Genomic DNA, 72,089 nt, shown 5'->3' on the forward strand with positions numbered 1-72,089 from the left:
CCCGATGAGCATCGCAAGGGATCACCTGTTCTGCTGTTATTCTCATGGCGTTGGGAACAGTGTAGGAAGTTTGAACAGCGCAGGAGATTGGCATGTTCAACTCTTTTCTACTTACAGCATTAATATTCTTAGCGTTAACATCCTCAGTGTTGTCCGCATTATCTCTTGTTTCTGCTGTTCAATATGCGTAGTCTCCTTCCACAGTAGATAAACCCACGCCTTCCTCTAACTTGGCCAGCTTCCTAGACTGTCTTTTCCTGGAAATTCTACCCTCTGACTAGGCCTTCAATGCAGCTTTCATATCAATTATTTTCCAAAGATCAAAGCTGATTTTCATAGTTCGTTTTAGATGGGAGGAAAGGGCCAAGCGATTGAGCCTGTCTAACGCTGCCCTGGTTCTTTTAATTTCACTTCCAATTAGGGCCAAACTTAATTTCAAAAAAGACTTATTATTATAATGATTAAATAGTCTATGATTTACCTTAGCAAAAGGAGGAATGATTTTCTTGTTCCTACATTGTTTCAAAAATTGCAGGTCCGCAGCTCTCCTCTCAATTTTTATCCTCAAGATTTCGGGAAGACAGATCTCCTTCCATGTTTCCCCTATGTACAGGGAAGTTATGTTAGATTTTAATCTTCTGTGAAAGCTTTTTGTAGTGTCATGATCCAGATTATCCACAACATCTAGTTCATTCTGCCGACGTTTCAAACCCCAAAGGGGGTCCATCATCAGGACAAATCAGAAAGAATATGAATGAAAGACTATTGAGAGAAGGAAGCCTTGCAACCTGGATATAAATAAACCAAAAACCCTAATTTTGTAAAGACCGACTCATGATTTCTTATTTTTATTAATTATTATTATTTATTTATTTATTTTTTTCCTTTTTATAATAATTTTATAAAATTATTATAAAATCTTTATAAAATTTTTATTTTTATTTATAAAAAGTTTTATAAAAACTTTATAACTAATTATTTAATTATTCACTATTAGTTCAATTAATTAATTAATTAACTAATTAATTTATCTAATTTATCTAATTAATTAATTTATTCATTTCTAATTTTTATTTTTATTTATCTATAAATTAAAAGTAAATTTTTTATTATTTGGTTAATAAATTGACTAATTTTATTTAATTTCTATTTTTTTAGAATTAACATAATTAAATAAAATTGTTTTCAATTAATTAATTTGTCTCCATTAATTCTAATTGAAATCCAATTAAAATTGATAAAGAAATTAATTTATAATACTAATGCTCTAATTTTTATTTATTTTAAAGTTTTTATTTGATTAATATTTAATTTATAGTTTCTCTCTTTTCTAATATAATTAATTAATTAAATTAATTTATTTTATTTAATTAATTTTGATTTAAATAATCCTCATTGAATTTAATTAAAATCAATTAATTCAAACTTTATTCTAATGCTTTAATTTTATTTAATTCTAAAAATTTTTATTGGATTAATATTTATTTGAGAGATCTTATTTAGATCTTATTCTTATTAATTAAAATTAATTACATAATCAAAGTTATTTTTTATTTGATTAATAAATTGACTAATTTTATTTAATTTCCATGTTTTAGAATTAAAATAATTAAATAAATTTGTTTTCAATTAATTAATTAGTCTCCATTAAATTTAATTAAAATCCAATTAAAATTGATAAAGAAATTAATTTATAATACTAATGCTCTGATTTTTATTTAATTTAAAATTTTATTTGATTAATATTTAATTTATAATTTTTCTCTTTTCTAATATAATTAATTAATTAAATTAATTTGTTTTATTTAATTAATTTTGATTTAAATAATCCTCATTGAATTTAATTAAAATCAACTAATTCAAACTTCATTCTAATGCTTTAATTTTATTTAATTCTAAATTTTTTTATTTGATTAATATTTATTTGAGAGATCTTATTTAGATCTTATTCTTATTAATTAAAATTAATTTCATAATCAAAGTTATTTTTCTGGGTTATTATTAATTATTTGAGAAGTTATGTTTAATTTCATATTTTTTAGAATTAAATCATTAATTTAATTAATATAATTAATTAAATTAAATTAAATTAAATTAATTAAATTAATTTGTTTAATTAATTAATTAAACTTTTGAAAGACCCCCTTTTCTTTTATCTTATGCTTCCAAGGGTCCGGAGGGGTTTATTTGTCTAATCAGAGGAAGCCAATTTCCACTGATTTCACTACCATTGTCCTTGTTGAGGTTTTGAGGAAATTTCATAATTTCAATGACCTCTCTCATTTTTCTTTTATGATAGTTGTCCTCTCTTGCAATTACCTTGGCATCTTCCAAACACACATGATGTCTGGTCTTGGACGAGTGCTCTGCAAGGGCTGATGCACGGGATCTTTCATTCTTTATGTCAGCAGCATGCTCTTTAAGTCTTATTTTCAGAGACCGACTTGTTTCCCCAATATAACTCTTGCCACATGAGAAATCGATCTTGTACACTCCCTTGAGTTGTTGACGATCAATGTTATACTTAACCGACCTCATCATTTGCCTTATCATTCCACATGTTGTAAATTGAGTGTCTATGTTATTCTTCCTTAAAATTTTTGCAATCTTATCTGTAATCCCTTGGATGAATGGAAGGTAAAATTTCCCATGATTTTCTTTCTTATCTCCAGGGGGACGCTCAGAGAGGGCCCTATCCTGAGCCATTCTTATAGCTCTCTTGATACTCCACTCCTTGTATCCAATGTTTTTGAAGATAGAGGTTAAGTGTTCAATCTCATCATTTAGGTGATGAGGGTCAGAAATCCTGAAAGCCCTCACAGCTAGGGTGTTTAAGACGCCAGATTTCGGGAGGGATGATGGTAAGAGTCAACATGAAGATAGCTATCAGTATGAGTTTTCTTCCTGTAGACCCGATGTCCCAAAGTACCATCCTCTTTTCTACTGATCAGAACGTCTAGAAAGGGGATCTTACCATTCTCCTCAAGCTCCATAGTAAATTTGATTTCGGAAGATATAGCGTTAAGATGATTGAAGAACTTCTCAAGATCTACCTTACCATGAGTCCAATTCAGGTTGGTGTCATCGACAAACCTTTTCCACCATGCTGGCTTCAAGTGGAATGAGTCAAGGGCTTTTCTTTCAAAGTACTCCATGTATAGGTTGGCGACAATAGGTGAGAGCGGGGAACCCATGGCGACTACAGAAATTTGTTCATAATAGTGATCTTGAAAACTGAAAAAAGTGGACCGCAAACAGATTTCTGCAAGCTTCATTGTTTCAGGATCAGTGGCCATCTTTATAACATGAACAGCTTCATCAAGAGGAATCTTTGTTAACAAAGATACGACATCAAAGCTTACTAGAATATCATCTCTATCCACCCTTTTATTCCTGATAAGCTTTACAAAATCACTTGAGTCTTTTATAAAAGAGTCTGTGTTACCAACTAGAGGTTTTAGGATCTTAGCTACATACTTAGCTAAATCATAGGTAGGGGAACCAATGGTGTTAACAATTGGTCTAAAGGGGACCCCTTCCTTATGGATTTTTGGTAATCCATAGATTCTAGGAATAACCTCACAGGAGGGAATCAGCTTCTTTTTTATTTTATCTTCCAAGTTGGTTTCCATGATGGCTTTCTTGACCCGCTTTATCACCTTGGGAATAGGGTTGGAGTTGACTCTTCTATAACTTCCAAAACTCAAATGCTCATTCATTTTATGAATGTAATCTTCCTTATTTAACACAACGGTGGCTCCACCTTTATCCGCTTTAAGAAGAACTATCTTATCATTATTTCGGAGAGATCTAAGAGCCTCTCGCCCCTCTTTATTCAGGTTACTCTTTGGGCGTTTAGACTTCAACATAGCAAGGGAACATTCCTGTCTTAATATCTCCCTGTCGTTTGATGAAAGACCTTGAGTCCCATTCTCAATGTTGCAAATGATGCTTTCAAAAGGAATGTTCTTAGGTGAGACCGCAAATCCCAATCCTTTGCTCAGGATTTTGATTTCTTCAGAGTTGAGCATTATGGATGAGAGATTCACGACTCTCTTATCATGCTTATTTGGAACAATGGGGTTCCCAATAACAAACCTATCATTGTCAGAATTATCACTGGTAGCATTATCATTCTTAATAATTCTATAGCTCGTATTAGCTTCAGCATCAAGATCTTTACCTTCTAAGTTGCTTCCATTCTTATATATATTATAATCATCCATGATTCTTTTAACATCCACATTATGTTCTTGGTATCCCTAATTTCAACATCCTTACTAACGAATTCTGATGTGATAGCAATGTTATTATTGCTAGGGAAGCCTTCAATGCGCTTCTTCTCATTGCTGCTGGAATCACCATAAGGGACAGCATAGAAGACCATGTTCATGTTGTTGCTGCCTGCGTGATCCACAGTGCGATTGTTGTAGGGAGCAGTGTAGGAGGTAACAGGTTGATCAGCGTAGGTAGACAGAATAACGTTCCTGCGTTCTGATGGCACCTTCATTCTAGCATATTCTAATTCAGTGTATTCTTATTTAGATCTGCTTTTAGTATCAGCGCTGTCCAAATTTGTTTCTTCTTCTGCTGGTGAAGCGCTGTTTGGATGAACATCGTAAGGGATCACCTGTTCTGCTGCTATTCTGATGGCGTAGGGAACAGCGTAGGAAGTTTGAACAGCGTAGGAGATTGGCATGTTCAACTCTTTTCTGCTTACAACATTAACATTCTCAGTGTTAACATCCTCAGCGTTGTCCGCATTGTCTCTTGTTTCTGCTGTTCAATATGTGTTGTCTCCTTCCACAGTAGATAAACCCATGCCTTCCTCTAACTTGGCTAGCTTCCTAGACTGTCCTTCCCTGACGATTCTACCCTCTGATTGGTTCTTCAATGCAGCTTTCGCATCAATTATTTTCCAAAGATCAAAGCTGATTTTCATTGTTAGTTTTAGATGGGAGGAAAGGGCCAAGTGATTGAGCCTGTCTAACGCTGCCCTGGTTCTTTTAATTTCACTTCGAATTAGGGCCAAACTTAATTTCAAAAAAGACTTATTATTATAATGATTAAATAGTCTATGAATTACCTTAGCAAAAGGAGGAATGATTTTCTTGTTCCCACATTGTTTCAGAAATTGCAGGTCCGCAGCTCTCCTCTCAATTTTTATCCTCAAGATTTTGAGAAGACAGATCTCCTTCCATGTTTCCCCTCCATACAGGGAAGTTATGTTAGATTTTAAGCTTCTGTGGAAGTTTTTTGTAGTGTCATGATCCGGATTATCCACAGTTTCTAGTTCATTCTGCCGACGTTTCAAACCCCAAAGGGGGTCCATCATCAGGACAAATCAGAAAGAATATGAATGAAAGATTATTGAGAGAAGGAAGCCTTGCAACCTGGATATAATTAAACCAAGAACCCTAATTTTATAAAGGTCAACTCATGATTTCTTATTTTTATTAATTATTATTTTTTATTTATTTATTTTTTTCCTTTTTATAATAATTTTAGAAATTTTTTATAAAATCTTTATAAATTTTTTATTTTTATTTATAAAAGTTTTATAAAAACTTTTTAACTAATTATTTAATTATTCATTATTAGTTCAATTAATTAATTAATTAATTAACTAATTAATTTATTTATTTATTTAAATTATCTAATTAATTAATTTATTAATTTCTAAATTTTATTTTTATTTATTTATAATTTAAAAGTAAATTTTTTATTATTTGATTAATAAATTGACTAATTTTATTTAATTTCCATTTTTTTAGAGTTAATATAATTAAAAAATTAAATAAACTTGTTTTCAATTAATTAATTAGTCTCCATTAATTTTAATTAAAATCCAATTAAAATTGATAAAGAAATTAACTTATAATACTAATGCTCTAATTTTTATTTAATTTAAAATTTTTATTTGGTTAATATTTAATTTATAATTTCTCTCTTTTCTAATATAATTAATTAATTAAATTAATTTATTTTGTTTAATTAATTTTGATTTAAATAATCCTCATTGAATTTAATTAAAATCAATTAATTCAAAATTTATTCTAATGCTTTAATTTTATTTAATTCTAAAATATTTTATTGGATTAATATTTATTTGAGAGATCTTATTTAGATCTTATTCTTATTAACTGAAATTAATTACATAATCAAAGTTATTTTTTATTTGATTAATAAATTGACTAATTTTATCTAATTTCCACTTTTTAGAATTAATATAATTAAATAATTAAATAATTTTTTTTTCAATTAATTAATTAGTCTCCATTAAATTTAATTAAAATCCAATTAAAATTGATAAAGAAATTAATTTATAATACTAATGCTCTAATTTTTATTTAATTTAAAATTTTATTTGATTAATATTTAATTTACAATTTCTCTCTTTTCTAATATAATTAATGAATTAAATTAATTTGTTTTATTTAATTAATTTTGGTTTAAATAGCCATCATTGAATTTAATTAAAATCAATTAATTCCAACTTCATTCTAATGCTTTAATTTTATTTAATTCTAAAAATTTTTATTTGATTAATATTTATTTGAGAGATCTTATTCAGATCTTTTTCTTATTAATTAAAATTAATTTCATAATCAAAGTTATTTTTCTGGGTTATTATTAATCATTTGAGAAGTTATGTTTAATTTCATATTTTTTAGAATTAAATCATTAATTTAATTTAATTTAATTTAATTAATATAATTAATTAAATTAAATTAAATGAAATTAATTAAATTAATTTGTTTAATTAATTAATTAAACTTTCGAAAGGACCCCCATTTTTTTTTATCCTATGCTTCCAAGGGTCCGGAGGGGTTTATTTTTCTGATCAGAGGAAGCCAATTTCCACTGATTTCAGTCCGATTGTCCCTGTTGAGGTTTTGAGGAAATTTCATAATTTCAATAACCTCTCTGATTTTTCTTTTATGATAGTTGTCCTCTCTTGCAATTACCTTGGCGTCTTCCAAACACACATGATGTTTGGTCTTGGACGAGTGCTCTGCAAGGGTTGATGCACGAGATCTTTCATTCTTTATGTCAGCAGCATGCTCTTTAAGTCTTATTTTCAGAGACCAACCTGTTTCCCCAATATAACTCTTGCCACATGAGCAATCGATCTTGTACACTCCCTTGAGTTGTTGACGATCAATGTTATCCTTAACCGACCTCATCATTTGCCTTATCGTTCCACATGTTGTAAACTGAGTGTCTATTTTGTTCTTCCTTAAAATTTTTGCAATCTTATCTGTAATCCCTTGGATGAATGGAAGGTAAAATTTCCCATGATTTTCTTTCTTGTCTCCAGAAGGACGCTCAGAGAGGGCCCTATCCTGAGCCCTTATTATAGCTCTCTTGATACTCCACTCCTTGTATCCAATGTTTTTGAAGACAGAGGTTAAGTGTTCAATCTCATCATTTAGGTAATGAGGGTCAGAAATCCTGAAAGCCCTCACAGCTAGGGTGTTTAAGACGCCAGATTTTTGGGAGGGATGATGGTAAGAGTCAGCATGAAGATAGCTATCAGTATGAGTTTTGTTCCTGTAGACCTGGTGTCCCAAAGTACCATCCTCTTTTCTACTGATCAGAACATCTAGAAAGGGGGTCTTACCATTCTCCTCAAGCTCCATAGTAAATTTGATTTCGGAGGATATAGAGTTAAGATGATTGAAGAAGTTCTCAAGCTCTGCCTTACCATGAGTCCAATTCAGGTTGGTGTCATCGACAAATCTTTTCCACCATGCTGGCTTCAAGTGGAATGAGTCAAGGGCTTTTCTTTCAAAGTACTCCATGTATAGGTTGGCGACAATAGGTGAGAGCGGGTAACCCATGGCGACTCCAGAAATTTGTTCATAATAGTGATCTTGAAAACTGAAAAAAGTGGACCGCAAACAGATTTCCGCAAGCTTCACTGTTTCACGATCGGTGACCATCTTTATAACATGAACAGCTTCATCAAGAGGAATCTTTGTAAACAAAGATACGACATCAAAGCTTACTACAATATCATCTTTATGCACCCTTTTATTCCTAATAAGCTTTACAAAATCACTTGAGTCTTTTATAAAAGAGTCTATGTTACCAACCAGAGGTTTTAGGATCTTATCTACATACTTAGCTAATTCATAGGTAGGGGAACCAATGGTGTTATCAATTGGTCGAAGGGGGACCCCTTCCTTATGGATTTTTGGTAATCCATAGATTCTAGGAATAACCTCACAGGAGGGAATCAACTTCTTTTTTATTTTATCTTCCAGGTTGGTTTCCATGACGGCTTTCGTGACCTGCTTTATCACCTTGGGAATAGGGTTGGATTTGACTCTTCTATAACTTCCACAACTCAAATGCTCATTCATTTTATGAATGTAATCTTCCTTATTTAACACAACGGTGGCTCCACCTTTATCCGCTTTAAGAAAAACTATCTTATCATCATTTCAGAGAGATCTAAGAGCCTCTCGCCCCTCTTTATTCAAGTTACTCTTTGGGCATTTAGACTTCAACATAGCAAGGGGACATTCCTGTCTTAATATCTCCCTGTCGTTTTATGAAAGACCTTGAGTCCCATTCTCAATGTTGCAAATGATGCTTTCAAAAGGAATGTTCTTAGGTGAGACCGCAAATCCCAATCCTTTGCTCAGGATTTTGATTTCTTTAGAGTTGAGCATTATGGATGAGAGATTCACGACTCTCTTATCATGCTTATTTGGAACAATGGGGTTCCCAATAACAAACCTATCATTGTCAGAATTATCCCTGGTAGCATTATAATTCTTAATAATTCTATAGCTCGTATTAGCTTCAACATCAAGATCTATACCTTCTAAGTTGCTTCCATTCTTATATATATTATAATCATACATGATTCTTTTAGCATCCACGTTAATGTTCTTGGTATCCCTAATTTCAACATCCTTACTAACGAATTCTGATGTGATAGCAATGTTATTAGTGCTAGGGCAGCCTTCAATGCACTTCTTCTCATTGTTGCTGGAATCACCATAAGGGACAACGTAGGAGACCATGTTCATGTTGTTACTGCCTGTGTGCTCCACATTGCAGCTAATATCATCCACGATGCTGTTGTTACTGCTTGTGTGCTCCACAACGCAGTTGGTATCATCCATATCGTGGTTGTTGTAGGGAGCAATGTAGGAGGTAACAGGTTGATCAGCGTAGGTAGCCCAAACAGCGTTCTTGCATTCTGATGGCACCTTCATTTCAGCGTATTCTAATTCAGATCTGCTTTTAGTATCAGCGCTGTCCGAATTTGTTTCTTCTTCTGCTGGTGAAGCACTGTCCGGATGAACATCGCAAGGGATCACTTGTTCTGCTGCTATTCTCATGGCATTGGGAACGGCGTAGGAAGTTTGAATAGTGCAGGAGATTGGCATGTTCAACTCTTTTCTGTTAACAACATTAACATTCTCAGCGTTAACATCCTCAGCGCTCTCTGCATTCTCTCTTGTTTCTGTTGTTCAAAATGCGTTGTCTCCTTCCACAGTAGATAAACCCACGCCTTCCTCCAACATGGCCAGCTTCCTAGACTGTCTTTCCCTAGCGATTCTACCCTCTGACGTGGCCTTCGATGCAGCTTTCACATCAATTATTTTCCAAAGATCAAAGCTGATTTTCATAGTTCGTTTTAGACGGGAGGAAAGGGCCAAGAGATTGAGCCTATCTAACGCTGCCCTGGTTCTTTTAATTTCACTTCGAATTAGGGCCAAACTTAATTTCAAAAAAGCCTTATCATTATAATGATTAAATAGTCTAAGATTTACCTTAGCAAAAGGAGGAATGATTTTCTTGTTCCTACATTGTTTCAGAAATTGCAGGTCCGCAGCTCTCCTCTCAATTTTTATCCTCAAGATTTCGAGAAGACAGATCTCCTTCCATGTTTCCCCTCTATATAGGGAAGTTATGTTAGATTTTAAGCTTCTGTGGAAGCTTTTTGTAGTGTCATGATCCGAATTATCCACAGTTTCTAGTTCATTCTGCCGACGTTTCAAACCCCAAAGGGGGTCCATCATCAGGACAAATCAGAAATAATATGAATGAAAGATTATTGAGAGAAGGAAGCCTTGCGACCTGGATATAAATAAACCAAGAACCCTAATTTTATAAAGGACAACTCATGGTTTCTTATTTTTATTAATTATTATTATTATTTTTTTTTTTTTTTCCTTTTTATAATAATTTTATAAAATTTTTATAAAATTTTTATTTTTATTTATAAAACTTTTATAAAAACTTTTTAACTAATTATTTAATTATTCATTATTAGCTTAATTAATTAATTTATCTAATGTAATTAATTAATTTATTAATTTCTAATTTTTATTTTTATTTATTTATAAAATAAAAGTAATTTTTTTATTATTTGATTAATAAATCGACTAATTTTATTTAATTTCCATTTTTTTAGAATTAATATAATTAAATAATTAAATAAACTTGTTTTCAATTAATTTATTAGTCTCAATTAATTTTTATTAAAATCCAATTAAAATTGATAAAGAAATTAATTTATAATACTAATGCTCTAATTTTTATTTAATTTAAAATTTTTATTTGATTAATATTTAGTTTATAATTTCTCTCTTTTCTAATATAATTAATTAATTTATTTTATTTAATTAATTTTGATTTAAATAATCCTCATTGAATTTAATTAAAATCAATTAATTCAAACTTTATTCTAATACTTTAATTTTATTTAATTCTAAAATTTTTTACTGGATTAATATTTATTTGAGAGATCTAATTTAGATCTTTTCTAATATAATTAATTAATTAAATTAATTTATTTTATTTAATTAATTTTGATTTAAATAATCCTCATTGAATTTAATTAAAATCAATTAATTCAAACTTTATTCTAATACTTTAATTTTATTTAATTCTAAAATTTTTTACTGGATTAATATTTATTTGAGAGATCTAATTTAGATCTTATTCTTATTAATTAAAATTAATTACATAATCAAAGTTATTTTTTTATTTGATTAATAAATTGACTAATTTTATTTAATTTCCATTTTTTAGAATTAATATAATTAAATAATTAAATAAATTTGTTTTCAATTAATTAATTCGTCTCCATTAAATTTAATTAAAATTGATAAAGAAATTAATTTATAATCCTAATGCTCTAATTTTTATTTAATTTAAAATTTTATTGCATTAATATTTAATTTATAATTTCTCCCTTTTCTAATATAATTAATTAATTAAATAATTTCGTTTTATTTAATTAATTTTGATTTAAATAATCCTAATTGAATTTAATTAAAATCAATTAATTCAAACTTCATTCTTATGCTTTAATTTTATTTAATTCTAAATTTTTTTATTTGATTAATATTTATTTGAGAGATCTTATTCTTATTAATTAAAATTAATTTCATAATCAAAGTTATTTTTCTGGGTTATTATTAATCATTTTAGAAGTTATGTTTAATTTCATATTTTTTAGAATTAAATCATTAATTTAATTTAATTTAATTAATATAATTAATTAAATTAAATTAAGTCCACATGGGGTAGCTCAAGTGGCAAGGGTCGTGGAAATGAAGTCTCACCGAACCGGAAGTCTTGGGTTCAAATCTTGGGCTACCCCTCCCCCGTAGAGGGGTACACAATGGACATGTAAATCGGAGAGTCCCGCCCCAGCTTACAAAAAAAAAAAATTAAATTAAATTAAATTAAATTAATTAAATTAATTTGTTTAATTAATTAATTAAACTTTCGAAAGACCCCCTTTTTTTTTGATCCTATGCTTCCAAGGGTCTGGAGGGGTTTATTTGTCTGATCAGAGGAAGCCAATTTCCACTGATTTCACTCCCATTGTCCCTGTTGAGGTTTTGAGGAAACTTCTTAATTTCAATGGCCTCTCTGATTTTTCTTTTATGATAGTTGTCCTCTCTTCCAATTACCTTGGCGTCTTCCAAACACACATGATGTTTGGTCTTCGACGAGTGCTCTGCAAGGGCTGATGCATGGGATCTTTCATTTTTATGTCAGCACCATGCTCTTTAAGTCTTATTTTTAGAGACCGACCTGTTTCCCCAATATAACTCTTGCCACATGAGCAATCAATCTTGTACACTCCCTTGAGCTGTTGACGATCAATGTTATCCTTAACTGACCTCATCATTTGCCTTATTGTTCCACATGTTGTAAATTGAATGTCTATGTTATTCTTCCTTAAAAATTTTGCAATCTTATCTGTAATCCCTTGGATGAATGGAAGGTAAAATTTCCCATGATTTTCTTTCTTGTCTCTAGGGGGACACTCAGAGAGGGCCCTATCCTGAGCCCTTCTTATATAGCTCTCTTGATACTCCACTCCTTGAATCCAATGTTTTTGAAGACAGAGGTTAAGTGTTCAATCTCATCATTTAGGTGATCAGGGTCAGAAATCCTGAAAGCCCTCACAGCTAGGGTGTTTAAGATGCCAGATTTTTGGGAGGGATGATGGTAGGAGTCATCATGAAGATAGCTATCAGTATGAGTTTTCTTCCTGTAGATCGGGTGTCCCAAAGTACCATCCTCTTTTCTACTGATCAAAATGTCTAGAAAGGGGATCTTACCATTCTCCTCAAGCTCCATAGTAAATTTGATTTTGGAAGATATAGAGTTAATATGATTGAAGAACTTCTCAAGCTCTGCCTTACCATGAATCCAATACAGGTTGGTGTCATCGACAAATATTTTCCACCATGCTGGCTTCTAGTGGAATGAGTCAAGGGCTTTTCTTTCAAAGTACTCCATGTATAGGTTGGCAACAATAGGTGGGAGCGGGGAACCCATGGCGACTCCAAAAATTTGTTCATAATAGTGATCTTGAAAACTGAAAAAAGTGGACCGCAAACAGATTTCTGCAAGCTTCGCTGTTTCAGGATCGGTGGCCATCTTTATAACATGAACAGCTTCATCAAGAGGAATCTTTGTAAACAAAGATATGACATCAAAGCTTACTAGAATATCATCTTTATCCACCCTTTTATTCCTAATAAGCTTTACAAAATCACTTGAGTCTTTTATAAAAGAGTCTGTGTTACCAACCAGAGGTTTTAGGATCTTAGCTACATACTTAGCTAATTCATAGGTAGGGGAACCAATGGTGTTAACAATTGGTCTAAGGGGGACCCCTTCCTTATGGATTTTTGGTAATCCATAGATTCTAGGAATAACCTCACAGGAGGGAATCAACTTCTTTTTTATTTTATCTTCCAGGTTGGTTTCCATGATGGCTTTCTTGACCTGCTTTATCACCTTGGGAATAGGGTTGGAGTTGACTCTTCTATAACTTCCACAACTCAAATGCTCATTCATTTTATGAATGTAATCTTCCTTATTTAACACAACGGTGGCTCCACCTTTATCAGCTTTAAGAACAACTATCTTATCATTATTTCGGAGAGATCTAAGAGCCTCTCGCCCCTCTTTATTCAGGTTACTCTTTGGGCGTTTAGACTTCAACATAGCAATGGAACATTCCTACCTTAATATCTCCCTGTCGTTTGATGAAAGAACTTGAGTCCGATTCTCAATGTTGCAAATGATGCTTTCAAAAGTAATGTTCTTAGGTGAGACCACAAATCCCAATCCTTTGCTCAGAATTTTGATTTCTTCAGAATTGAGCATTATGGATGAGAGATTCACGACTCTCTTATCATGCTTATTTGGAACAATGGGGTTCCAAATAACAAACCTATCATTGGTAGAATTATCCGTGGTAGCATTATCATTCTTAATAATTCTATAGCTCGTATTAGTTTCAGCATCAAGATCTTTACCTTCTAAGTTGCTTCCGTTCTTATATATATTATAATCATCCATGATTCTTTTAGCATCCACATTAATGTTCTTGGTATCCCTAATTTCAACATCCTTACTAACGAATTCTGATGTGATAGCAATGTTATTAGTGCTAGCGCAACCTTCAATGCGCTTCTTCTCATTGCTGTTGGAATCACCACAAGGGATAGCGTAGGAGACCATGTTCATGTTGTTGCTGCCTGCGTGCTCCACATTGCAGCTGATATCATCCATGATGCTATTGTTGCTGCCTGCGTGCTCCACAGCGCAGTTGGTATCATCCACAACGCGGTTGTTGTAGGGAGCAGTGTAGGAGGTAACAGGTTGATCAGCGTGGGTAGCCCAAACAGCGTTCCTGCATTCTGATCGCACCTTCATTCCAGTGTATTCTAATTCAGCATATTCTAATTCAGATCTGCTTTTAGTATCAGCGTTGTTTGAATTTGTTTCTTCTTTTGCTGGTGAAGCGCTGCCCGGATGAACATCGCAAGGGATCACCTATTCTGCTGCTATTCTCATGGCGTTGGGAACAGTGTAGGAAGTTTGAACAGCGCAGGAGATTGGCATGTTCAACTCTTTTCTGCTTACAGCATTAACATTCTCAGCGTTGTCTGCATTGTCTCTTGTTTCTGCTGTTGAATATGCGTTGTCTCTTTCCACAGTAGATAAACCCACGCCTTCCTCTAACTTGGCCAGCTTCCTGGATTGTCTTTCCCTAGCGATTCTACTCTCTAACTGGGCCTTCAATGCAGCTTTCGCATCAATTATTTTCCAAAGATCAAAGCTGATTTTCATAGTTAGTTTTAGATGGGAGGAAAGGGCCAAGTGATTGAGCCTGTCTAACGCTGCCCTGTTTCTTTTAATTTCACTTCGAATTAGGGCCAAACTTAATTTCAAAAAAGACTCATTATTATAATGATTAAATAGTCTATGATTTACCTTAGAAAAAGGAGGAATGATTTTATTGTTCCTACATTGTTTCAGAAATTGCAGGTCTACAGCTCTCCTCTCAATTTTTATCCTCAAGATTTCGAGAAGACAGATCTCCTTCCATGTTTCCCCTCCATACAGGGAAGTTATGTTAGATTTTAAGCTTCTGTGGAAGCTTTTTGTAGTGTCATGATCCGGATTATCCACAGTTTCTAGTTCATTTTGCCGGCGTTTCAAACCCCAAAGGCGGTCCATCATCAGGACAAATCAGAAAGAATATGAATGCAAGATTATTGAGAGAAGGAAGCCTTGCGACCTGGATATAAATAAACCAAGAAAACTAATTTTATAAAGGCTGACTCATGATTTCTTATTTTTATTAATTATTATTTTTTATTTATTTATTTATTTCCTTTTTATAATAATTTTATAAAATTTTTATAAAATCTTTATAAAATTTTTATTTTTATTTATAAAAGTTTTCTAAAAACTTTTTAACTAATTATTCATTATTAGTTCAATTAATTAATTAATTAACTAATTAATTAATTAATTTATCTAATTTATCTAATTTTTATTTAATTTAAATTTTTTATTTGATTAATATTTAATTTATAATTTATCTCTTTTCTAATATAATTAATTAATTAAATTAATTTATTTTATTTAATTAATTTTGATTTAAATAATCCTCATTGAATTAATTAAAATAAATTAATTCAAACTTAATTCTAATGATTTAATTTTATTTAATTCTAAAAATTTTTATTGGATTAATATTTATTTGAGAGATCTTATTTAGATCTTATTCTTATTAATTGAAATTAATTACATAATCAAAGTTATTTTTTTATTTGATTAATAAATTGACTCATTTTATTTAATTTCCATTTTTAGAATCAATATAATTAAATAAATTTGTTTTCAATTAATTAACTAGTCTCCATTCAATTTAATTAAAATCCAATTAAAATTGATAAGGAAATTAATTTATAATACTAATGCTCTAATTTTTATTTAATTTAAAATTTTATTTGATTAATATTTAATTTATAATTTCTCTCTTTTCTAATATAATTAATTAATTAAATTAATTTGTTTTATTTAATTAATTTTGATTTAAATAATCCTCATTGAATTTAATTAAAATCAATTAATTCAAACCTCATTCTAATGCTTTAATTTTATTTAATTCTAAATTTTTTTATTTGATTAATATTTATTTTAGAGATCTTATTCATATCTTATTCTTATTAATTAAAATTAATTTCATAATCAAAGTTATTTTTCTAGTTTATTATTAATCATTTGAGAAGTTATGTTTAATTTCATATTTTTTAGAATTAAATCATTAATTTAATTTAATTTAATTAATTTAATTTAATTTAATTTAATTAATTAAATTAATTTGTTTAATTAATTAATTAAACTTTCGAAAGACCCCTTTTTTTTTGATCCTATGCTTCCAAGGGTCCGGAGGGGTTTATTTGTCTGATCAGAGGAAGCCAATTTCTACTAATTTCACTCCCATTGTCCCTGTTGAGGTTTTGAGGAAATTTCATAATTTCAATGGCCTCTCTGATTTTTCTTTTATGATAATTTTCCTCTCTTGCAATTACCTTGGCGTCTTCCAAACGCACATGGTGTTTGGTCTTGGACGAGTGCTCTGCAAGGGTTGATGCACGGGATCTTTCATTCTTTATGTCAGCAGCATGCTCTTTAAGTCTTATTTTCAGAGACCGACCTGTTTCCCCAATATAACTCTTACCACATGAGCAATCGATCTTGTACACTCCCTTGAGCTGTTGACGATCAATGTTATCCTTAACTCACCTCATCAGTTGCCTTATCATTCCACATGTTGTAAATTGAGTGTCTATGTTATTCTTCTTTAAAAATTTTGCAATCTTATCTGTAATCCCTTGGATGAATGGAAGGTAAACTTTCCCATGATTTTCATTCTTGTCTCCAGGGGGACGCTCAGAGAGGGCCCTATTCTGAGCCCTTCTTATAGCTCTCTTGATACTCCACTCCTTGTATCTAATGTTTTTGAAGATAGAGGTTAAGTGTTCAATCTCATCATTTAGGTGATGAGGGTTAGAAATCCTGAAAACCCTCACAGATAGGGTGTTTAAAACACCAGATTTTTGGGAGGGATGATGGTAAGAGTCAGCATGAAGATAGCTATCAGTAGGAGTTTTCTTCTTGTAGACCTGGTGTCCCAAAGCACCATCCTCTTTTCTACTGATCAAAATGTCTAGAAAGGGGATCTTACCATTCTCCTCAAGCTCCATAGTAAATTTGATTTCGGAAGATATAGAGTTAAGATGATTGAAGAAATTCTCAAGATCTGCCTTACCATGAGTCTAATTCAGGTTGGTGTCATCGACAAATCTTTTCCACCATGCTAGCTTCAAGTGGAATGAGTCAAGGCCTTTTCCTTCAAAGTACTCCATGTATAGGTTGGCGACAATATGCAAGAGCGGGGAACCCATGGCGACTCCAGAAATTTGTTCATAATAATGATCTTGAAAACTGAAAAATGTGGACCGCAAACAGATTTTTGCAAGCTTCGCTGTTTCAGGATCGGTGGCCATCTTTATAACATGAACAGCTTCATAAAGAGGAATCTTTGTAAAAAAAGATACGACATCAAAGCTTACTAGAATATCATCTTTATCCACCCTTTTATTCCTAATAAGCTTTACAAAATCACTTGAGTCTTTTATAAAAGAGTCTGTGTTACCAACCAGAGGTTTTAGGATCTTAGCTACATACTTAGCTAATTCATAGGTAGGGAAACCAATGGTGTTAACAATTGGTCTAAGGGGGACCCCTTCCTTATGGATTTTTGGTAATCCATAGATTCTAGGAATAACCTCACAGGAGGGAATCAACTTCTTTTTTATTTTATCTTCTAGGTTGGTTTCCATGATGGCTTTCTTGACCTGCTTTATCACCTTGGGAATAGGGTTGGATTTGACTCTTCTATAACTTCCACAACTCAAATGCTCATTCATTTAATGAATGTAATCTTCCTTATTTAACACAATGGTGGCTCCACCTTTATCCGCTTTAAGAACAATTATCTTATCATTATTTCGGGGAGATCTAAGAGTCTCTCGCCCCTCTTTACTCAGGTTACTCTTTGGGCATTTAGACTTCAACATAGCAAGCGAACATTCCTGTCTTAATATCTCCCTGTCGTTTGATGAAAAACCTTGAGTCCCATTCTCAATGTTGCAAATGATGCTTTCAAAAGGAATGTTCTTAGGTGAGACCGCAAATCCCAATCCTTTGCTCAGGATTTTGATTTCTTCATAGTTGAGCATTATGGATGAGAGATTCATGACTCCCTTATCATGCTTATTTGGAACAATGGGGTTCACAATAACAAACCTATCATTGTCAGAATTATCACTGGTAGCATTATCATTCTTAATAATTCTATAGCTCGTATTAGCTTCAGCATCAAGATCTTTACCTTCTAAGTTGCTTCCGTTCTTATATATATTATAATCATCCATGATTCTTTTAGCATCCACGTTAATGTTCTTGGTATCCTTAATTTCAACATCCTTACTAACGAATTCTGATGTGATAGCAATGTTATTAGTGCTAGGGCAGCCTTCAATGCGCTTCTTCTCATTGCTGCTGGAATCACCATAAGGGACAGCGTAGGAGACCATCTTCATGTTTTTGCTCCCTACATGGTCCACATTGCAGCTGATATCATCCACGATGCTTTTGTTGCTGCCTGTGTTCTCCACAGCGTAGTTGGTATCATCCACAGCACGGTTGTTGTAGGGAGTAGTGTAGGAGGTAATAGGTTGATCAGCATAGGTAGCCCGAACAACGTTCCTGCATTCTAATGGCACCTTCATTTCAACGTATTCTAATTCAGATCTGCTTTTAGTATCAGTGCTGTCCGAATTTGTTTCTTCTGCTGGTGGTGAAGCATTGTCTCGATGAACATCGCAAGGGATCACCTGTTCTGCTGCTATTCTCATGGCGTTGGGAACAACGTAGGAAGTTTGAATAGCGCAGGAGATTGGCATGTTCAACTCTTTTCTACTTACAGCATTAACATTCTCATCGTTAACATCCTCAGCGCTGTCTGCATTGTCTCTTGTTTCTGCTGTTGAATATGCATTGTCTCTTTCCACAGTAGATAAACCCACGCCTTCCTCTAACTTGGCCAGCTTCCTGGACTGTCTTTCCCTAGCGATTCTACCCTCTGACTGGGCCTTCAATGCAGCTTTTGCATCAGTTATTTTCCAGAGATCAAAGCTGATTTTCATAGTTAGTTTTAGATGGGACGAAAGGGCCAAGCGATTGAGCCTGTCTAACACTGGCCTAGTTCTTTTAATTCCACTTCGAATTAGGGCCAAACTTAATTTCAAAAAAGACTTATTATTATAATGATTAAATAGTCTATGATTTACCTTAGCAAAAGGAGGAATGATTTTCTTGTTCCTACATTGTTTCAGAAATTGCAGGTCCGCAACTCTCCTCTCAATTTTTATCCTCAAGATTTCGAGAAGACAGATCTCCTTCCACGTTTCCCCTCCATACAGGGAAGTTATGTTAGATTTTAAGCTTTTGTGGAAGCTTTTTGTAGTGTCATGATCCTTATTATCCACAGTTTCTAGTTCACTCTGCCGACGTTTCAAACCCCAAAGGGGGTCCATCATCGGGACAAATCAGAAAGAATATGAATGAAAGGTTTTTGAGAGAAGGAAGCCTTGCGACCTGGATATAAATAAACCAAGAACCCTAATTTTATAAAGGCCGACTCATGATTTCTTATTTTTGTTAATTATTATTTTTTATTTATTTATTTTTTTCCTTTTTATAATAATTTTATAAAATCTTTATAAAATTTTTATTTTTATTTATAAAAGTTTTATAAAAACTTTTTAACTAATTATTTAATTATTCATTATTAGTTCAATTAATTAATTAATTAACGAATTAATTAATTAATTAATTAATTTATCTAATTTATCTAATTAATTAATTTATTAATTTCTAATTTTTATTTTTATCTATTTATAAATTAAAAGTAAATTTTTTATTATTTGATTAATAAATTGACTAATTTTATTTAATTTCCATTTTTTAGAATTAATATAATTAAGTAATTAAATAAACTTGTTTTCAATTAATTAATTAGTCTCCATTAATTTTAAAATCCAATTAAAATTATTAAAGAGATTAATTTATAATACTAACATTGCTCTAATTTTTATTTAATTTAAAATTTTTATTTGATTAATATTTATTTTATAATTTCTCTCTTTTCTAATATAATTAATTAATTAAATTAATTTATTTTATTTAATTAATTTTGATTTAAATAATCCTCATTGAATTTAATTAAAATCAATTAATTCAAACTTTATTCTAATGCTTTAATTTTATTTAATTCTAAAATTTTTTATTGGATTAATATTTATTTGAGAGATCTTATTTAGATCTTATTCTTATTAATTAAAATTAATTACATAATCAAAGTTATTTTTTTATTTGATTAATAAATTGACTAATTTTATTTAATTTCCAGAATTAATATAATTAAATAATTAAATAAATTTGTTTTCAATTAATTAATTAGTCTCCATTAAATTTAATTAAAATCCAATTAAAATTGATAAAGAAATTAATTTATAATACTAATGCTCTAATTTTTATTTAATTTAAAATTTTATTTGATTAATATTTAATTTATAATTTCTCCCTTTTCTAATATAATTAATTAATTAAATTAATTTGTTTTATTTAATTTATTTTGATTTAAATAATCCTCATTGAATTTAATTAAAATCAATTAATTCAAACTTCATTCTAATGCTTTAATTTTATTTAATTCTAAAATTTTTTATTTGATTAATATTTATTTGAGAGATCTTATTCAGATATTATTCTTATTAATTAAAATTAATTTCATAATCAAAGTTATTTTTCTGGGTTATTATTAATCATTTGAGAGGTTATGTTTAATTTCATATTTTTTAGAATTGAATCATTAATTTAATTTAATTTAATTAATATAATTAATTAAATTAAATTAAATTAAATTAATTAAATTAATTTGTTTAATTAATTAATTAAACTTTCGAAAGGCCCCTTTTTTTTTTGATCCTATGCTTCCAAGGGTCTGGAGGGGTTTATTTGTCTGATCAGAGGAAGCCAATTTCCATTGATTTCACTCCCATTGTCCCTGTTGAGGTTTTGAGGAAATTTCATAATTTCAATGGCCTCTCTAACTTTTATTTTATGATAGTTGTCCTCTCTTGCAATTACCTTGGCGTCTTCCAAACACACATGATGTTTGGTCTTAGACGAGTTCTCTGCAAGGGCTGATGCACGAGATCTTTCATTCTTTATGTCAGCAGCATGCTCTTTAAGTCTTATTTTCAGAGACCAACCTGTTTCCCCAATATAACTCTTGCCACATGAGCAATCGATCTTGTACACTCCCTTGAGTTGTTGACGATCAATGTTATCCTTAACCGACCTCATCATTTGCCTTATCATTCCACATGTTGTAAATTGAGTGTCTATGTTATTCTTCCTTAAAATTTTTGCACTCTTATCTGTAATTGCTTGGATGAATGGAAGGTAAACTTTCCCATGATTTTCTTTCTTGTCTCCAGGGGGACGCTTAGAGAGGGCCCTATCCTGAGCCCTTCTTATAGCTCTCTTGACACTCCACTCCTTGTATCCAATGTTTTTGAAGATAGAGGTTAAGTGTTCAATCTCATTATTTAGGTGATCAGGGTCAGAAATCCTGAAAGCCCTCACAGCTAGGGTGTTTAAGACGCCAGATTTTTGGGAGGGATGATGGTAAGATTCAGCATGAAGATAGCTATCAGTATGAGTTTTCTTCTTATAGACCTGGTGTCCCAAAGTACCATCCTCTTTTCTACTGATCAAAACGTCTAGAAAGGGGATCTTACCATTCTCCTCAAGCTCCATAGTAAATTTGATTTCGGAAGATATAGAGTTAAGATGATTGAAGAACTTCTCAAGCTCTGCCTTACCATGAGTCCAATTCAGGTTTGTGTCATCGACAAATCTTTTCCACCATGCTGGCTTCAAGTGGAATGTCAAGGGCTTTTCTTTCAAAGTACTCCATGTATAGGTTGGCGACAATAGGTGAGAGCGGGGAACCCATGGCGACTCCAAAAATTAGTTCATAATAGTGATCTTGAAAACTGAAAAAAGTGGACCGCAAACAGATTTCTACAAGCTTCGCTGTTTCAGGATCGGTGGCCATCTTTATAACATGAACAACTTCATCAAGAGGAATCTTTGTAAACAAAGATACAACATCAAAGCTTACTAGAATATCATCTTTATCCACCCTTTTATTCCTAATAAGCTTTACAAAATCACTTTTGTCTTTTATAAAAGAGTCTGTGTTACCAACCAGAGGTTTTAGGATCTTAGCTACATACTTAGCTAATTCATAGGTAGGTGAACCAATGGTGTTAACAATTGGTCTAAGGGGGACCCCTTCCTTATTGATTTTTGGTAATCCATAGATTCTAGGAATAACCTCACAGGAGGGAATCAACTTCTTTTTTATTTTATCTCGCAGGTTGGTTTCCATGATGGCTCTCTTGACCTGCTTTAAGTTTTTGTTGCAATCCACTAAGTTCACTTAGGATAAAATTTGAAAAGAACTATATTTTTAACATTTGGTGTAATGGCTCTTTGATTTTGGTTTTCATTTTTAAGGCTTTTTGTAGTCCTTATATTTGATCTTGAAATATATTTACAATCTAAGATTTGTTAGAGTTATGATATTTTCTTTTAATTCCGTGGCTGAAAAATATTTTAGTTTTAAGGATTCTGAGAGTTGTGATATTTTATCTTTTACGCCATGGTTGAAAAATTCCAAAAGTTTTAGGTTTTTGAAAGTCATGATATTTGTTTTTAATGCCATGGCTGAAAATTGTTGGATTTTTTAGGATTTTTGGAGTCACGATATTTTATATTTAACGTAGTACTTGAAAAATGTTGATAATTTTAGCAAAATAAAAACATTAATTAAACACCAACACTTTTTTAGTTCAAAGTGTTTTTTCATGTTTATTGCACAAAGATTTTAATTTTCAATGCCATTGTTAAGATAATAATAATAATTAAAAAAAAGTGTTGATGCAACATCAACTTGCATCAACACTTTTCGTTTCACGGTGTTTTTCAATTTTTTTTTACTCTAACAAATTGGTTTTTACTGTCATTTTTAAAAAATGTTCAGTTTTTTCCAAAAAGAAAACATTGTTCCAAAATCAAAATTTTTTCTTTTTAGGCTAGTTTTTCATTTCTTTGGGGTTTCTTGGCCTCAGTTCTCATTTTGAGGTTACAGTTCTCATTAAGTTGGAAACTTTCTTATAAACTAGGGTAACTTACGATTGATGAGTGCACGAATAGATTTTTGGAGTTATTAATGTATGTGCCATATATCTAATATGATGAAGTAAAGTTTGAAAGATACATTAGTAGTCTATCACAAGCTTATAGAGAAAAAATTGAGTTTTATCAAATGAAAACATTAGAGAACACCATCTGAAAGACTAACTACTTCTATGAATAGTCCAATCATAAAAGCCAATTTCTTAATTGATTGGAAAGCAATAAGAAGGCCTATCTTTAAGGGAAAAGATAAGAAACCTTGAAGGAATCATACAGGGGGAAGGAATATGAAGTTCACCACACCTCCCAAGAGTGAGATTCAACAAAATTATACTTCTGCCAGTAGAGATTGGTCCTCTAATCTAAGAGGAGAGGAATTGAAAGGTTTTATAAGAAGGCCCATATAGTGTTGGACATGTGTAGAAAACCACTTATGAAAATATTGTCCTCAACAACAATAGAGTAGCCCGTGATTGTATAATGTGTAAGAAGCATTAATGGTGAATGATATGGCTCAGAACGTGCTATGAATATATGACACACTATATTGTAAGAAGGAAAACCATCAAGAATCAATGATCAAGATGGAACGCGTAATAGTTAACCAACCTGTTTCAATTTCTATAGACCTAGATTGTAATTTCAGTTATATAAGCCTAAAGATTGCAGAAAAGTGTGCTCTATAAAAGAGAAACCATGAGAAGTCATGGCTATTTTAGCTAGCCATGGAATCCAAAGGGTTAGTGAGTGATGTAGTGAAATCATACCCAATGATGATAAGCAACATCTCTTGTATCTCAACCTATTATAGTTTGGTTTGTATGATGTGCTAGTCAGCATAGACTGGATAGAAACCCATAAAACTATGAATACTATAGGAAGTTTAGAATGTATCAGTAATGAAGGACAAAAAATTACACTATAGGGAATATAGAAGTTGATCACCATTATAAAAATGTCAGTGTTGCAAGTGAAAATATGTAGCAAGAAGGGGTATTCTTTGTATGTTGTCTAGGAGACCATTGAATCAGATAATAGTAGGGATATAATGCGAGAGAATCTAGTGTTAAGACAATTACTGATGTATTTCTAGAGAAAATATCAGGATTACCACCCATAAAAGACACCATTTTTTCTCTAAAGTTATTTCCATGATTAGAACCAGTTTCAAAAGCTCCATATTGCATGAGTACAGCAGAGCTAGTGGAGCTAGAAAACTGAAATAAATGTTAGAAAAAAGGTATACCAAACCCAATGTGTCACCTTGGAGGTCCTCAATGTTATTTGTGATGAAAATGGATGGAACATTGTGGTTTTGAATTAACTATAGGTATCTAAATAAAGAAACAATAAATAACAAGTTGCATCTACTTGGAATTGATGATTGTTTCATTAGCTAAGAGGTACTGTAGTATTATCAAAAATAGATTTGAAATTTGGTTACCATGAATTTTGGATTAAATATGAATACGTCCACGAGGGAACCTTTATAACTAGATATCGACACTATGAGTTTGTGGTTGTGCCATTTTGGATTACAAATGCTCTAGGCATATTTATGTGTCTAATGAACAATGTCCTCAACTCATATTTGGAAAAATTTGTATTGGTATTCATATATGACATCGTAGTTTACTGTAAAATGAAAGAAGAACATGAAGATAATTTGAAAGTGGTGTTGCAATTACTGGGAGAGAATAAGTTCTATGCCAAGCTTAATGAACATAATTTCCTACAATCACATGTTCAGTATTTGGGACATATTGTTTCCAAGGAAAGAGTCATAGTGGATCGTAAGAAGATGAATCTATAATGGAGTGGCCTACTCTTTGAAATGTTAGAAAATATATATCCTTTATGGGATTGGCCAAATATTAATGGAGGTTCATCCAATATTTTTCAAAGTTTGAGCATCCAGTCATAGACTTGTAGATGAAAGGACTTATGCGCTAATGTAGATTGTAGTGTGTAGCAAGCGTTGAACAACTAAAACTCCTACTCACACATGCACATATATTGAGAATAAATTATTTGGAAAAATATTTTATGGTTTTCACATATGATTGTAAGGAAGGGCTTAGTGGATTCCTAATCAAAGAAGGACATGTGATTTGCTATGAATCATGAAAATTAAATGAGCATGAGATGAATTATGTCATTCATGACATGTAGATTGTAGTAATAGTACATGCATTAAAAATGTGGATACATTACTTGATTGGAAGAAATTTTGTTTTAACGTAATACCATGGAGGCCTATGATATGTGTTTGACTAACCCAGGGTAAATGAAAAACAACCTAGATGGCTATCATTAATCAATGAGTTTGACATTGAAATAAATTACATTAAGGAAAAAGAGAAAATGTAAAAGATGTGCTTAGTATAAGCTTGCAAGTTTCACATTTGGAATCTATAAGAATTCATGAAGTTGATATCAAATAAAGTATCAAAGAGGGATTAATTTAGGATGTGAATTACCAATATGTTAAGGAACGACTATAGGAGGAGCTAGAAGGATCATTGAGTAATCATTAATCACTCACTGATGATGGTATGATGAAGTTCAAGGATAGATGATATGTTCCTTGCATGGGTTATTTAAAGAATCTCATCATGGATGAGTTTCACAAAATATCTTGTTCAATTACTCCTAATTATGAGAAAATGATAACATCTATAATGAAAATGTATTACTGATTTGGCTTGAAAAGGGAAGTTAATTATATTGCTAGGTGTTTGGAGTGTTAGAAAACTAAAGTGGAATGCAGAATCTAAGAGTTTTTACTACAGTGAATCTCCATTCTTTACTAGAAGTTGGAAGTCATATCCATGAATTTTATCATAGGATTGCCAAAGACATTGAGGAAGCATGATGTTCTAATGATGGTAGCGGGAAAATTAAGAAAGAAAACTAACTTTATAGCTATTATGACTACCCAGAATGTCATCAACATAGCTAATATTTTGATGAAGGATATATTTTGATTGCATGGCATACCTCAGAAGGTCATTTTGGCTCAGGATTGCAACTTCACTTCAAAATTTTGGAAAGCATTGTTTATTAGCTTTCAAACAAAGATAACGTTTAGCATTGGATATCGTCTTCAAATGGATGGAAAAATAGAGAGAGTAAATAGAGTTTTATAACATATTTTTAGGATGTATGTCATACATTGGCGAGAGATTTTGGAAAAATTCCTACCCTTAGTTGAATTTTCCTACACAATGGTTATCAAGAGTCACTAGAGATGAGCCCTTTTAATGTTATAAATGGCAAGAAGCGTAGTACTCCAATCAAATGGGTCATCCAGTTAAAATCATGTCACTTCAAACTCATATGCTAAAGAAACTATAGACTATGGTTAGCACCCATAGTGTTATCACCAAAAAATGATCACCTACCGATTTCTAACTAGGTGGATCAAAATACACCATGTGGATTTAATTTTACCATAGTAAAATCACTTTCACTATGCAAAATAACTTAGACAACCACTTTTATTAAATTATTTTTTACTTTAAATTGAAAAACCCCATGAGAATAATTAGATAAATCCTTATTTATTTAATTTTTCTTAATAACTATTATTAAATCATTATTTAATAGTTATTCCTTGTCACATTTGACTAAATCCCTTAGGAATATTTAAATGAATAATTATTTATTTGAATTTCCTTATTTTTGTTATTAAAATAATTAGTAAATCACTATTTAATAATTATTTTGATTTCCACCTTTATTGTTTCTTGCGAAATAATTAATAAATAATTTTATTTGTTAATTATTTCTAAATAAAAATATTTAACCATTTTAAATAGTTTTTCCCTCTCCAATAAATATAATAAAGTATTCCAGGTAGTTAGATGTGAATTTCGTCAATAATATTTTATTATTATCCATTTTCGAGATTAACTCCATACTTTTCTATATAAAGAGGGTTTTTCATTCATTCCTCACCATGATCATTATCATTGTCTACACTGAGACCATTTTCTTGAGCTCCCATTTTAGTTCGTCGTCTTTGTTTCTATTTTTTAACACAATTGAGAGAGTGAATTCTATTTCTGAAGCATAAAGGATATTAAAAGACCCAGCCCATGGAGAGGGACTTACATACCAATCTGTAGATCTCCTTTGCCAGGTGTTATCAATAAAGATTTATTCATTTAAATTTTTCTTTCGAATTGGGTTCTTATTCTAGATACATTATTTTGGTGCTATTTGTTTTGGATCTTATTTTCTTTTACTGTCGATATTCCATTTGTATTTCATATCTAGAACGACAACAACCATCAAATTGTTGTTAGGGTCGCTTGTTACCTACTGACATAAGTGAAGTATTTGTGGTACACATTCCAAGAATTTTCACACTACCACATAGTAAAAGCACATGATGTTTTCCATATTTCTTTTCTTAAGTGATCCAGGTGGATGTTGGTGGCCACCCACCTATCCAACTTGGACCCCCACAAATGTCTCTTTCCATTTTTCAATTTCCTAAATTGTAGTTCAACTTACTATTTTTAGCAGTTCTTCGGGTCTTGAACTTATGGAGCCTTTTTGAGGCCCTAAACGACATTTTTTGGGAACTCTAGGAGCAACATGCATCCATGGACCGATGTTTCTCTTCCCAAAGTTGTAGTGCTTAGATATATATTTCTAACAAGCTATTTTACATGTCAAACGGAGATCAAGTGCCAAAGTTACAACCCGAGGAAGTTGATGTACCAATTTACCCAAAACAGGGCCCACAATTTGGCATTTCATCTCCTAGGGTTAGGTTTTTGGATTTTTAAGGTTTTCCATTATTTCTCAACAATAAATAGGCCTTCGAGCCTCATTGTAACTCAGTTCAGATGCATGTAGCTGCCACATCTCTTCTCAGAGATAAGCTACCATCACCCTAACTAGTTTATTTCCATTTCTGTTTGTAAGAATATTTTAGTATTTTACAGTAATGAAATGAAGTATTATTTCCACTGCATCTCTGTATCTATAGTTATATCTATAATCTGTTGTGTTCCTTTTTAAATATGGATCATTAAGAAGTATGTATGTGATGATAATCATATTAGTCATTTCTTTGTGGTATAGGTGGAATCTGAAGGAGAATTGCAGCCAAATTGATAATTCATTCTCCATGGAAGGAAGATTGTATTGTATAATTAATTAATAGAGTAGTTAAAGGTGCAAAAGAAGAACTTCACTGCAAATGAATTGACTCAGGAAATGGATGATTAGATGAGGGTACTGTGCCAATTGTTTTCACTATATAAATGAATATAAGTGTTGTAGATATAAAACTGGTTGTTGTATTTTTTTTCTATCCATAGAATGCCGACAACAATGTTCCTTTAAGGGGGTGGGTTTTGTAACAAAACCTTTTGTTGTAACTGATGTAAATTTCACTATGTAATTTTTTTATATATTTTATGTAAAAATGTAATTAATGTCTTAGATCAAGGAGAGGACAATTATTCAAAGATCTAAGGAGGAGAGGTAGCTTCTTATGTGTTAAAACCCATACCACGCTAAGCTCATATATTTCAATTTTACCTACTACCCTAACAAATTTAATTTTGTGCATAAAAATGTGGTGAAGATTTGGTATGGGTCACTTGAGTCGAGGATGATGTCCATACCATACCCTTCCTTACAGAACAAGATGGAGAGGGGGAGAATTACCAACATGGTGGAAGAGAATTCAACACAAAAAGATTGGACAAGAGATAAAACACACGTAGATCACACAAAATGCAAGAGAGAACACTAAGGAAAATATAAAGTGATATACAAAAGAGAGAATGGGGCACAATTGGGAGAAAAATATAGACGAGAATATGGTTGAGAACGTATAGAGGAGAATGAAATATTCTTGAGCCATTTTTGTATGATTGGAGAAAGTAGTCCTTGTGAATGTGTTAAGTCTTAGGTTATGTGCCATTATTTTATTAGCTAATGGGAAGCTTAGTGGAGACTTGAAATGTTCTATGTTTGCTAAGTAAGCTGATAAACCACTAATGACTTGTTGGACAAGCTGATAAACCAATTAGTGTTTGCTAAATGGGTTGATAATCCACTTGGGTTCTTGTTGGAAGGATGATAAACCAATAAGCAATTCAGGTGAGATAGTATGGTGCTCATTAAAAGGCATTAATGAACCACTAATGTTTGTGGGTATGTGTTATATTTTTTCTACACATCATGGGTTTGGGGCCAAACCATGAATTTTTTATATTTTATGTGAATCCTATAGTAGTTAGGTAGACACAAGGATGCGGGGTAGACCTAAATATGGTGGGCAAACCTAACCATGGTTTTTTTCATGGTTTCTACCAATGGTATTTTGTAGATCCAGTGAAGGGAACTATGATTAAGTTCTAATCTAGGGTTAGTGGATTGGGTTTTATGAATGATTTGACATGTATATATATTTATTGTACCATTGAAAGGAATATAATGAAAAATCAATATGCTATTCCCGATTTTGCGATCCAAGGGAAAATCTCTGTGTATATATGTTTTATATTCTCACCATTGTATAGTTTTATTTTTTAAGAAATTGTTTGTAGGTAATTTATGTACATGGTTAAAACCTACATTCAGTGTAAGATTTGTTTCAGCTTCAACATGACACCTTTGTTTCTAAGGGGTTTGTCTTGGGCCCTTGGTAGACCATGTTACAGTGGGATATCTGCAAGATCAATACTTGTATTGAAATGAGATGACGAATAGTGGAAAGATATAGATCGATAAATTTAATGGAACATTTTTGAGTTTTTGAAGCTCAAGATGGAGGATCTATTTGTGGATAAATATCTATGGATCACGATAGACTCAGGTACTAAACCAATGGCTATGTCAACACAACATTAGGAAAAGCTGGATCACAAGGCAAACAATAGAATACAATTGTGTATCTCAGATTCAGCATTATTGAATGTTTTAGGAGAAGCTACACCAAAGGCTTTCTAGGAAAATTTAGCGACATTATATTAAACTAATTCTCTCGTGAAAAAGTTGTTCCTATAGAAAAAGTTGTATAACCTCAGAATGAAGGATGGAGACTGAGTGATAGAGAATCTAAATGCCTTTAATATTCTGGTAAGTGACTTGTTATCCATTGATATTAAAATTTCATATGAAGATAAGTGCATCATTCTGCTATGTTCTCTACCAGATTTGTGTGAAAGTATTCTTATTTCTATAGGTAGGAATACAACTACCTTGAAGTTTGATGAAATAGTGTCATCATTGTTGTTAGAGGTGATGAGAGAGAAAAATATGTGGAACCACAATGGATATTCTTCGTTTGTATGATGGTGGTCCTAAAACATAAATATAAATAACTTCTCAAGTGGGAGATCTAAATCTAGAGGGAGATATAAATCTCTAGGAAAAACTATAAAGGTATGTTGGAAATGAGGAAAAGAAGGGCACTATAAAAATGATTGTAAATCTAGAACTCCTAAGAAATTAGGAAAGGGATGATGATGCTCCTTATGATGATGCTTGTGATGTGTACATGGCTTCTCATTCAAGTCCACATGTAGATCATCAGGCATAGTTGATTGACTCATGTGCATCCAACTTCATTCCCCATAGGGAGTGGTTCTGTGAGTATGATAAACATGATGGTGGTAATGTATTCATAGGGGATGACAGGAAGGCCAGAATCATGGGATGTGGAAAATTCAAGATAAAGTTAGAAGGTGGAAGGTTAGAACACTTCCTAGTCTTCTACATATTCTCGCATTGTCCAGAAATCTGATTTCTGAAAGAAAGATAGATGATGGAGGTGTAAAAATAATGTTTGAGAATGATACTTGTAACATGGTTTAGGGAGAACTAATATTGATGAAGGGAGTTTATATTGGAGCTTCGTACAAGCTTCAAGGTAGCAATGTTATTGATGAGTGTAATAGTTTTGTGGTTCCTAAAAGTGGAACTAAAAATCTAATGGTCTCAGGAGAAGAAACCATGTTGTAGCATCGAAGACATAGATATATTGGAGAGGAGGTTATCTGGATACTTGATGGTAATGTTATGGTAGAAGGTATGTATAATTTCTCTCTAGATTTGAATTTTTTTCAACATTGTATATGGGAAGCAAAATCAAGTGAGTTTCCCCTCATGTGCTATAATGGAAAAAGGGATATTAGAGCTTGTGCACAGTGATGTGTTTGGACCTGTTTCAGTTGCATGTCTGGGTAAATCTTTGTACGATTTTTCATTTATAGATGTCTTCTCGAGGAACACATGGATATATTTCCTTAGGAAGAAATATTAATTATTTGACAGGTTTATAGAATTTAAGTCTCTAGGGGAAAATCAAATAGAGAAGAGTATTAAGGTGTTGAGGACAGATAATGGTGGAGATTTTTACAAGAATAAATTTGAAGAGTTCTGTAATAAGTGTGGTATAGGAAGACATAAGACTACTCCATATAGGCCTCACCAAAATGGGGTTGCTGAAAGAATGAATAGGACGTTGGCTAGAAAGGAAAGAAGCATGCTCAGTGGCACTGGATTAGGGAAGGAATTTTGGGCAGAGGAAGTGGATGCTGCATGTTACCTAGTTAATATATCACTTTCATCAGCATTGGAGGGTAAGACTCCACATGAGGTATGGAATGGTAAGAAACCCTCTCTTACACATCTGAGATTATTTGGATGTGATTCATATGTACATGATCCAAAGGAGAAAAGAATCAAGTTGGATAGTAATCTTTCTTGGGTATAAGGATGGTTTAAAAGGTTATAAGATTTGGAACCTAGAAACAAGGAAGGTTGTCTACGACTGAGGTGTGGGGTTTAGAGAGGTGAAAGATATTACTAAACATGAATTCATACCAAATGAACCTCAGAAGATAAAATTTGAACCAAATGAGGAAGAATTAGCCTCTACAGAAGAAAAGTAATCCAAAGAGGTAGAGACACACACTCTATTTTTAAGGAGAACTATTTGAGAGAGAAGGAAACCAGAGAGGTATATTCCATATTCTTTTTATTCACATTTTTCTTTATCTGTTACTAATGATGATTCTATAACAGTCAGGGAGGAAATGGATTCAAAGGAAGGAAAACTATGGAAGGAGGCCATGGCTGTATAAATGGAATCTTTGGATAAAAATGCGGCTTGGAATTTGGTGGAGTTGTTGGCTAGAAGGAACCCCAATAACAACAAAGTGGTGTTTAAAAGGAAGATGAATGGAAAAGGAAAGGGGGAGAAATACAAATCTTATTTGGTACCAAAAGGTTATTCCCAAGTGTCAAGAGTTGATTTTGGTGATATATTTTCTCCTGTTTCCAAGTTAGATTCTATTAGATTATTTTAATCTATTATTGTTTCTTTGGATTTTCGAGGTAGAATATATGGTTGCGAAGATAACATTTCTTCATAGGAATCTTGAAGAAGATATCTACAAAATAAAACTAATGCAATGAGGTAGAGACATGCACTCTAGTTTTAAGGAGAACTATTCGAGAGAGAAGGCAACTAGAGAGGTATATTCCATTTAGTTTTTATTCACATTTTTCTTTATCTATTACGAATGATGATTCTATAACACTCATGGAGGAAGTGGATCCAAAGGAAGGAAAACTATGGAAGGAGGCCATGGTTGAATAAATGAAATCTTTGGACAAAAATTAGGCTTGGAATCCAGTGGTGTTGTTGGCCAGAAGAAAACACATTAGTAGCAAAGGGGTGTTTAGAAAGAAGATGAATGAAAAGGAAAGGGGGAGAAATACAAAGCTTAGCTGGTAGCAAAAGGTTATTCCAAAGTGTCAAGAGTTGATTTTGGTGATATATTTTCTCCTCTTTCCAAGTTAGTTTCTATTAGATTACTTTTATCTATTATTTTTCTTTGGATTTTTGAGGTAGAATAGATGAATCTGAAGATAAAATTTCTTCATAGGGATCTTGAAGAAGATATATACAGAAGAAAACTAATCCAAAGAGGTAGAGACACACACTCTAGTTTTAAGGAGAACTATTCGAGAGAGAAGGCAACTGGAGAGGTATATTCCATTTGCTTTTTATTCACATTTTTCTTTATCTATTACTAATGATGATTCTATAACAGTTAGGGAGGGAGTGGATTCAAAGGAAGGAAAACTATGGAAGGAGCCCATGGTTGAACAAATGGAATCTTTGGATAAAAATGAGGCTTGCAATCTGGTGGAGTTGTTGGCTAGAAGGAAACCCATTAGCAGAAAAGGGGTGTTTAAAAAGAAGATGAATGAAAAAGGAAAGGGGGAGAAATACAAATCTTAGTTGGTAGGAAAAGGTTATTCCCAAGTGTCAAGAGTTGATTTTGGTGATATATTTTCTCCTCTTTCCAAGTTAGCATCTATTAGATTACTTTTATCTATTATTGTTTCTTTGTATTTTTGAGGTAGAATAGATGGATGTGAAGATAACATTTGTTCATGGGGATCCTGAAGAAGATATTGACATGAAGAAACCAAAAGGACTTGCAGTGATGGGTAAGAAAGGACATGTTTGTAGGATGCAAATGTCTCTGTATGAGTTAAATTAGTCACCAGGGAAGTGGTATCAAAATTTTGATACATATATATGGGAACTTAGTTTCAGAAGGAGCAAAGCAGATCACTATGTGTATTTTAAATTAATGGGTGACCATGTTATATATTTGGTCTTCTATATGGATGATGTGTTGCTAATTTGAAATGACAAAGAAGTTATCCAAGATTTGAAGACCCAGTTGTCCTCGAAATTAGACATGAAGGATCTCGGTGTCCCAAAAATATATTTTGGGCATGAAAATTAATCGATATCAGAAAAAGAGGAAGAATTTCTTGAACTAGAGAAAGTATGTAGAGAAAATATTACAGATGTTTAATATGTAGGATATTAAATTGATTAAGGTTCCTATTCCCGTAGGTGTAAATTTATCTGTTGAATAGTGTCCCAACACCAAGAAGAGGAAGAGGACATGTCATGTGTTCCATATGGAAGTGTAGTTGGTAGCCTTATATATGTGATGGTCTGTACTAGACTAGAAATTGCACATACAATGGGAGTATTAATTAGGTTTATGTTAAAACTTGTGAAGGAGTATTGGACAATAATGAAGTGGGTTTCTAGGTATTTTCATTGCACTAGTGATTATGATATGTGATACCAAGGAAGACCAAAATTGGACATTTTTTTTACATTCGTGTCTTTTTTTATGTAGACTGGGTGGGAGTTATAGATCAGAGAAGATCTACGTGTCAGTATGTGTTTAACCTATTTGTAGGAGAAGTCAGTTGGATGAGAAAGAGACAGTTTGTAGTAGGACTTTCAACTAAAAAGGCTGAATACATGTCAACCACTCATGCAGGCATATTCTTTTATGTGGGGAGGATTACAATCCCTTTGATAGTATAGATGTAGGTTTAAGTATAATTGTTTCTTTAAATATTTATTTTTATTATGTATATTTCTAAAGAGTAGTAATATAAATCTGAGGAAAAAAATAAAAAGATCTTTGGACACTTTGGAAAATAGCACAAATATTTTTGTTGCATTATTGCCTTTGGATCATTATGGTAAAGTCCCTGGGCTAGTTGTAGGGAGTTGTGGCCACAAACCAGAAAAAAAAAATAGTGTATAAGAATACTAAGAGGAAAATTTCATTTCAGTTTTCTTGCACGCATCTTCCAATATATGTAGCAATGAATGGTAACAAATCACCATAATTAAGTGACCAAAACAAAATATCCTTGTGCATGTTTAGATAAAAGAAGCAAGCCATGGAGAAATTACAAGAGAGAGAAACAAGAAATGTTCCAAGGAAAATAATGAATGTACAAGAAGAAAATTAATCTACGGAGAACTTAAATATTAGATGATCCCCACAACTCCCCAACTGGGATAATAATTTAATAGAGATTATTTTTCATTTATGCCATTCCAATCCTGAGAGAAGAAAAAAGAATTATAACTTCTACCAATTTTAAGAATGAAAAACACACAGTGTTGGTGGTGTCCGACATATAAATTATAGCCATAAAATATGAAAATGTACATATATGTTTAATATCATTAAAGGAAAAAAAAAACTAAAAAGAGACACAATTGACCCAATGCTGGAATTAGTATGCAATTAGTATAATGCATGGTAGTTATCTCAAAAAATAATTACAATAGTAAAGAGAAAGGATGAACCCTCAGTTCTTTTATAGAAATGAAAACTAGGTGTATATGATGAAAGAACCCCAAACCAAAAGGGTCAAGTGAAAAGAGAGTTGGGTTTTTTAGAATCTAAATTCAGTCGAAACCTGTCAAATAGAAGAAAAACAATTTCGTTAATTGAAACAAGGGATAAGAGGAGAGTGAAACCTAGTGCAAGTCAGTGAAACGAAAGCATGGTATCGGGTTTACAATGGAACATTACCCTGCTCCAGTCACTGGTAGAAAATGATGAAATTAGTGCCCAGGTGACTAAAAACGTTAGTCACAACAATTTTTCCAAGTGAAATACTACCAAACATTAGCAATCTTCAGTGACCCAACTAAAACGACTAATTTAGTCTTGGGTTAAAATATACAATTAGCTAATAAGTAAGAAACTAAAAAAGATTAATGTTAATGACTAATTTAGTTTAGGAACAAAAATAAGAATACTCAGAAAGTAATACAATAAAACAAATTAGTCATTTATGTTAGTGATTATAATTGTGGTCGATGAATGGCTACACAACAGGGACCCTATGAGCCGATTGTTCATGTCGTTGATATAGTTCCCACACGACACAAAAATTTAATGGTCTATTGTAGCGAGACACTCTATGATGGTTTTCGTAGATGCCCAACCTATAATAATGAGTTGCATTCTACTGCCAAAGCCTGTAAGAAATGAAAGGAATATATTCAAGCCTATTGTGACATGTTTCACTGACATTCTTATCGAAGTGTTGAGAATAATACTTTCTTCACACTTTGTTTGATCCTCTCCTTAAATTTTCACCTCAAAAAATGCTTCAATTATATATGTGAGGTGTCATATTTACATCCTTCTACCGAATACCTGCAAAGAAACCTTTTATAGCCTAGTTAGATTAATATTTTCCCTCATTTTTCTCATTTCCTTTTGTTATGTGTATGTGTGGAGATGAGAATACCTTTGTTATATTTTATAGGAGGATCATTACATTGTAGGTGAGTAAGGAGGCCTAACCTTTTGATTTGTTTGCATATTATTGGATCTATTTTGGCATATTCTAATAACATTTCTCATCATTGATGTAACACAATCATGGCCTCTTGCACTCCTAGAAGGTTAATAATTCTTCATTCTATTACGTTAACCTAGGCACTAAACACAATTGGCAATATTCTTCAAATGCATGAACACTAAACAATATTGGAAATATACTACATCCAAGGGCCACTTTGATATTCTTGATAAATATCAAAATTATTTTAATTTGAAAAGATAATCTAAATTGATTTTTAGTTGATTAAATATTTTTAATTTTTTAAGATAAAAATGGATTAACTATTGAAAATCTAAATATTCTAAAAAAAAATTGAAAGTTAAATTCCCTCGAGCAAATTTTAACTAAACACAATTGAAAACAAATAAAAAAATAGTGTTTTCTCGATATTTTGGTGGCACTTAAGAGAGATTTAGGCCTACAACCCTTTTTTTTTGTTTAGCTCTTTTGATGTCTAGCTGTGATAATGCACCTCATGAGTATCATAAATGAGAAGAGCAGCTAAGTAGAGTTTTTGTTGAATATCTCCAAGGAGAAGCACCTAGATGCTCGGGCCCTGAAGCTCATCTAGTGTTATAGTCACATGTGCAGGTGGAAATCTAGGCCATGGCTGTGATTCCCCTTAGGAAGAAGATCACATAGGAAGAGGCATTTTTATAGCTGCGATTGGCACTGCTTACATAGATTGTCATCAAGGCCCACTTCTTCATTTGTCTTTACAGGTAGGAGGCCAAGGTAATCAACATATTTTTATTGCAAATGATTTCAAGGATGTTTTTTGTGGTGTACTAGACATAACCTTCGAGGGTACCAGTCTCCACTTCTACATGTTCTCCTCTAATTTCAAATGTTATTATTTATGCTGACTTCAAGAGTGTTTAGGAACAATTACATGGTTCGGATTTAATTTCTTGTAAGTATAATGCTGAATAGGATAATGTTGATTTTTTTTTTTTTCAAATTGGTCATTAAATGTGGAGCCTATTGAATACATTAATATGCAATTTTTTTCTAATCAAATGATGAATTCTAAAATGACAATGCATTTCTCTCTTATGGTGTGTTTCCATATTTTTAGATATATATTTGAGGTTTAAGAAGATCATTCCTACTCCTTGAGTGGATGAGAATGAACACCATGCTCATTTTTTTCATGGCATCCGAGGGTATATTCCCAGCATTTGTTAATGGATGGTACTAACCGTTGAATATTTGTCATAGATAAATTATGTGTAATAAATATAAGTTATAGGTAGTAAATCCTAAGCCCTCCTTTTAAACTAGAATGGGCTAGATCTTGTGTTTCAGATTTGTTTTCTACAATATAAAAAACTCTCTTTTTTCCTTCTGTATTTTTTCCTATTTTCTTGTATGGCATTTTGGTGGGTTGGTTACCTATTCCTAGATTTTGATGGGATCATCTTATTTTTATGAGTTGGTGAGGTCCATTGTTTGAGCATGCACTATGCATTTGTTAGACACCCAAGTTCTATTATGGTTTGCACGATGATTGCACATTCTGTTAAGCCCCAAGATATGAAAAATTGTTGGTCTCAGTGCCTAGGAAACTCTCAAAAAATCCCTTTGAACACCTTTAGTGTAGCACCTGCAAACTCTAAAACTCAATTAGTTAACCTCTTCATGCCTTGTGAGAACTCGAGGTAGACCCTAACTATAAAGTTTATCTCATTGAGGGGTAATGCAATAGATTCAGATATTTGTAGAATGGATTTAGTTTGCACATGTTTTTAAATTAATCTAAAAGAAATTCTAGAGCATGACCTAGATCAAGGAATTAGTGGGATGAATTGATTTAGTGGCTGCATTTCACATTGTTAGGGCCCTGTGGTGACTTAGTAGGAAACAAACTAGTTATTGTTGGAGGCAAAACTTTCTACTAATTCCTGACCAAACTAGCTTGTCATTAGACAGTTTAAATAACATGCATCTAATATTTTTGGTTAATTGAGTCTTTGTGCTGGAAACAATGTTGAACTTGGTCGATAAAATGAATTAACAAATATTTTGTCTCTGGAAATGAATTTTGTTTATGAATCTTAGGAATTTTTCCATATTTGGGTATAGGAGGTTACAATTGTCAGCAGACATAGATATACCATTTTTTAGTTTTCTTTTTCATTTTTGTAACTTTCCTCTATGATAGTTTGAGGGTTTTACATGCATAGGTAGGTTGTAATGTTTTGTTGTTTTGGCTTTAAATTTCTCCTTGTCTACAGAATCGAAGACTCCCATCTTTAAATGTGAGATGGCCTAAAAGGGCCTTCATCTTTTTGTGTGAAAATAATATTTAGATGTTAAGCTTTAACTCACATAAATAACAAAGAAATGGAATCATATAAAACATGAGCTCCCCAAGGCAATAATAGACGATATTTTTCAGCTTAGGTACATCCATCCACAAAATTACAATCTATTGCAGAATGTATGGGAAATGATTCCATCAGATTCAAGATTAGGAACATATCAGGAGAAATGAGTGGAAATGTGCACATATTGTATCTCTGCCTTACTTTGTCAGAAGCTAAACATATTGAATTTCTTCTTGATGTTAATTTTGAACCTCTGAACAATGAAATTATCATTTCCCCTGGCCCCACTCATAGAGTAAACTGGCCTAGGAGGGTTGAACCATAATATTGTTTGCTTGCATAGGAAAACCTCTGAAAAATGAAATTATCATTTTCCCTATCCCCACTCATAGAGTAAAATTACCTAGGAGGGTTGAACCATAATGTTGTTTTCTTGCATAGGAAAACTAGCCCATAAGAGGTTGTTGGCATTATGATTCAGGTTTGGCGCTATGGCACAGGTGTTGTACTTGATGGCAACTCACTCAAGAGGCAGATCTCTGTTCAGGCTCTCAAAATCATAGAAATTGAGATACCCGTAGGTGAGCCTAAGAAAAGCTGCGGACCCGCAGGTACCCCAACCAAGAAGTGCAGACGTACCTGCAGGTACTCTGTTCAAAAGGTGCGGACCTCAATTTCACTCACTTCAATGCAGAGAAGCGCGCGCACGTGGGAATTCTTATGAATGTTCCATGGTATTTAGCCCGACGTATATGATCCTATGGTTTTGGTCCGTGGTATAGCATCTAAATTATTTAACCCTGGTTTTGAGTCCCTTGTATCAGTTCTCTATGGTTTTGATCCTTGGTTTGAGTATGGGCTTGCCTATAAAAATGAAAGGAGATCATTTGGCTAGACACCTTTTGAATATTGAATATCTTAAGATCTGAAATTTTGGGTGATCGGTTTGATAATGCTAGATCTAAATCAAGGTTAGTACTATAAATTGTAAGGCGGATCTATCGTGATGTCATTGGTGCATGATCAGATCTGTGGATCTGACAATCTATGGCACATTGGAGGACTGATCAATTGGCTCTATTCAGAGGTCCGCAGGCGATCCACAATGGAGGTGCGGAGTTACGTAGCTCAGCATAAGGTGAACGTGCGGAGGTACGCAGTGCAGCAGAATGCACTGGTGTAGAGGTATGCAGCGCAGCAGAAGGCACTGATGCGGAGGTACGCAGAGGAACAAAAGGACTAGGCACGGAGGTACGCTGTCTGACAGACAGTGTAGGTGCAGATCGGTGCAGAGGTACGCAGTGCAGTAGAAGGAGTAGGTGTGGAGGTATGCAGAGCAGAAGAAGGATCAGGTGCAGATCTGTGCAGTTTAGACACAGGAGCTGCGAATATTCGCAGGTTTCTATTGGTGATGTTGCAGAATTTTCTTGAAATATTTCTTGGGTGCCTTTTATCTATTGCTGAAGAGTTCTGGGTTTAGATTACTGGTATTGCTGTTCTAGTTACGACATTCTGAGAAGTTATTGGTTGATTCATTGGTTGATTGAAAAAGGAGATTGGTTGATTCACATGTACTTGATGATTATTTGATGTTCATGGTTCCAGTCTGAAAATTAATGAAACGAGGTGCTTGGAAGAAAAGAAGTAGGTCAGCACCTATGTACTAGTAGATCATCTTGTACAAGAGCTAATGGGGTTGTCGCTCCCTTCCAGGAGAGACTGGAAAACAAGAGAGGGTTGTAGCTCTCAGCAGGTTGCATCTTGTGTACTCGTAAAGGACTGCACCAGTACAAAATCATTGTAAAAGAATTTTCTAATTGAAAGAAGATAGAGACATATTGCAGTAGGTGGTTTTCACCCACATTGGGTTTCCACCTTATATCTGGTGTTATTTGGTGTGACTATCTGTTTTTCTTGTTCTTACTCATTATTATATGGTACTGACATACAAATTAATTATCAATATCTGAAGAATAAATTAAAGTATAAATCTGGAAGATATATTGAAAAGAATTTAATAATACTGATTCACCCCCCCCTCAGTATTATTTCCAACAAGTGGTATCAAAGCAAGTCCTTCTGAAGAAGCTTGATCGCTTGAAGGAAGATCCATCATCACGAGTAACTACGAGAGAGAAACATCTATCAGGCCACCAATTTTTGATGGGACAAACTTCGTATATTGGAAGGTAAGAGTTACTGCCTATCTTCAATCTCTTGGTACAGAAGTCTGGGATATCATAGATACAGGGTACACTTTTCCATCAGCAACTCCTACAGATCTGGCTGAGAAGAAAAATATGAAACAAATGCAAAGGCTGTCAATACTCTGTTAGGATGTCTATCTCAATCAGAATTCATGAAGGTTATGCAGTATAAATCCGCAAAAGAAATATGGGACAAGATTGTTCTGAGCTATGAAGGAGATGATTAGGTAAAACGAGCAAAACTTCAAACCCTCATAATTCAGTATGAAAATTCTCAGAATGCACAACGATGAAAGTGTGGCTAACTATTTCCTTCGTGTAGATGAGATTGTTAATTGTATGAAAAATTTGGGTGAAGAAATAAAAGAGGCTGTTGTGGTTGAAAAGGTTCTAAGATCTTTGTCCCCTAGGTTTGAATCTAAAGTTTCAGCAATAGAAGAAAAGGAGAATCTACGAAACCTTACCATGTCACAGCTACACGAAATTTTGACTGCTTATGAAATGAGGAAAGGAGGACCATCAGATAGGAGAGAAGCTGACTTCAAGGCTTCAGGCAAAGGAGATTATTATGAGTCACGACACGTGTCAGAAGAAGAAGAAGAATCAAATTTTTTCAAAAACCTTCAACGGGGTGCTGGACGATTCCGAGGTAAGTTACCTTTCAAATGCTTTGATTGTGGAATAGTCGGTCACTATGTTGCCAAATATCCTCATAAGGATAAGATTGATAAGGGGAAGGAACTTGTTAGATGGAACAAGAAACAAAATGCAAATAAGAAAAGCTATTCCACTCATGAAGATAGTGATGGACTTTCAAATAGTGACAAGATGAACGAGGTAATAATTATAAACTTTTAATGGCTTTTGAAGATGATGATTACATGGATGTTGTAGATGAAGAAGGTCTTTATGAAGAGATTTCTAATCTCAAAATTTGTTTAGAAGAGAAAAATGTGATTATTGATTCTCTACAATGTCAACTGGCTGAAAGGGAAAAACATCACGAAAAATTGGAATGTGAAATTGTTAGTCTTAGAAAAGAGATTGAGAAAACAAAATCTCTTAATCTTAAATTTGTTAAAGGATCTGAAACTCTGGATGAGATTATCAATGTGCAGCGTTCTCCACTAATCAAGACAGGTCTGGGATATAATGGAGAAGCATCTCAAGCATCCACCTCCAAAAGTTATCTTGATGCAGAAAGGAGGAGCGAGCAAAGGCCTAATAGAAATCATCAGGTAAATCAGGGACAGTTACCTCAAGAACGAACAAAGACTATCAAGAAAATCGGGGGCAATCTACCTTAAGGACAAATAGAAGCTACAACCAGCCATAGGTAAAATCTTCCCAATTTGCCTCAAGAAAGGATGTCAGTAGAAACTACAATCGGTTGGTTGATAGATTTGATAATCGCAGGAGTTTCTTCAATGGCCAATGTTTCTCTTGCCATAACTTTGGTCACAAAGAAGCTCAATGTGTTGCCTATAAGACAATCATGACTAGAGAAGCTCAAAAATAAAGAAGTATGATTGAAATCACAAAAAGGACCTATAACAACTTTTCTTCCCTTGAAAGTGAAATTGGATGTTCTATTTGTAATAACTTCGGTCGTGAAGAGTCTGAATGTAGGAGTAGGTTTTGGGAAGACAACTCAAAAGGAACAAACCTCAAATTCCAGAACATGGAGAATGAAGGAACTGCAACCAGAAAGATGTGGGATAGCTTTATATGCAGAAGGACAGGAAAATCAATGGTACATCGACAGTGGATGTTCGAAGCATATGACAGGTGATAAAGAAAAACTTCAATCATATAGTGCTTTAGAAAAAGGAAAGAAAGTTTCTTTTGGAAATGATACTCCTGCAGTCATAAAAGGAAAAGGCACTGTTCAGTTGAAAGAAAAAGTCAAGGCTGGAAATGTTTTGTATGTTGATGGCTTGAAGCATAATCTACTGAGTGTCAGTTAGATGTGTGATCAAAGGCATAAAAACTCCAAATAATTTATACATATTTGAAGAAGGACAACAACAATGCTATTTGAGCAAGACTGATGAACACTGGTTATGGCACCGGAGGTTGGGCATCTAAGCTTTTCACAGATAAGGAAAGCATGCAAATACCAGGAAGTTTGTGGTCTTCCAGACAATACAATATGCAAATCATGTCAGTTTGCTAAGCAAACCAAAACTAACTTTCCTGAGAAGGAAGGATCAGCTAGCAGGCCTCTTGAACTAGTCCATATAGATGTATGTGGTCCATCTAGGAAAAGGTCACCTCGAGGAGAAGAATATTTTATATTATTCATTGATGACTTCTCCAGGATGGTTTGGATAGGACTTATGAAGCACAAAGACGAAGCCTTCGAAAAAATTCAAATCTTTCAAAGCCTTCGTTGAAAACGAATTAGATCACAAAATTAAGTGCCTCGGGTCTGATAGAGGTGGGGAGTTTACCACAAATGAATTTTTTGATTTTTCTGAAGAACATGGAATAAGAAGGGAATTCTCTACAGCTAGGACTCCTCAGCAAAATGGAGTAGTGGAAAGGATGAACAAAATGGTTCAACAAATGGCTCGTGCTATGCTTGATGAATATGTAACTCCCACAACCTTCTGGGGTGAAGCTGCATTTGCTGCAGTCGTTATTCTCAACAAAACAAATGTCTAGGTGAACAGCACTACAACTCCTCATGAGCTCTAGTATGGTGAGACTCCTTCCGTAAAACATTTCAAAATCTTTGGATGCATATTTTATATTAAGAATAATGATGAACATCTTGGCAAGTTTGAACCTAGAGCAGATGAAGGGATTCTCCTTGGTTATTCTCCTCACAAAAAAGCATATAAGTTTTACAAAAAAAGACTTGGAAGAATAGTTGACAGCATTGGTGTAGTGGTTGATGAAGAAGGAAACATTCCTAGGCAAGTAAATTATGAAAATATCGAAGAGGATGAAGATCATCCTTCAAATCAGACTGATGATGAAGAAGAACCTCAAGAGGCACCAAAGGAACAGATAAGGATAGAAGACAAGACTCCATCTAGGTATGTTCAAAAGAATCATCTAGAATCTCAAATCTTGGGGAAAAAGGAGGCAGGCGTACAAACGAGAAGAACAATTGCAGAAGCTTCAAGCTATTTGGCATTACTCTCCTCCACTAAACAAAAAAATGTAAGAGAGGCATGCAAAGATGAATGCTGGGTCAAGGCAATGGATGAAGAACTTGAGCAGATCGAAAAGAACAACACTTGGGAGTTGGTTCCTAGACCAAGAGATAAGAATGTCATAGGGACAAAATGGATCTTCAAAAATAAGTTGAATGAAAATGGGGAAATAATTAGAAACAAGGCCAGACTTGTTTGTAAAGGGTATGCTCAACAAGAAGGAATAGACTTTGAAGAAACTTTTGCTCCCGTTGCTAGACTTGAGGCCATCCGAATTTTCCTTGCTCTCTCAAGCTTTCAGAAGTTCAAAGTATTTCAAATGGACGTGAAATCAGCCTTTCTGAATGGAGACTTAGAAGAAGAGGTGTACATTGAGCAACCAGATCGTTTCATTCTTGGGAATGATCCAAATCTTGTATGCAGACTGAAAAAGGCTCTTTATGGTCTTAAACAGGCTCCAAGGGCTTGGTACTATCGTTTGGAAAAATATCTTCATCAAAAAGGCTTTTCAAAGGGATCGGCAGATAGCAATCTTTATATAAAAATTGAAAATGACAAATTGCTAATACTTGTTTTGTATGTAGATGATATTATCTTTGGCAACAATGAAGAATCTATGAGTCAAAACTTTGCCTTGGTGATGCAGAAAGAATTCGAAATGTCATTACTTGGAGAGCTGACATATTTTCTTGGTCTACAAATCCAATATAATGAAGGCGGTATCTTTTTGTCTCAAACCAAATACCTCAAGTAGATTTTGAAGAAATATGTCATGGAAGATTCAAAACCAGTATGTACCCCTATGGTTACAAGATGCAACCTCAGTGAAAATGATGAATCAGCAGCAGTGCATCAACCAACCTATAGATCCATGATTGGAATTCTACTTTATTTGACAGGTACCCGACCAGACATCATGCATGCAGTGGGAATAGTTGGAAGATTTCAATAAAATCCCAAGGAAACTCATCTTTAGGCAATTAAGAGAATCTTCAAGTACCTTCAAGGAACTCAAAACTATGGCTTATGGTATCCTAGAGATATAGATCTCACACTTCATGCTTATACAGATGCAGATTGGGTCGGAAGCATGGATGACAGGAAGAGCACAAGTGGTGGTGCATTCTTTATGGGTTCCAGATTAGTATCTTGGTTTAGTAAGAAACATAGTTCGATTGCTTTATCTACAGCTGAAGCGGAATAAGTGGTTGCTGCATCTTGCTGCACTCAACTCCTTTGGATGATGCAGAACTTGCAGAATTTTCAAGTCACTTGTACACCACCTATCTCCATCCTATGTGATAATACAAGTGCTATCAACATTTCAAAGAACCCAGTCATGCATTCAAAGACCAAGCATATACCTATCAAATATCATTTTCTTAGGGAACAAGTGCTTGAACAAAAGGTCAAGTTGGAGTATGTTCCTTCTAAGGAACAAGTTGCTGATATACTCACCAAACCAATACCCAGAGAGAACTTTGAATACCTCAAGGAAAATCTAGGGGTAGTTGATGCATCATCTTGTTGTTGAATCTCATCTGTTTTAGAGATTGTTGGTTGTACACGAGTTTCATATGGCGTATACGCGTACATTTGCTGGTTTATGGATTGGTCGAAGATCGAATGGCACAGGTTTAGGGGGAGCATATATTCTTGTAATAATGCATTATTGGCATTATGGTAGAAGATCTTGGAGGAGAAAGTACAGAAGGAGAACATGGATGTTGATCTGAATATTGCTGCTAATATGTCTCTATCTCTTTTTTCAAGGTCATTTATGGTGTATGGTGGATTATGGTTCTTCTTGAAGAATTTTTCTTTTCCAGATTTGGTCTATAGTCAGGGGGACCATGATCAGCAAATCAGAGACTTCAGCATGTTCTCAGGGGGAGCATAACCCTTTTCCCTTGATGTCAAAGGGGGATAATGACCTTGAGGATCTTAGGGTTGCCATCAAGTCCAAAGTGGGAGATTGTTGGCATTATGATTCAGGTTTGGCACTATGGCACGGGTGTTGTACTTGATGGCAACTCACTCAAGAGGCAGATCTCTGTTCAGGCTCTCAAAATCATAGAAAATGAGATACGCACAGGTGAGCCTAAGAAAAGCTGGGGATCCGCAGGTACCCCAACCAAGAAGTGCAGACATACCCGCAGGTACTCTGTTCAAAAGGTGCGGACCTCAATTTCACTCACTTTAATGCAGAGAAGTGCGCGCACGTGGGAATTCTTATGAATGGTCCATGGTATTTAGCCCGACGTATATGATCCTATGGTTTTGGTCCGTGGTATAGCATCTAAATTATTGAACCATTGTTTTGGGTCCCTTGTATCGGTTCTCTATGGTTTTGATCCTTGGTTTGAGTATGGGCTTGCCTATAAAAAGGAAAGGAGATCATTTGGCTAGACACTTTTTGAATATTGAATATCTTAAGATCTGAAATTTTGGGAGATTAGTTTGATAACTCTAGATCTAAATCAAGGTGAATATTCTAAATTGTAAGGCGGATCTATCGTGATCTCATTGGTGCATGATCAAATCTGTGGATCTGACAATCTGTGGCACATTGGAGGACTGATAAATTGGCTCTATTCGGAGGTCCGCAGGCGATCCACAGCGCAGGTGCGAAGGTATGCAGCTCAACATAAGGTGAAGGTGCGGAGGTATGCAGTGCAGCAGAAGGCACTGGTGTGGAGGTACGCAGTGCAACAGAAGGCGCTGGTGCGGAGGTACGCAGAGGAACAGAAGGACCAGGTGCCGAGGTACGCTGTCAGGCAGACAGTGCAAGTGCGGATCTGCGGAGAGGTACGCAGTGCAGCAGAAGGAGTAGGTGCGAAGGTACGCATAGCATAAGAAGGATCAGGTGCAGATCTGCACAGTTTAGACACAGAAGAGCTGTGGATATTCGCAGGTTTTTATTGGTGAAGTTGTGGACTTTTCTTGAAATATTTGTTGGTTGCCTTTTATCTATTGCTGAAGAGTTCTGGGTTTAGATTACTGGTATTGTTGTTCTGGTTACTGCATTCTGAGAAGTTATTGGTTGATTCATTGGTTGATTGAAAAAGGAGATTATTTGATTCACATGTACTTGATGATTATTTGATGTTCATGGATCCAGTCTGAAAATTAATGAAACAAGGTCCTTGGAAGAAAAGAAGTAGGTCAGCACCTACGTACTAGTAGATCAACTAGTACAAGAGCTAATGGGGTTGTGGCTCCCTTCCAGGAAAGACTGGAAAACGAGAGAGGGTTGCAGCCTGCGTACTAGTAAAGGAATGCACCAGTACAAAATCATTGTAAAAGAAGTTTCTAATTGAAAGAAGATAGAGACATATTGCAGTAGGTGGTTTTTACCCACATTGGGTTTCCACCTTATATCTGGTGTTCTTTGGTGTGACTATCTGTTTTTATTGTTCTTGCTCATTATTATATGGTACTGACATAGAGATTAATGATCAATATCTGAAGAATAAATTAAAGTATAAATCTGGAAGATATATTGAAAAGAATTTAATAATACTGATTCACCCCCCCTCTCAGTATTATTTCCAACAGAGGAAACTCTTAAGCACATGCCCTTCGAAGATTGGAACCCTAGTGGATGGCTTGAGAAGCCACCACCCTCACCATTGGCTCACAATCCCATTGGAAATGGTGTTGGATATTCACAGATCTGTTTGGAAACCAACATTATTCTGTTATTTTTTATTTGTTTTGAAGTTGATAATTTTTTATTATACTATCAAACATTTGCAAGGATGGGAAACAAACATTTATTTTTTATGAATGTGAAAATTCCTGACAAGGAGAAATGTATCAGAAATATCAATTGCAATGCTTTTCATACTTGTTTGTATACTCACATAGCTTAAAGTTTAGGGTTGAGGTTTTATTTTGTACATTCCATTTCATAGCTTTTGACTTTTCAGTAGGATTCCATATTCACTACAAAATGCAGGATTTGTGCTAAATATATGTCCAAATAAGAGTTGATTCCTAAAATATTTTAATAAAATTCAACCTGACCTCAATTGACTAATCTTGTGCAGGCTAGTAAATGTCAAGGTATTGTTGGAAATAATGTTGAGAGGGGGGGTGAATCAATATTATTAAATCAATCACTTATTTTCAAAATTGATTTGTAGACGTTACTTCAGTTCAATGAACTAGCATGTATACGCAATTGTACTTAATGAAACCAGCATATATGCAGAGATCTTTTGATTTACCCAAATTATCATGTATTGAGCCTTAATCATTATATCAGGAAATCATTAGACAATGCAGTCAAAGCAAAATAAAGCATCACACATAAGCAACACACATGAACACCAAGATATAAGGTGGAAACCCAATGTGGGTGAAAACCACCAGCTGTTGTCATCTCTGTCATCTTTTAATAATAAGAAAATTATGTTTACAATTTTTGTACTGGTGCAGTCTTATACCAGTATGTAGGCTTCTACCTGTAAAAGGCTACGACCTTCTTTCTTCCTTCAGGGACCTTGTTTCATAAATTTTCAGACTGGATCCAAAAAATCATTCAATCATCAAATATATCTTCATCAACCAATCTCCTTTTCAACCAACCACAACCGAATCAATCAATCACTTTGACAACCCTTCAATCTGATCATTCAGAATGTTGTCACCAGAATACACTAACCAGAACCCAAGCTAGAACCCAGAACACTACAACAGCAAATAGAAGCAACTAAAATATAGTTTATAAGGTATACACTACTTCCATGTGTTGAACCTGCATGTATACATTCTTTCCTCAAAGCCAACCATTTTATATATCTGCAAATATAAATTCAGAATTCTGCAACAATTACAGGCTTTAGTTATACCCAGATCATATCATTTACATAATAATATTTGTGTGAGAATTTAGATCTAGAATATACATGAGAAAAATCACCTATTGATAACACATTTTACTCCTTAAGATCTCGATCTATCATTAGATCTGATCCCTCATCATCAGCTAAGGTTCATCCTTGGTTCAGATCTAGCAATGCACCATAACCCAATAACCTGCATACTAGATCTCACAGTTCATCAGATATTCGATACTTGCACTCCTTGGCATAATGATCTTCTCCTCCTTTTATGGTTTTAGGCATTTCTCAATACCATGGACCAAAACCACTTAGGACCAATACCTTGGACCTAATACCTAGGGTCAATACCTTAGACCAAATACCTTGGACCAATACCATGGATCAAAATACCATGGACCAAATACTTCGGACCGAAAAATTTAGTTTTCCAAGGTATACACGCTTTTCCTTCTGTGAAAGTACGTGTGTACATATATGCGACTTGTATACAATGAACCTGCATGTATATGTAGCTTGGTCAATGGTGAACCTGCGTATTCCTCTCTTTCTTCATTATGTAATTCTTTGTTGTTTTGTTGATTCCTTCAAGCCGTCTTGCATTTCATCACATATGTAAACACTACTATCATGCATTCTGTCACATCTGATATCTCTTATGTAGAATCATCTAGTTACCATATACAAGTGAGTTGTCCTGCTACAAGTGGGTTGCCATCAAGTACAACACATATGCCAACAATCTCCCCCTTTGGACTTGATGGCAACGACAACCACACCAAGTCACTCTCCCCCTTTGACATCAAGGGCAAAGGGTCATGCTCCCCCTAAGTGAATTTTGAATCTCTAATATGGTAAAGTGTGTTGAATGAGCTCCCATGATCGAGTCCATGCTCCCCCTGATATAAGCAAAGTCTGCAAAAATAAGAGCATGACTCTATACATACATCACAAATGTCCTTCCTATCACTGATGACTCATACATGCATCCATCTCCCAACCAAGTGGGGATATACCAAATTTGACTCATCCACCAAACCAAGTGGGGATATACCAATTGTTTATACATGTAATAAACAAGAAACATTACATCATCCATCCCATGCATAGTGGGCTTACAAATTAGGTCCTTTCATGACCTTTACAAATAGAGACCAAATATTTTAAACAAGACCATGATAGTCATTAGCAACTATCATATGATTTGCACCATCAGTAGCATTTGTCAACAGTATCCAGACCAAAAACCTGTATATGTCCATCATTCAACCATGTTCTTCCCCTAAACCCGTTCCACCTGTTCACTGTCAGATCTTATCATTGCATATGTCAGTAAGAGATATCAAAGCATCATCATTAATCAGATATACATCAGGTTATCAACAACTTTATGAGGACCAATATATTAGTAGATTGAAACCATCATCAAACAGAGCAGATAATTGATAGAACCATAGCAGACCCCTTTTTTTCTGAGTCTGGCCCATCACTTTTCTTCAAACTGACATATATGTGACTCTGCCCACAGAATCTCGTGTATGTGCATGACTACGCTTCATGAAACTTGCGTATAACCACCTTTCTTTGAAAAATAGGATTTAACAGTAGAATGATGTAGAAATTACTCTTAGATTTTGTTTGAGATATTCGAATGTCTCTCTGGGAATTGGTTTAGTGAATATATCAATAACCTGTTCTTTGGAGGGAACATACTCCAATTTGACCTTTTGTTCAAGCACTTGTTCACGTAGGAAATGATATTTTATGGGTACATGCCTAGTCTTGGAGTGCATGACTAGATTCTTTGAAATACTGATGGCACTTGTATTATCACATAGAATGGAGATGGGTGGAGTACATGTGATCTGAATATCTTGCAAGGTTTGCATCATCCAAAGTAGTTGTGTGCAGCAGCGACGTATTCTGATTCAGCCATAGATAATGCAATTGAACTTTGTTTCTTGCTGAACCAAGACACTAACGTGGAACCCATATAGAATGCACCACCACTAGTGCTTTTTCTATCATCAAAACTTCCTACCCAATCTGCATCCATATATGCATGAAGTGTAAGATCTGTATCTCTAGCATACCATAAACCAAAGTTCTATGTTCCTTGAATATATTTGAAAATTCTTTTGATTGACTAAAGGTGTGATTCCTTTGGATTTGCTTGGAATCTTCCAACTATTCCCACTGCATGCGTGATGTCTGGTTGGGTACCTATTGGATAAAGTAGACTGCCAATCATGGAGCTGTGAGTTGGTTGATGTATTGCTGCTGATTCATCATTTGAGCTAAGACTGCATCCTATTACCATTGGGGTACATACTGGTTTAGAATCTTCCATGTCATACTTTTTCAAGATCTATTTGAGATATTTGGTTTGTGAGAGAAAAATACCATCTTTATTTTGTTGAACTTGTAGACCAAGAAAATAGGTAAGCTCACTAAGAAAGGACATTTCAAATTCTTGCTACATTACTGAAGCAAAATACTGACTCATGGATTCTTCATTACTACCAAAAATGATATCATAAACATACACAACAATTATTAGCAATCTATCAGTGTCCATCTTTGTATAGCGATTGCTATCTACTGACCCCTTTGAAAAACCCTATTGGTGGAGATATTTGTCAAGACGAAAATACTAGGCCCTTGGAGCCTGTTTTAGATCATATAGAGCCTTTCTAAGTTTGCATACAAATTTTGCATCATTTCCAAGAGTGAATCATTTTGGTTGTTTAATATAGAATTCTTCTTCTAAGTCTCCATTAAGAAAGGTAGATTTTACATCCATTTGGTATACTTTGAATTTTTGAAAACTAGAAAGAGCAAGAAACATTCTTAGGGCTTCAAGTCTAGCAACAGGTGCAAAAGTTTCTTCAAAATCTATACCTTTTTTTTGAGCATATCCTTTGCAAAAGAGTCTGGCCTTGTTTTTGATAACTTCTCCATTTTCATTCAGCTTGTTTTTGAATATTCATTTGGTTCCTATGATATTCTTATCATGAGGTCTAGGAACTAATTCCCAAGTATTATTCTTTTCAATTTTCTCAAGTTCTTCATTCATGGCCTTGACTGAACATTCATCTCTGCATGCTTCATTTACATTTTGAGGTTCAATGGAAGATAGTAATGCTCAACAGCTTGAGGCTTCAGCAATGGTTCTTCTTGTCATACACCTGCCCCTTTTTCCCCTAAAATTTGAGTTTCTCAATGATTTTTCTGAACATACCTAGACGAAGTCTTTTCTTCTATTGTTATCTCTTCTTTTGGTGCTTCGTTGGTTTCTTCTTCAGAATCAGTGTGATTTGATGTGGGAAAATGATCCTCATCTTCTTCATTGTCATAATCTTCAGTTTTTATCTGTTTTGTATATTTGCATGCTTCATCAGTCACAACATCAATACTTAGAATAATTTTCCCAAGTATTTTATTATAACAATTATATCCTTTACTTCAAGAAGAGTAGCCAAGAAGAATAACTTCATCTGCTCTGGGTTCAAGCTTACCAAGTTTTTCATTAGTCCATTTGATGTAACGTTTGCTTCCAAAAAACTTTGAAGTATTTTACAGTAGGTGTCTTACCATACCAAAGTTCGTGTGGAGTTTGAGTGTTGTTTACCCGAACATTTGCTTGGTTGAGAATAGTGACGGAAATGAATGCATCTTCACCCCAAAAGGTTGCAGGAGTTCCAGATTCATCTAGCATAGCATGAGCCATTTGTTGAACAATTCTGTTCATCCTTTCTACCACTCCATTTTGCTAAGGAGTCCTTGTGGTGGAGAACTGCCTTTTTATTCCATGTTGTTCATAAAAGTCAAAGAATTCATCCGAGGTAAATTCCCCTCCTCAATCAGATCTGAGGCATTTGATTTTGCGATTTGATTCATTTTCAACTAAAGCTTTGAAGGCTTTTAACTTTTGAAATTCTTCATCTTTATGCTTTAGAAGACATATCCAACACATTCTAGAAAAATCATCAATGAACAATATAAAATATTCTTCTCCACGAGGTGACTTTTTCCTTGATGGTCCACATAAATCAGTATGAACAAGTTCAAGAGGCTTACTAGATGACCATTCCTTTTTGATGAAGTGAGATTTGGTTTGCTTACCAAATTAACATGATTTGCATATAGTATTTTCAAGAATGTTGATATCTGGAAGATCACAAACAACCTGGAATTTGCATGCTTTTCTTATTTGAGAAAAGCTTAGATGTCCCAATCTTCTGTGCCATAGCCTGTTTTCATCATTTTTGCTTAGATAACATTGTTGTTGTCCTCCCTTGAGTATGTATAAGTTGTATGGAGTTCTTGTACCTTTGATCATGGTTTCTCCTGTATCAAGCTCACAAACAACACATCCATTTGATCAAAACACTACTGAATTTCCTTGATCACACATTTGACTCACACTCAGCAAGTTATGCTTTAAGTCATTAACATACATAACATTCCTAGCTTTAACCTTTTCTTTCAAGAAAACAGAGCCTTTACATTTTATGACAGCAGGAGTGTCATTTCCAAATGAGACACTCTTTTCCTTTTCTAAGGCATTATATGAGTGTAGTTTTTCTTTGTCACTTGTCATGTGTTTTGAGCATCCACTGTCGATTTACCACTAGTTTTCTTGTCCTTATGCATACAAGGCTATACCATATCTTTCTATTTGTGGTTATTTTTTTCTCCATATTTTGGGATTTAATGGAGTTTGATCCTTTTGATATATTTTCCGAAATTTACTCCTGCATTCAAATTCTTCATGGCCAAAGTTGTTATAGATTAAGCATTCTATTTTATTTTCAGGAAGAGAAAAGTTATTATAGGAAATTTTCTTGATCCCTATCTCATTCCTTTGATTTCATGCTTATCTAGTCATGATGGTTTTGTAGGAAACACATTGAGCAGCTTTGTGTCCAAAATTATGACACGAGAAACATTGACCATTAAAGAAGTTCCTTCGATTATCGAAACTACTGACCTGGTGATTATAGTTTCTATTGACATTTATCTTTGAAGCAAATTGAGTATGATTTACCTAAGGTTGATTGTGGCTTCTATTCATCCTTGAAGTAAATTGAACCTAATTTACCTGGTGATCTGCTTTATGCCTTTGCTGAAGATTTTCAATGTTAGGTCCCTATAATACTAGTCATTACCCAATTACTATTGTACAGTTTTATCCCTTATTAATATTTTTGTGCCCCTATTGTCCCCATATTGTTATTATTGTGCCCCATAGAATCCCTCTATTGTTATTTTTGTGCCTTTATATTATTATTGTTAGCTCAGCTGGGTTATATTGTGACTCCTTAGACTCCTATATATAGAATGGTGGTTTTCTCATTTGAATCATCAAGGAATCATTCATTTGTGTAATGTAAAGGAGGTTTCCCCCTCAAAGAGGTTGAATTCTAAGGCACTGATCTATATTTTCTATCTTTTTGTGAGCTGGTTTCATAACATTTGGTATCAGTGATTTTGGATTCTAGGGTTTCGCTGCTCCAAATAGGTCATCGTGGTATTTTTGATATAACTTATTTTCTGCAATGTTTCAGAAGCAAAAAAAAAAAAAAAACCATTTGAGATGCAATCGCACTGAACCTTGGGTCCAAATTTTAGAGCTTTCCGCACTATATTTGTGGAGATATGATCTGAGGAAATTGGTCTTTTTGTAGACTCTTGAATTACATTCATAACTTTCTCTCTGAGCATCAGATTGAAATTGCGTTAGAATTTACAGGAAGAGGATGGACTTTAGTTTCTTGTGTATATTTCTTATAATCAAAGGTCCAAACGGGGACACGTGGCATGTCATACAAGTTTGCCCTATTGAACTAGTCTATAATCAGGTCACTATGGGAGATTTGGCATAACTCTTCCTTGGAGAATACAATTTGGATAAGACTGGTGGCATTGGAAAGAGGACATAGAGGGCTACTGCAGGTCACAATTTCAAAATTGGATGATCTGAAATTACAGAGATACATTAGAGGCAATATCGAGCTCCTACAAAGTGAAAGAAGTGTGTATATTTTTTAAATTCTTTCTTAAGCTTGGTTTGAAAAATTATTTCAAAGGAATTCAAAGGGCATAGTAGAGAATTATTATTAGTAACGGATGCCCCGAGGAAAGAAAATGAAAACACCTAGTAAGAAACCTGAAAGCTCTAGCATGACTCATGAAGAAGAGGAAGAAATGCTACATGATATATCAAAGTTACAAGACCAAGTGTAACAAATGTCACTCTCACAAAAGATAACAAAAGCTAAGATAAATGGTGTGGAAGTTAAGATGAATGGCATGGAAGCTAAGATGGACAATTTGAAGATAGATTTGAACACAAATTTGAAGACAGACATGGCAGATTTGAAGACAGATTTGACAAATTTTCTACAAGAAATACTTACTAATGGTAAAGGGTAGTAAAGGAAACTCATGATGCGAACAAAAGAAATGTTAATTATGATTTCATAGACTCTAATGTTGGATTTAAGACCCACCATATTCCAAAAATTGATATGACGAAGTTTGATGGCAAGGATCTAGCAACATGGATATTACAAATGGAGCAATTTTTTGATCTCAATAATGTGCAAAACACACAAAAGGTACGTATTGCAACTTTATATTTGGAACCAAATCAGTTTGTATGGTATCAATGGCTTTGCTCTCGTAAACAAATTATCACTTGGGAAATTTTTACGGAAGAATTGGCAGCACATTATGAAGATACAAATAGCAACACCTTTTTTAGCTAATTGATAAGTCTCAAACAAAAGGGTTCAATAGTGGAGCACATTGAGGAGTTCCAAAAAATTAACATAAGGGTAAAAAATATTCCAGAGGAGCATAGGATTGATGTGTTCATAGGGACTTTCAAGGATAATATCCAAAATGATGTTCACCTTTGGGAACCTGATTCATTAGAGAAGGCATTTAGGTTAGCAAGAAAAATGGAAAGCAAAATTATGGCAACTAGGAAGCATACCACTCACAACTATAAAGATGGAAGTGTTGTTGCCCCTAGTCTTCCACAACCTATAAGGTTGATAGCACAAAAAATGGAAGAAGAAATAGAAAAAGGGCTTTTTTACAGTTGTGATAGCAAATACACTAAAGGTCATAAGTGTGCTGAGAAGAAATTATTCTACATAGATTGTGAAGAGGAAGAAGAAAAGGAGCAAGAAAGGTCAAAAGAAGACGATATACTCCAGGAACAAAGCCTAGATAAAGAAGAAATGAATCCAACCATATCTTGTAATGCATTGGCTGGAATTACCACTCCTCAAACCATCAAGATAGAAGGACAAATCAAGAAGAAAAAGGTAATAGTGTTCATTGATTCAGGAAGTATACACAATTTTATTCATTGTAAGGTAGCAAAAGAATTGAATTTCTTTCTATATCCAGCACCAGAGTGTCAAGTGATGGTTACAAATGGAGGAATAATAAATTTCTCTGGAAAGTGCCATAATATCAAGCCATCCATGGGAGAATATGTATTGACTAGCCCAATGCTTTCCATTCCAATGGGAGGTGCTGATGTTGTACTAGGAGTCCAATGGATAGAATCCTTGGGTACAATAGCTTTTAATTTTCAAGAACTTTTCATGAAATTTTGTGGAAGGGAAGGAAGTCGAATTAAGGGGTATTGTAGGGAAACCAGGAAAGATAATCAGCTCTAATGGCATGACAAAGCTTCTAAAACAGGAACAAAGAGGTGTAATTGTACAATTATATTCGCTAGATGTTTCCACATCGAAATCATCTATTTTTCCAGATCTCCAAAAAGTCTTGGACAATCATTCCAAGGTATTTAAGACTCCCAAAGCTCTCTAACCTATTCGTGATCATGATCATGCTATTCATCTGATTCCAGGAAGTGTTCCTCCAAACATCAGGCCTTACAGATATCCCTATGCCCAAAAGAGTGAAATTGAACATATGGTTGTAGAAATGCTAGAGGCTGGTATAATTCAACCTAGTCAAAGTTCTTTCTCTTCTCCAGTAGTATTGGTGCACAAGAAGGATGGATCATGGCGCATGTGTCTAGACTATAGGGAGCTCAACAAGCTCTCTATTAAAGATAAGTTTCCCATTCCTATCATTGGTGAATTACTGGATGAATTGCATGGATCAATTTTCTTCACCAATTTGGATCTTCGTTCAGGTTATCATCAAATCAGAATGAAGACTGAAGACATTCCGAAAATAGCATTTAGAACTCATGAGGGTCATTGTGAATTTTTGGGCATGCCTTTTGGCCTTACCAATGCACCTTCTACATTTCAAGGTTTGATGAATTCCTTTTGCAAACCCTTCCTTAGAAAATTTGTGGTAGTATTTTTTGATGATATACTAATCTAGAGCAAGTCTTGGAAGGATCATGTTGAACATGTTGACAAGGTGCTACAACTATTGGAGGAGAAACAATTATATGCAAAAATATCCAAATGTTTCTTTGGAGTACAAGAGGTGGAATATCTAGGCCATGTTGTATCTCATGAAGGATTAAGGTAGACCCTAGAAAAATTAAAGGCATTAAGGAATGGAAAATCCCCACATCCATAAAGCATTTGCGAGGATTTCTCAGGTTGACAGGGTATTATCACAACTTTGTAAAGAATTATGGGAAAATAGCAGCACCTCTATCAACATTATTGAAGAAAGATGCATTTTCATGGACTATAGAAGCAACAAAGGCCTTCAAACATTTTAAAGAGGTAATGTGCCAAGAACTGGTCTTAGCTACACCGGACTTCACAAAAACCTTTATTGTGAAATGTGATGGTTCAGGAAATGGAATTGGTGTTGTTTTAATGCAAGATGAAAGGCCCATTGCTTTTAGAAGTCATCGAATCAAGGGAAAGCTTTTACACAAAGCCATTTATGAGAAGGAAATGTTGGCAATACTACATGCACTTAAGAAATGGTGACTCAACCTAATGGGAAGACACTTCAAGGTAAAAACAGATCATGATAGCCTTAAATTCCTCTTAGAACAAAGATTATCCTCTAAAGAGCAACAAAAGTGGATCACAAAGATGTTGGGTTATGACTTTGAAATCATCTACAAAAAGGGGAAGCAAAATGTGGTGGCAGATGCACTCTCAAGAAAGGATGAGGATGTGGAAGCATTGTTGTGCGCCATTTCTATTTTCCAACCAGATTGGATAAACGAAACAAGGGAGGAATGGAAAAATGATGAAGAAGTGTGGGCACTTATTCGAAAGTTACATCAAGATTCCAGTACATCTAATACATTTAGCTGGAAAAATGATTCGTTATGGTACAAAGATCGCTTATACCTCTGTAAGAATTCCCAACTCAAGCAAAAGATCCTTATGGAATTGCACACTTCTCCCTTAGGAGGGCACTCGGGATTTTTAAAAACCTACCACAGGGTTAAGAAGGAAACTTTTTGGGATGGCCTTAAATCGGATATTCAAAAGTTTGTTGTGGAATGTTTGGTTTTCCAACAAAATAAAGTTGAAACAATTAAGACCCCAGGTCTATTACAACCTTTATCCATTCCAAGCCAACGGTGGGAGGAGGTTTCAATGGATTTTATCACAGGTTTACCCAAGGATAAGGGAAAAAGTGTCATCATGGTGGTAGTTGACAGACTTACCAAGTATGCACACTTTTGTGCATTATCACATCCATTTAAAGATAGTACATTTTCTACTGCATTTATGGGAACAATTCAAAAGCTACATGGAAACCCAAACAATATTGTAAGTGATAGAGATCCCATTTTCACTGGAAATTTTTGGACATAATTATTTTCTTGTCTCGGTACCCAGTTAGCTCATAGCTCATCTTATCATCCTCAGTCTGAGGGGAAAACTAAGATAGTAAACAAATGTTTGGAATGATATCTTCGTTTCTTTGTATCTGATAAATAGGCAATGGGTCAAATGGTTGCCTCTGGCTAAATGGTGGTATAACACGTCCTTCCATACAGCAACAAAAATGACCCCATTTATGGAACTTTATGGACATCAGCCACCATCCATCACATCGTATTTAAAAGAAAATTCAAAGGTTCAAGCAATGGAACATCACATTGAGCATCAACAACAAGTCCTCCAACTCTTAAAGGGTAACCTCGTGTTGGCGCAGAATAGAATGAAACAACAGGAAGATCAACATTGTAGCGAAAGAATTTTTGATGTAGGTGATTGGGTATTCCTATGGCTACAACCATATAAACAAATGTCCTTCAAGCAAGCTAAGAAGGATAACTAATTATCACCTAAGTATTATGGTCCGTACAAGGTGTTGCAAAATATTGGTACTATGGCATACAAATTGGAGCTTCCTGCAGCTTCTCGAGTGCACCCATTTTTCCATGTTTCATGTTTAAAGAAGGTTATAGGCTACAAGCTCCTAGTTAAAACAATATTGCCAAAACTTGACAAGGAAGGAAATATTATATTTGAACTGGAAGCAGTCACAGAAACAAGAACTCGACAACTACGAAATCGATCAATTTCATAGTATCTCATCAAGTGGAAGAACTTATCTGTTGAATATTCCACATGGGAGGATGAGAATTTTATATAGAAGCATCCAAAACTACTCAAGCATTGAGGACAACACTTTTTTGAAGGAGAGGGGCATGTTAGGTCGCTATAATACTAGTCATTTCCCCTATTATTGTAGTTGTATCCCTTATTAATATTGTTGTGCCCCTATTGTCCCCATATTGTGACTCCTTAGACTCCTATATATAGAAAGGAGGTTTTTTCATTTGAATCATCAAGGAATACTTCATTTGTGTAATGTAAAGGAGGTTTCTCCCTTGAAGAGGCTGAATTCTAAGGCATTGATCTATTTGTTCTATCTTTTTGTGAGCTAGTTTCATAACAGTCAAATTGTTCACTGCTCTTTGCTGATCAAGATAGCTTTCAGTGGACGGTGATGGATTTTGTGATTGAGATGCATCTTCAGTATATCCAAGACCTGTCTTTATCAGAAGAGAATGCTGCACTTTGATAATTTCATTTAAGGTTTATGATCCTTTAGCAAATCTAAGATTGAGAGCTTTTGTTTTCTCAAGATCCTTTCTTAGACCCACAATTTCGCATTCTAGTTTTTCATTGTGTTTTTCTCTTTTAGCAAGTTGGTATGTTAAGGTATCTATAATCATATTATTTTCTTCTAAAAATATTTTGAGTTTAGAGATTTCTTCATAAAAGTCATCTTCATCTAAAGCATCCAAAAAATCATCATCTTCATAAGCCATCAGAAGTCTATAGTCATTACTATTTTCATCTTCATCACTATTTGATAAACCATCACTATCTTCATGAGTATAGTAGCTCCTTTTACTTACACTTTGCTTTCTATTCCATTTTTCAGATTTCTTCCCTCTATCATATTTATCTTTGTGAGGACATTTGGCAACATAATGACCAACTCTACCACAGGAAAAACATTCGAAAGGTATTTTACCTCTGAATCTTCTCGAACCCCGTTGAAGCTTCTTGAAAAAGTATGCTTCCTCTTCTTCTTCTGAAATATGTCCTGATTCATTGAGTTGTTATTTTCCTTATGTTGAAGCTTTAAATGAAACTTCTCTCATATCTGATGGAGCTCCTTTTCTCATCTCAAAGGTAGTTAAGATTCCGTGAAGCTGTGTCATGGTAATAGTCTGTAGATCGTGTTTTTTCTTATATGGTAGATACCTTTGATTCAAATTTAGTAGATAAGGATCTTAAAACCTTTTCAACTAAGGTAACTTCCTTTATCTCTTCACCCAGATTCTTAATGCAATTAACAACCTCATCTATACGTAAGAAGTAACTAGCTATACTTTCATCATTTTGCATCTTGAGCGTTTCATATTGAATTCTGAGAGTTTGCAGCTTAGCACGTTTTACCTGAGAGTCTCTTTCATAGCTTAGAGAGATTTTGTCCCATATTTCTTTGGCTGATTTGAGCTGCATAACTTTGACAAACTCTGATTGTGACAAACTTCCCAATAATGTATTGATAGCCTTTGCATTGGTTTCATATTGCTTTTTACCTGTTGTATCTATAGGAATTGCTGATGGAAATGTATATCCTCCTTCCACGATTTCCTAGACATTTGTTCCAAGAGATTGAAGATAGGTTGTGGTTCTTACCTTCCAATAAACAAAGTTGCTCCCATCAAAGATTGGCGGTCTAATGGATCCCCTGTTTTCTTGATTACTCATGATGATGGATCTTCCTTCAAGCGATCAGGTTTCTTTTGAACGACCTGCTCTAATACCAATTGTTGGAAATAGTACTAAGAGAGGGGGTGAATCAGTATTACTGGATCAATAACTTAATTTTCAAAACTAATTTGTATACACTACTTCAGTTCAGTGAACTAGAGTGTATACGAAACTGTACGTAATGAAATCAGCGTATATGCAGAGATCTTTTGATTTACCCAAATTATCATGTATTGAACCTTAATCAGTATATGATGGATTCATTAGACAGTGCATTAAAAGAAAAATAAAGCATCACACATAAGTAACACACATGAACACCAAGATATAAGGTGGAAAACCAATGTGGGTGAAAACCACCTGCTGCTCTCGTCTCTGTCTTCTTTTAATAATAAGAAAATTATGTTTACAAATTTTCTACTAGTGAAATCATGTACCAGTACGCAGGCTTCTACCTGCAAAAGGCTACAACCTTCTCTCATTTTCCAGCTTCTACTGGAAGGGAGCTACAACCCCCTAGCTCTTGTACTAGCTGATATGTTTGCTAGTACGTAGGCGCTGACCTACAGAAGGCTACGACCTTCTTTCTTCCTTCAGGGACCTTATTTCATAAATTTTTAGACTGGATCCATCAACAACATCATTCAATCATCAAATATATCTGCATCAACCAATCTCCTTTTGAACCAACCACAACCGAATCAATCAATCACTTTGACAACCCATCAATCTGATCATTCAGAATGTTGTTACCAGAATACAGTAACCAGAACCCAAGCCAAAACCCAGAACACTGCAACAGCAAATAGAAGAAACTAAAATATAGTTTATAAGGTATACGCTACTTCCATGTGTCAAACCTGCATGTATACGTGCTTTCCTCAAAGCCAACCAGCATATATATCTGCAAATATAAATTCAAAATTCTACAACTATTCTAGACTTTAGTTATACCCAGATCATATCATTTACAGAATAATATTTCCGTCATATTTCAGATCTAGAATATACATGAGAAAAATCACCTAATGATAATTCATTTTACTCCTTATGATCCTGATCTATCATTAGATCTGATCCCTCATCATCAGCTAAGGTTCATCCTTGGTTTAGATCCAGCAATGCACCATAACCGAATAACCTACATACTAGATCTCACACTTCAATAGATATTCGATACTTGCAATCCTTGGCCTAATGATCTTCTCCTCCTTTTATAGTTTTAGGCCTTTCTCAATACAATGGACCAAAACTACTGAGGACCAATACCTTGGACCCAATACCTAGGCTCAATACCTCGAACCAGATACCTTGGACCAATACCATGGATCAAAATACCATGGACCAAATACTTTGGACCAAAAATTTAGTTTTCCAAGCTATACGCACTTTTACTTCTGTGAAAGTGCATGGATATGTATACGCAGCTTGTATACAGTGAACCTGCATGTATACTCAGTTTGGTCAATGTTGAACCTACGTATACCTCTCTATCTTCATTCCATAATTCTTTGTTGTTTTGCTAATTCCTTGAAGCTACCCTGCATTTAATCACATCTGTAAACACTACTATCATGCATTCTGTCACATCTAATATCTCTTCTATAGAATCATCTAGTTACCATCTAAAAGTGAGTTGTTCTGCTACAAGTGGTTTTCCATCAAGTACAACACATACATCATAATGCCAACAAGTATCACTAGAGTTGAGCCCACTTTAACATCGACTCAACCAATGCAATCTTTATCATTCTTGCATAGTAAGGTAAAGTTTGAATATCCATAATAAATGCTAAATGAGAAGCATGATGCATTTAATGAAACTAATAGAAAATATGGGCCATTCTTAAAACATCAAGAAACTGCAAATGGACATTTTGTTCAATCAATTACCAAAAAAAGGAAACTAGATGATACTTACTTTTTGGTAGCTAGTGAGTGCCTATCTAGGAGGAATTCAGGTGAGCTCGAGGTAGAGAGAAAAATAAAGCAACTAGAGAAAAATAAGTTGAATACCAATTAGTTTTTCCCATGTTTGAACAAATCCAAACTACTATGACACCCCTAACAATACCTTGGTATGTATATCTATCTGCATTCTCATTTTCACACTCTCCCACCCACACACTATCCTTGTTTATTATGTTTTTTTCACATTATTATAACCATCTTCATAAAACCCAGAGGCATACTATCACTCTTTGATAATTATACCCACACTTCCCTTAATTTAGTCTCACAACAAACAAATTTTCCAAAACAAAAGAAATATACATGATTTCTCATGTTCTCAAATATACATTATAGTCCATATACATAAGTCTTTCATTAAAACAATATTTAAATTTAAAGAATAATAGAAATTAGTAAACAAAAATTTGAACATCCTACTACTCAACACTTAGTAAAAAACTTCAAATTCCAACTATTATCTTCAAGCTATCCATCTAGTTGACTCTTTCTTCAACCTCCAGGATCACACCTGTTTGACTCCCTCAGCTAGTCATTTTGATAAATCATCTGATCTTGTGTTAGGTTCTCTAAAAGCACCATGATAGAATATTTTGGAGAATAATGTCTCCATTTTTTCATTTGAGCTAACATAAGGTGCAAATTCATATTCCCCATTTTGTAGCAGCCCTTCATCTAGTGCATAACCACATCATAGTTAACAAAATTCAACAGTTTTGTCTCCTCCATGTATGCTTCCAGTTTCATTAAGATCATTAGAGTGATCAACTCAACATAGTTATTAGTATTTCAACCAAGCTTGCATTGAACTTGAAGAGAAGAGAATCATTTAAAAATAAGGTATCTCTTGCAGTACAAAGAGTATGTTGGTTTTTCTAGCACCATACAAGTTTCCCCAATTGATCAATTCATGGTTTCTTCCGCATCATGGGTTTTTATTTATTTTTATGTATTTTTATGATTCCAAACACTCACTTGATATTAGATTCATATTATAATGCAGGAATGTATCTCTCCTGAAATATATCAACATTTCAAGATGATGATATGCTCCAAGAAATCAGAACAGGAAGAGCTCTAAAACCTTCAAGTTCTTTATTATGGGTCCGGTTCTTCAAAGCCTCCTCCATAGTCTGCACTTTTCACCCTTCCCTACAATTTTTCAGTTACTTCAACTCTTCCCATACCTTACCTGCGTATGTGAAATTGTTAATAAATGATCAACTAGTTCTCTTTCGTTCTTACGTAGTGTACACCACCCTGGACCATTCCTTGTACATTTTTGAAGTATTTTCTAAGTTAGTGCTTTGTTCCAAAGAACTAATAACATCCAAACCTTTGAATTTAGAGTAGCATAAGAATTCCATGGAATCTTTTACCTCCAAGCCTACTCTTCCTAGGTTGTATGCACAAACGTTTCTTTGTACCCTAATATAGGAGTATATCCCCCCGAGAGAAGGGTTCCTCGAGTACAAAAAAACATCTTTCTTGCTTATTTTGGTATGAATCTTCTTATGTTGATCCAAAAATACCTTCTACTGGCATATTTCCTTCCTTTCCAAGCCAAAATCCTTTCATCTAGCTCTACTACCAAAATGAGGCAAATATTGTATCGGCTCCCTAACCCAGGATATAAATTCCTTGACTTTACAAATTAGCAATCAAATCCAATGGTAATATGTAGGATTCTCCACATCGAAATTGTGGATTAACTCCTATTTTGATTTTCTCCGCTTTGACAACTCTCCATACTAACCATACACTTACCAAAGTGAAAGTCAGTTCCAATCATTTCCATATTGTAGACCCATTTTGGATAGCTTTTTTTTCCTTCCCAATCATTATTCCATGTTAAGGTGTTCAATGTGCTTTTGGTATATCACTTGCCTCTAGAGTCCCTAGTTCGAAATGACCTACCATTGGACTTTTTGTATCTACAACTTTTCCAAAGAAGTGAATGTGTTTGAAATCCCAACCTCAAGTTTCTTTTGGTTTACGCTAGGACCAGCATTTGACAAGTGGAATTCCCTCCTTATCCTCTCACCCATCCACAAAAAATTCAAAGAATTTATTTCTAATTATTTCGATACCCCTTAGGGATGTAGGTCATAATATTCCAATAGATTGGACTTTCTTCCAACACTACCTTGGCCAATGTCAATATACCTCCCAAGAAAGCCATTTCTTACACCACTCATTTTTTTTCTATATTTTTTATCAACCACTTCCATTGATTCTTGAAATGAGAATACTTAAATCCTTATTGAAAAGTTGAGCTTTAAAATGAGAATACGTACAACATAATTGTAAGTAATTCCTACTCTACCCAATTAAAACCAAGTGAAGATCTCTACATATTAATTTCCATCCCAGAAAATATACAATATAGGTCAAGGGTTTCCTTTAACTTATTTAAACATTTTCAACATGAAACTGTTCAATGGTATGATGAAAATTGACTGATAAAGACATGATTCTACTAGTCCATGTTTCATCTTTCCATTAACAATGTTTACTTGCCTAATACAATGTTCTCTCTTCTCTTATGTTGTTTTGAATTTCTTTAAATGATGCAATTGGAATATATGATATTAATCTATTCCTTGCAATTATAGTTGCTAAGATACTATTATTTTTATCTATGGCATTGTTATTTTTGGTCCTCTAGGTACTTTCTTCTTTTTTGTATTGAAGATTTTGTGATCCATAATCAATTAAGCAAAGTCTTTCGGTAGAAATCACATAATAGAAATTTTTGGTCAACGCGTTTCGAACCAACAAGAATGTTTCATGAACTGGACCAGATGATGAAAAACACTTATTGGTTTGAAATGTGTTGGCCAAAAATTTCTCTTATGTGATTTCTACTGAAACACTTTGCTTAATTCATTATGGATCACAGAAGCTTGAATACACAAATTACTTTCTTCTCGTTTTTCTTTACTAGTTGAATGGATTGGTACTTTTAGATTTTACCATATTACTTTCTTGTAATTTTAGATTTTACAATATTTTAATAGATTCAATTTTTTCACTCACGTGACATTTTAGATGCTTTTTTTAGTTTTAGGTTATGATCTATTTCTTTAATTTATGGCAATTCTTAGATAGGTGCTAGAACCTGTATTTCTTGTTGGTCTTTTATAAATGACTAGTTCTATAACCTATCCAAAATAGAACTTGATGGATCATGTGTTTAATATGTACTAAATGAATAGGATATCTAGAATATGTGTTTGATACGTTTAGTGAAAGTGCACACTACCTATTGCAAAGTATTAGTTTTCGGAGTGGTCAATTTTATCATTTTTTCATTACCAAAATGCCAAAGCCTACATTCATACTTCGTTCTTCATAAGGTACATAATCCACATTTTTTTGAATTTAGAAGTTATATTTCTTCTTCATTTCTAGTTTGAATTAATAAATTTTGCGGTGTTCAAGTCCTAAAATCTTGTGTTCGGTTTAATGCTTGGATCTGCAAGCATGTTTTGTGATACTAGATGCATTAGAGAGGAGAAAATAAATGGGGAAGAATGTTTTCTTCTTATTATTTGTGGGAATCCACCAACCTTAAAGGCAAGAATTGATGGCCCGACTACAATTATCAGACATGTTCTCTTTGTCTATTTTAGCCAGAGAACTGGGCTTCATGTCTATATGCAAGATTCTCATCTCACACAAATTCAATTTATTGGAGGAGATGTTTTCTATTGGGAGAAAAAAATAAAATCACTGCTTGATGATGACAGACTTGTGGAGGGAATAATGATAAGCCATTATGGCCTCTCTATTTTCACTCTCATTATATTTGAAGAAACAAACATGAGCCACACCAATACAATAATATTTTAACATATAATAGTTTCTTTCTATTCTTGAGATCTTTGTGAAGTTTTTGGCACATGAGATTTACTTTCTATAATGTGCAGCTCCTTAACATTCATATGTAACCTTGATTGAAAACTATGAGGGGGTTTCAAATTCAATTTGGATAACAACCTCCTCTAGGATAAAAATTTTTACAAACACAATAACAAAGAAACAATCAGTGACGTCACCAAAATCTTTGACCTCTTCAAGGTCTTCCATCCCATCATCAAGGTCAAGAATCTATGCACCAAAGATGTCCTATGGAAATGATGGTTTACAAAACATAACCACACAAAAACCTTCAGTGAGAACAACCAAATCTAAATCTTCTTCAAGGTCTCCAATCCCCTCGTCAAGGTCAACTGTTTGTCGATCAAAGCTGACAACAGAAAATTTTAGTGACAACACCAAACTCTGCATCCTGTCTTGTAGCCCATGTTCACAGCTAGTATTTTCCACATCAAATTCCTAACGAAGGTCATCCATGTAGTCATCAAAACCACTATTTCAACCTTCCATTCCAAAACTAAGTCAAAAGAATTCAGTTCTTCATCATGTTCAGTTCCTCATCGAGAACCTTATTCCGTGAGAAAAGATAGCATCATGACATCTAGAGATTCAGTAATTCCACAAGGAAATTTTCTCAAATTGAAAATAAATCCTTTGAGGCCTTCTTTAATACCTACTTTTTCCGGTGGAACACCTCCAAATTTAAGGACAGAAATACCAAAAAAGACATCTTTATCTAATAGGTGTAGACTTGGAGCCACCAACTTTGCGTGATGTATAACTAAAGCTCCTACTGTAAGCAGTTCGAGAAGAAAGTCATGGTCACCAAGTAGAGCAAGAGAAAGAGTTTGGTATGCCAACCTTACTGGTGATAGGTCTAGTTTGCATAATAATAAACTACATGGTATTGGCATTCACAACGTGCCAATGCTGATTTCACTTGGCAGTAAGATGGTAGAGAAAGGTATAGATGAAATGAGATATCTATTTCAAAGTATAATAAAGTAATCAAATAATTATATCAATTCCATTTCGCAACCTATTGATCAGCAAAAATATCCTATGTCATCATTAAGGGATACCACCTAGTCGGGAACTTAAAGCATCTACTTTTTCATTGAAGTGTTGGTTTTGACTCATTATGGGTCCCATTACCCTGTCATATAAGACTAACCTAAAAATAATATAATACTAATATAACCTAAGCTAAGAGTTAATATATCCACATCATAGTATGTACATTTCCTTTGCATCGATATTTAAAGATGTAAGTTAAAGGAATAGATCAATACAAAGGTTTGATCGATTTAAAAAGGCTGATCAAATTGTAATTAAATAACATATTTTCCTCTTTAAGAGAGGACTTGATGCAGACTAAGATGCACATATAAAACTAATCTAAAACATGAAATCATATCTTGAACTACAATGGGATAGCCCTCTCCTAATCAGAGAGAAACATAACAAAAACGGGGGGGAAGGATTGGTTTATAATTGATCATATGATTTTGTATTAATTAAAGGAAGTAGTTCACATTAACTAATACAAGTGAAAGAAAAATAAGCTTGTAAATGAATAATAAATAGTTATTAATCACCACATGAATACTTCAATGAATTAAGATTGATTTTGATCTCATTCTACCCTGAAAAGACATCTTTAATATGGTTTCAACAACAAAATGTCAATGACACAACAATAGTGCACAATATCAAAGAAACATAACAATATTTAGAATAAATATAAAAATGAAAAATGAAACTTTAGCAGTGAGACAATAATCCTGAATTCTACTAACAGTACACAAGAACAAGAATTAATTAAACAATGTCAAAATTTAAATTACAAATGTCCAGTCCTAAAGTAGCTCAGAATCGTAGTAAAATTGCCTGCAATAGTGAAAAGAAATTATAACAAAGCTATAAAAACCTTTTTTTTCTCTATAATTGACCTTTCTGCACCTAACAATAGTGCTATTGTAACAATTGAACAACTACAGATAATCCCCCTTGAGTGGATTGTGACCTCTCCCAAGTTTGCATCGTATTCAGGTGTATTTATACAAGATTTACAGAGCTAACAATATCCCTCCATTCTCTCAAGAATAGAAAGTTAATGAATCTAGATGTTTTTCTTTTATTGGATTGCACGCTGAATTTGGAAAAGGTTGCAACGAAGTGTTGTTCTTTAGCTAGACCAATTGACTTTGTTGCTATCCAAAGGATCCATTAGCTATTATTGGTCATGTCCTATTATGGAGTTTGTTACAACAGTCAATTTAATTTCGAATAGTATTTTCCACATAGAAGGGGTCCTCTAGAAGCATGGACTAAGCACGACATTATGTCTTGTTACAAAAATCACAAAGGAGATCAAAGCTTTATCACTAAACCTAACTAAAATAGCATTGAAAGAAAAATTCATAACATAAAACCCGAAAACCATTTAAATAGCACTATTAATAAATATAACAGCGACCCTTTATGCAAATGACAAGTGGTAGATGTTAATAGGTATTTGAGAAATGGATACCGAAACTTTTAAAGTGAGACAAAATGAAATAGTTATGATATTGGGTGGCTCCGATATGGAGTGGATGTGATAGAATACTCAACTCCCTTTAATAACTTTATTGGGTCCATTATATTGGAAGTTTGTATCCAAGATTTAATATCGGAGGTTTTACAATTGTTACCATCTAAAAATTCTCATATACAGGTGGATGCGATATTCTGATTAGACCATAGTTAATACGCATACCAGGTCTAACTTATCGGAGCATGGGAGATATCAATAGTCAGTGAGGGAGGCCGATTGGGATATGAGCTATCAAAGAGATATGTATATTTCAGATGAGAGATCAGAGGGATTTAATTATTAGATATCATATATCAGAGGGATTGGATTATCAGAGATCAAAGCGACATGGATATCAGAGCATTGGCATATCAGAACTTTTAAGAGGTGGCACATAATAAAAACTCTGATATGAGGGATTCTCTGATATAAAGGGGTAGAAGAGGGTTACATGGTATGTGGGTCCTCTGTAATACTTCAAACACTTTATAATATATATCACTAAAACCCATATTCATTTATTTGTATTAAAGTCATTTGTCATATGGTTTAGAGTTTATATTTGTATGTTTATTAAAAATGGCTAAGCCACGTACCACACTATAATATGGTTAATGTATGAATCTTGGTCTTGGGGGATATGTTTTGTTAATTAATCTAATTAAAACAAAATAGTAATTACAAGTTTATTAACTTTAGAAAAATGAATATTTTAATTAACTTAAAAGTCTAAATTATAATATAACAAAGGCTAAATTTGCAAAGCATTAGGGAATATGAAACACGCATTAATGAAAACAATGAATAGGCTAAACTGAAGCAATAAACACTCAAAGACTAAATGGATGCAAAAGCATCACCATGTTGATTATGATAGAATAAAATGGGGATGTTGCTTTTTCACTACAACAATGGTGACACACCGGGGAGAAGCAATTATCTCTATTGTAAAAATACAAAACCTAATTTAAAATTGAAGGAATTATAATTAGATAATTTTAAATTCTCATATTTAGATATCCTAACCATTTTATCCTTATTATATTTTGTCACATAAATAGATATAACATTATCATTCTTTTAATTATAATAATTTACCCCATGAATTCAATGTTTCAGTAAATTTATATGTACAACAATCACCTTAGTTGGACATCAGTTTTCGAGTAAATAATCTAATCAAGAAAACTTAGTATTAATTTAACTTTCATACCATAGGCATGGCCAGTACTGCCAACAAGCATCTATAGACTCAACACGGATGCCTCTTAACCTTTTTAGGTGCCATTGTTCCATCTATTAGGAATAAGTGCATAGTTGCAAAATATCATCTTAAACTTATTTGAATGCCAACTGAAGATCATTGTCCTATCTGAGCAGCTAGTTAATGACAATCCCATTCACGAGATCTAACATGGTGAACAAGCCATCAAGTGATGAGACCTCTTGTCTCTCAACCTTTTGGTCAAAAGACATTACCTTGGCTTGGTCACAAATAATAGTAATGTCACAATGTTAGAAGTTATGATCATGATAGGTTGGCTTGTGATGAGACCTACTATCCTTCAATTCATCATTTTTGTTCTTATGTTTACCTGTGGTTACTATTAATATCATGGTCATTACCTAATAGATGGGGTGGCATACTAATCCTTAAGAGCAAGGGATGACGTAAAAATCTTTAAGATGACTACTATTCACATGAATAAACTTTTTTTCCAAAAGAGCTCATGACCTTAAGTAGTTTTTGTTACACATGTTTTAATTTCTTCAAAGATAGGGGTTAAATATATTTCATTAGAAAATAACTGAAAGATTTAAACTCGAAGAACAAAAACTAGGGACTCTACCTGGTTAGAATAGCTGAAAATGAATATAAACAAAATAATCTTCATTAAAGTGGTCCTTAGATATTAGGTTCCACTAATATAAATTAGAGTATGAAAATGAATCGCCCAATGATTATGCCAATCTAAAAAAGAATGTATTACTCCATTTTATTGTGAAATGAAATGTAAAGACAATCTAGTTAAGCCTCAAATGCTTATCAAATTAGAATGAACCTTGAGATACATCTTACAAGATAAATAGAGGAAAAATGAGATTATGTTGATTTTATCTTGTAGGATGATTTGTTAATAAATCTCTTTTGTTTCAAAGCATAGTTATTGATTTAAAGTTATTGTTGTATGCTTTGACAGGGGTTTTCTTACTTTTGCAAATCTTGCTTAAAGATAGTTTGCGAGTCTTTATAGATTCAACTTTAAGAATAATACTGACAATCAATTTCAAAATGTACACAAAATTAGAAAAGATAAAACTCCTAAATGTCATATGAAGATTGTTCTTCTAAAATGTTAGTTGCTAGCAAAGTGAATCTACAAATCAAATCCATGGGAACCTGCAAGAAGAACAACAAAATAAGAAAAAAATAATTATTAAAAGAGAAAAGAAAAGATG

This window comes from Pinus tabuliformis, chromosome 7 (assembly GCF_031772625.1).
Source record: "Pinus tabuliformis cultivar Carrire ecotype Pingquan chromosome 7, CPIR1, whole genome shotgun sequence".
NCBI lineage: Eukaryota > Viridiplantae > Streptophyta > Pinopsida > Pinales > Pinaceae > Pinus > Pinus tabuliformis.